The 60,948-nt window shown below is 45.0% G+C and overlaps 3 protein-coding genes, 1 long non-coding RNA gene and 2 pseudogenes across 6 annotated transcripts; 2 read left to right on the top strand and 4 right to left on the bottom strand.

Annotated features, from left to right (window-relative positions):
• Positions 1-903: 903 nt before the first annotated feature.
• On the top strand, positions 904-2,243 carry LOC125546699 (uncharacterized). Of its 3 annotated transcripts, none has more exons than XR_015603362.1 (5): positions 904-1,035; positions 1,248-1,387; positions 1,511-1,564; positions 1,695-1,764; positions 1,898-2,243. It is a non-coding gene; the product is annotated as an uncharacterized LOC125546699 (long non-coding RNA). The 3 variants fall into 3 exon arrangements; XR_015603360.1 differs by having other exon boundaries at positions 1,652-1,764; positions 1,898-1,922; XR_015603361.1 differs by having other exon boundaries at positions 916-1,035; positions 1,229-1,387; positions 1,652-1,764; positions 1,898-1,922.
• Positions 2,244-3,615: 1,372 nt separating this feature from the next.
• LOC125507140 (putative disease resistance protein At1g61300) lies at positions 3,616-11,860 on the bottom strand (annotated as a pseudogene).
• LOC147972022 (uncharacterized) lies at positions 11,859-12,451 on the top strand. The gene is made up of 4 exons (XM_087522911.1): positions 11,859-11,915; positions 12,019-12,072; positions 12,203-12,272; positions 12,398-12,451. Exons 1-4 carry the CDS (start codon positions 11,859-11,861, stop codon positions 12,448-12,450), a joined length of 234 nt encoding a protein of 77 aa, XP_087379037.1. The 3' UTR covers position 12,451.
• Positions 12,452-14,122: 1,671 nt separating this feature from the next.
• LOC125546698 (putative disease resistance RPP13-like protein 1) lies at positions 14,123-18,231 on the bottom strand (annotated as a pseudogene).
• Positions 18,232-32,228: 13,997 nt separating this feature from the next.
• LOC125509828 (uncharacterized) lies at positions 32,229-34,013 on the bottom strand. The gene is made up of 2 exons (XM_048674851.2): positions 33,403-34,013; positions 32,229-33,275 (listed from the first exon to the last, which is right to left on the bottom strand). Exons 1-2 carry the CDS (start codon positions 33,818-33,820, stop codon positions 33,058-33,060), a joined length of 636 nt encoding a protein of 211 aa, XP_048530808.2. The 5' UTR covers positions 33,821-34,013; the 3' UTR covers positions 32,229-33,057.
• Positions 34,014-48,433: 14,420 nt separating this feature from the next.
• LOC125509827 (cell division cycle 20.2, cofactor of APC complex) lies at positions 48,434-52,128 on the bottom strand. Its single transcript, XM_048674850.2, has 6 exons — positions 51,662-52,128; positions 51,294-51,560; positions 50,926-51,195; positions 50,237-50,827; positions 49,365-50,142; positions 48,434-49,280 (listed from the first exon to the last, which is right to left on the bottom strand). Exons 1-5 carry the CDS (start codon positions 51,788-51,790, stop codon positions 49,996-49,998), a joined length of 1,404 nt encoding a protein of 467 aa, XP_048530807.1. The 5' UTR covers positions 51,791-52,128; the 3' UTR covers positions 48,434-49,280; positions 49,365-49,995.
• Positions 52,129-60,948: the final 8,820 nt, after the last annotated feature.

Here is a 60,948-nt window from a genome sequence, read left to right as displayed (position 1 = left end):
GCAAAACCATCACTCTCGTGGAAAGAAAAAAAAAAGTGCATTTTTTTTCGTTTCCGAGAGACACGGTCATGCCTCTCACGAAAGAAAAAACAAGAAAATGTGTTTTTTCTCACAGTTTGTTTTTCGATTTTTTTTGTCAAAAGCTAAGAAAATCGGTAGAAAACCGAAAACCCAAAAAAAAAACCAAAAAACGAAAGGGCTGTGCCTTGCCTGGCCCGTTTAGGCCAGGCCGGGCCATTTGGTCAGGTTTGAGAGTATATGGGCCGTTAGTCAGCTGCGACACGCACCGTCGTCCTCCGCTCTCATGGTCTGTTGGTCCCATCCATCCCTTGTTTCCCCGGTCGCCGCGCCGCCGTCGTCCTCCGCCCTCCTGTCTCCGCCGCCGCGCCATCTCGTTAGGTCTTCCTCTCCATCTCTAGAACCCTCTCCATCTCCCGCCCCTCTTCCTTCTCGCAGCCGCAGCCGGGCAGGGCTCGCTGGCTTCTCGATCGGCCGTGGGTTCGATGGCGGGTGGAGTGGCTTTGGAACTCTAGTGGATTCGATTTTGGCTGGGTTTGAGCTTTAATTTAAGGGTCCTTCTCATTTAGCATGAACCAGATTCGTTTCTTTCGTTTAGGCATCGGTAGCTACACTGCGGTCGGCTGACTGAGGTGTACTGGAGCTGAAGGAGACATGGCTGCGGCGGCGAAGGAGGTGGACATGAAGAAGATGGAGCTTATGAAGGAGGTATCTGTCCCCTCATGGATGTTTCTCTCCCTATTTTTCGAATTTTTTTGTCGAAAAGCTAAGAAGGTCGGTAGAAACCGAAAACCCGAAAAAAAAACCAAAAAAATGAAAGGGCTGTGCCTTGTCTGGCCCGTTTAGGCCAGGCCGGGCCATCTGGTCAGGTTTGGGAGTATATGGGCCGTTAATCAGCGGCGACACGCACCATCGTCCTCCGCTCTCACGGTCTCTTTGGTCCCATCCCTTGTTTCCCCGGTCGCCGTGCCGCCGTCGTCCTCCGCCCTCCCGTCTCCGCCGGACGCCACTCGTCAGGTCTTCCTCTCCCTCTCTAGAACCCTCTCCATCTCCCCCCTCTTCCTTCTCGTAGCCGCAGCCGGGCGGGCCTAGCTCGCTTCTGGATCGGCCGTGGGTTCGCTGGGGGGTGGAGTGGCTTTGGAATCCCACTAGATTCGATTTTTGCGGCGGTGTGGTTTCAGCGCTAATTTAAGAGTTCCGTATGAACCAGATTCGTTTCGTTCATTTAGGCATCGCTAGCTGCTGCTCATTTGCGGTCGTCTGACTGAGGTGTCCTGAAGCGGAGCCGGACCTCCAGCTCCGGCACCGGCGAGACATGGCTGCGGCGGCGAAGGAGCTGGACATGAAGAAGATGGAGCTTATGAAGGAGGTATTAGGGCTATCTGTCCCATGTTTCTCTACATCTTGTGCGCCTTGCGGTAATGCGGTCCTTTGGATTTGTTCATTCGCCGATGGTAAAAGATAGATAATCTGCACGTGTTATTTGGTTCAGGTAAGAGCGCATCAAGTGGCGATCGGCGAGCTCAACAACCTGCCTCCATCCAGGGTAAGTATCTCCCTAAGTTTCTCCATGAATTTGGTGAAATACAGGCAATGGTCAATTGGGCTGATTTAGTGTGATGCATAGTAACAGCTCACGACTTACCACCTGTCCGACTTGCTGCAAAAACGCGCAGGCCGCGTACCAGAAGACCTGCAACATCTTCTTCCGCAAGGACATCAAATCCGCCGTGGCGTCCCAACAGAGTACGGTCGAGGCTCATCGGTTTTGTTGTTGTTGTTGTTGGAAGTGGTGATGTTGATTGTTTTCTTCTTTTGTATGTGTTGCTCTTCATGGTGGTAACATGACACGATTCCTCCCTCTCTAATTCTTATTCAGAGCAACTTGACATTGCCAAGGGGAAGCTGCAGAAGCTGGATCAGGCATGAAGGCTCACTGCAGGAATTAGCAGCTCCACGGCACAATAAGCGCCTTTGAAGTCGCGACTTATACTGCTTCTGCTGCTTCATTCATACACCTCCGTGAATCCTCTCCAATCCAACTGTCTTAGGAATGGCAGACAACGTGTATGCGACTTATATAGTTTTCTGTGTAATAATGGTGGTGTCATTACAAGCTGGTTGCCAGTTATGATCCAGTCTCATTTCTTTCTGAATATGGAGAGTAGATACCGGACTGTAGTCAAAATAGAACCATTATATGAAGGTGATATGATGATTTGAAGTCTTTCTGAACCGATAATCCAGTGACAGCTAACAGGGTTTCATATATATGCGTTGGCGAGGAGTCTATGCATATTTATGTCCTACCGGATTGTTGAGTATTCAGTTCCTATGTATAGCCTGTTTGTTGCTGTTTAACTTATGTTGGCTTCCAGACAGTAATTAACCTTGGATCACTTTGGCTCATGTCATAGCTTGTCATGTATCAGCTGAGGCATGTACTCACAATCTTGGACAGGACTGGGTACAGGGGAGACGCTGCTCTGTTCTCTCAACTGACCTCAAGGTTTTTGAATAGAAAGAGGATTTTGTTTATCTTTTGTGCCATTCCAGGGCAAGTGTTGCATGACATTAACTACTTCTAGTTTGACTTTCGTCCTTCTTTGCCTGTCAATAGATATAATCCTGTATAAAATTCAACTTGTCTATCCCAGGAGATCATGAAATTCAAAACCCACGCAGCGATTCATGCCCATAAGAGAGAAACAAATTGCTAGTTCTAGGAGAAACAGGAACGCCCTAAGCACTTCAATAGTAAATACAACCGAATATATGTTTGTGTGACTGTGAACTCAGAACAAAACACGCTCCACAAAACTACAACGCAAACAAATGATACAAAAGATACTCGGATGAATAGGGTTCAAGTCGGCCATCTTAAGCCAGGCACTAACCGTAATAGGTTTTACAATTATAGGAACTACCCTGCAGGTCACCGACATTCAGTGCAACAATCCTGAACATAGAATGGAGATGAACAGAAAGTCGTGTCGGCGGAAAAGACAGCTCAGGCAGGAGAAACTTGTCTTGTTGGAAAGACAAATCAGATGGCCGGGTTCAAGGTAAATGCCTAAATTCAAATTTGTTGTTTGCTGGCGGGGCCACATGATGTGGTCTCATCATCAAACTGATCTCCCAGCATCTGTGGACCTAGCTTTTGCATCCGGTCAAGGACCTGAAAACAATCATCTCTTTTAATTCTGAACATGAGATGAATAATATATAAACAGCAGAAAGACATGATTTACCTTGTGAAGCTTTCGGTTTTTGATATGACAGAGAAACACTAGGCTTCTCCTACAGCATAAATCCCCAGTTCGATTTCCGAAATACAAACAAGTTGAGAGAACAAACATTGAGATTATGAGTGTAAGACACCGTTATCGCGACCACACGAGAATGAGGTTCTGAAGTGAAACCAAACCTGTTGATATCACAAGAAAAATGTGTTAAGCTAAGTACTGCAACAGGTGGGCCAGGACAGGGATGGCCTGGACAATCCCTCCAATAGCATATAATTGTACGATCTATTGTTTAGTCCAAAAAAAACTGGGCATATATGGTAGAAGTATACCTTACAAAGATATTGAGCGATCAGGCCACATAGCTCCCATCAATTTCGACCTCTAGCTTGCTTGTTGCAAGCGATCTGCATTGTTTTGATAACTCGACACAGCAGTTGTAGATCTCCAGCTTTTCCAGTGATGGTGGGAGGCCTTCGTTCGGAAGTCCTGCGATGAGATTGCAATCTCTGATCTTCAACGTCTTGAGGGAAGGGTGGACGCACAGCCGTGCAGGAAGATCTATAAGTTCACACTCATTAAAATGGAGCTCTTGCAGGGACCTAAGGAGCAGAAGTGCTCTCTCTTGCTCATCTGTCAGTCTCATTTCATCCGACAAAGTAAGCGTTAGGATTCGGAGGCATGTGAGGCCCTTGCAGAATGATGTGTTAAGGGGAGACAAATCATCGACCTCGAGACTTTCCAGTGTAGGGAATAACTCACAGCTATGACTTGAAATTCCCTCAGTTGGCTCATTACTCACCAATGAGGTAAGGGAACCCAAGGCAGGGGAACCGAGTATTTTCAAATGCTTGAGGTTCATGAGGGATCGCAAGCCCTTTAGTGAGACGAGCGAACTGTAGTACTGAATTTCCAAACTTTCCAGCGTCGTGCACGAATGCAGTTGTAGAGATTCCATGCTTGAGTTCACAAATAATAGCAAATACCTAAGGGTTCCAAGCAACTGTATGCCCTCTACAGTGATGAGCAGATGGCAATTTTCAATTTCCAATTCTTCTAACGCCGTACAGGAATCCATCTGTAGATATTCCAAACTTCCTTCAATTACTTCTAATTTTCTGAGGCGTGTGAGATTCCGCACAAAGCAGGGTCGCAGTGTTTTTTGGGGATAATCAATCCAAACAAGTTGATCAAGTGATTGTGGGAGGAGACATCTTCCCTTCTCTTGGGCATCTTTATCAAGGGAGGTAAATCCAACCAAATCTTCCCTACTCCCATCAAATATTAGATGAGGGCATTTACCAATGGTTATCCTTATGAGATTCAGCAGAATGTGCACGACTCCGTCAACATATGAGTTTGGCCATGCATCATCTACATATCCTGATGACGAAGTCTCGGAACCTGAGATAAAGTTTGATTGAACCTTTCCTTCCCCTTCTATCTTTAGCTGTTTCAACTGCGGGCATTCATATAAAGTCAATTCCTTCAGGGCTGGTGAATGTTGCAACATCAGAGATAACAACTTCCATGTTATTCCACAATCTCTAATACAAAGACTTTCAAGAGATGGGAGAGCAACCTCATTTGCAGTTATCTTGTCTTCATGGGTCTGCTCTGGCACAACATCTAAAGAGAAAAGTTCTCTGCAATATTCTATTTTCAAACTCTTTAAAGAGATGAGCTGACTTAAACCTTTGAATGAAATAGATGTCATGCTTTTGCATGACAATATCTGTAAGTATTTTATATCCTTAAGATTACTGAATGCCAAAATTTTGTCATTGAGTGCCATAATCTCACTCGGAAGTCCATATCCATAAAGCTTTAATGTTTCCATGGAAAGTCCCTCCATTGACATAATCGTTGAAACACTAGTGATTATTAGTTTAGAAAGTGTGGCTGAAGGCAGAAGAGGGGTCTGTACTTGCAAACGAGGACAACCGACCACAATGAGTTTCCTCAGGCTAGGCATCAGCGACTTAAGCTCAGTTTCGTAGTTATAACCTTTCTGAAACATATCAAACACCTCAAGTGCAGAGCAACTCCAAATCTCCAGCACCCTTAAACTAGACTTCATATCCCCCATAGAAGTACATGAACACATCTGTAAATCTGGCATTCGATCTAAAACCAATTCCTCCAATGGCGGAACTAATACTTCTCCTACTCTCTGCATGTTGCTCAGCTTCAACCTTTTAAGAAACCGAAGCATTTCCAGAGATGGAAGTATTATCCATTCTCCGCAATCCTCTAGATGAACCGTATGCAATGCATTAAAGAAAGCAACATCCAATACTTGAAGATGGAAGAACTTGCTCAAAACACGAGGCAAAGCCTTCTGCTCAGTATGACCATATTGAATTTTTAGATACCGAAGATGTGTAGGATTTGCCAAGCTACACAGAAAGGAATTAAAGTCATGAGATGTTGCAGACATTTGTAGCAGACACAGATTATTTGCTTCTTCAAAGACATCTTGGAATGTTTTGAAGAAAAAGGAGCCATATTCTCCAATTAACACCAATGTTCTCAGTTTTCTCACTGATGGGACTATACTTTGCAATGAAAATTCAAACCTCTCATTACGAGGTATATTCCCAGTCTGACCATCCCTCTGATATACAAAATTGGTTACTATGGACAAATGGTGTATAGTTGGCAAAATTTCATTGCACTGCAAACCATCCAAAGCTGCACACTCTGTTCTTGAAACTAGCCTTGCAAAATCATGTATCAGGCCGCAAACAACATAGAAAGTTTGACATTCAAGTTCAACCTGCTCAAATAGGCCCCGGTTCACCAAGTCAGTAAGATAGTACCGTCTCATCTCCTCCAAACTCTTACTTGAATGATCACGCTTCACAAATCCATGTGAAATCCAAAGACGAACTAGATCCTCAGCAAGAAATCCATAACCGTAGGGGAATATAGAACAATATGAGAAGCATTGCCCTACAGGGTAGGGCAAGTCATCATAGGAAAGCTTCAAGGCAGACATAATACCACCAGTGTGTTGTAGGGATTTCCAATCTTCAGTCTTCAGAATGTTATTCCAATGATCCACAGTAAGATGATGTCTTAATAGTGCCCCAACAGTTTGTGTTGCTAATGGGTTTCCTTTCAAATTTTGTGCTATTTTCTGTCCTAAGTCACTGAGACTTGCTTGCTCTTTGTAATTCTCATCACCAAATGCACATGCTTTGAACATTGGCCAGAAATCAGCATTTTCAAACCATCTAAGTTAATTGGTCCAGTTGTACCACTGTTTTTGGCAACAAATGGTTTTCTTGTTGTCAGAATTATCATATTGTCAGTTGCACCATCAGAACTGAACGGAGCTAACAATTTGTTCCATCGGCCATCATCCATGCCTTCCCAGAAATCATATAAAATAAGTAGAACCCTCTTTGATTTAATATGACCCTTCAAGACCTCCTGAAGCTTGGGAAAGCTGCATATGCCATCATGTGTTTCTTGGGAGATGTGATCTAACATTTCTCTTGTGAGTCTCATTTCATCAAAGTTGTCGGACACCCAAATCCATATCTTGTGATCAAATTGACTTTCCACAGCTAGATCATTGTATACATGCTGAGCGAGAGCTGTCTTCCCAACTCCTCCGATGCCTACAATAGGCAGAACAGTTAAGCCGACAGTTGCTTTGTGTTCTTTTATCAATGATTTGATGGATCTCTTCTCTTCATCTCTCCCATACACTTTCCCTTGAACAAGACTTGATGTCCTTCGGCGTGGATCTGAGATTGTACTCTGACAGGTATTTGAAATTGCAGCACCAGGCCCAAGTATCTTGAGAAGCCTTGTGATAGCCTCTTGTCCATCTTGCAGCTGACAAGTAATATATTTCTATATACTAAGAGCAGAAACAATTTCTTTAAACTTGTTTAAGTCAATTTTTTCATTTGCACTAAAATATTCCGCAAATCAACTATTTTCTGTTGCAGTTTTCCTATCTTTTCTTAGTTCGCCATGAATGGGGCCAATGAGTTGGCACTTTATTTGTACTTACGGTCCAAACATTAGACTTGAAGCGAGTTAAAACATATAATATTTGTACTAAACTTTAATACTTACTTTTTGTAACATTATAAAGTTAAATTTTTTATTTAGCCACAATTAATTATACTCTCTCCGATCCATATTGTTTGACGCTGCTTTAGAACAACATTGTACTAAAGTTGCGTCAATTAATATGGATCGGATGGAGTAACATTATTTGATGTAAATTTCTAAGATCTATCTTTGGAATGTACACCACACACACACCATACTCGAAGTAAACCATATCATGTAGCCACAAAGGTTTTTTTGTTCTCAAACAATGTCTCTGAAAATACATGTTGGAGCCCTTAAACATTAATTTTTTTAAAAGGGATGCTATCTCATAGCGCCATAGATTATTAAATGAAACACATGCCAAATTATAGTGTATATATGTGTGTTGTGCTGCATATTTTAATATTCTTAAATATCTCGAGACAGATACATAAATCATACAATTTTACAAATATCCCAAAAGTGGTTTCCAGTCTAATAGCTATACGATATATTATATAACATTTTCATGTGAATATTATCACTTAATAGCTGGCATGATGCATGCTTTAGTTGTGTTCAAATGTGGTTGACATGTTTATGTTGGTTCAATACTATGTTGGGCAAGTTGTGTCAGAATTGAGCTTGTTATTGAAATGAGTTTTATCTTAATAACAAAAACATATAAAATTCAAAGAGTGTTTAGTCCTTAATGGTATTTTGGTGTGGATGGCAATGTGGTTAGTGAGACTAATGTCTATTATTAAGTTTATCGGAGGAAATTTGTCTCTCGTTGAGTTTATATGGAGTTGGTTGATCCCCACTCCTAAATGAAAAAGGCGTCGGTTTTTTCAAAGATTCAAAGGTTATTATTATTATTATTAGACATAGGATGACCACACTGTTAGGGGAAGTTGAGGTGATTGCATAAGAATGGGGATCATGCATAACATATATACCAAGGCATTCCATTCTTATTGTAAAGATAATAGGTTACAACACTCCTAATTTGACTCCATGAACATTTCTTAAAAGTTGTGTGAACAAATTTTTACACTGCATAAACATTTTTAAAATTCACAAATAACATTTTAAATAAATTACTTAATAAATGATATATATATATATATATATATAGAGAGAGAGAGAATACTCTGAAACATAAACAAAAGTACAAAAGAATCAAAAGAAACGAACTAACAAATGAAGCAACGCGCTACTGTGTCGGCCCAGTAGTAGCTCACCACTTAAGGCAAGGTGATGCTCGCATTACTTCAAATGGCCTCGACCCTTATTTGTGCCGTAAGCGCAGGTTATAGGCAATTTTTCCAACCGACGCAAATCACCCTCCGCCCGAGAAATGCTACACCTACGTAGCCATCATAGGTAAACTAACATAATAGCCAAGGTGTACTTTTTCAGTTGGAGGAAATCAGGGGAGGGAGACCCACCCAGTTGAAATGGGGGGGGGGGGGGGGGGGAGATTAGTTAGGCAAGTTACGTTAGAGAGCGTAGGTTTTTTTACGTAAGTGTAGCATTTTTGCCCTCGGTCCTGGGCCGACCCATTTACACTTTTTTCTTTTTGTAAAAACTTCAAAAAGTTGCGGCCAATTCGATTTGAACTCCAAACCTCTTTGGTTAATACAAAGCGAGGTATCCAACTAGGGCACCTTTCCTGCTATGCCTAGGCTACTTCCTTTTTCTTCATCAAATCTAAAGCTAAACAAAATTTATCGTTTCCCTATTTTATTCCTTTTCTGGTTTTGTTTGGCTGGTTTTTTGTTCTTTTTTATTTGCTTCTTAAAAAATCATGAACTTTTTTAAAACCCGTGAACTTTTCAAACTCATGGACATTTTCTTAAATTCACAAACATTTTTAGAATTCGTGAACTTTTTCTCAAATGCATGAATATTTTCAAATCCACAAACACTTTTCAACTTATAAAACTTTGTTTCAAACTTCTTTTGATTCGTCATTTTTTCAAAGTCGTGATTTTGTTTCCTAAATTGATGATTTTTTTCAAATGCTTGAATTTTTTGTCAAACCCTCTGAATTGTTTTCAAACTTTTTTCAGGGTCGATGAAATTCTTTCAATCCTTGAAGTGTAATTTCAAATCCATGAACTTTTTCCAAAATTAACGTTAACCTTTAAAATTTATGATCTTTTCTCGAAATTCATGAACTTTTTTATTTTGTGTTTTTTTCAAATCCGTGGACTTATTTGAAATCACAAACTTTTTTTCTTTTTCCTGATTTTTTGTGCTTTTAACCAAAAGTTATTTTTTTAACAAGGCATCGATCCTCAGCATTTTTTAATGGAAGCAATCCCTCAACTTCGTTCAACCCTGGGACGAGCGTCCCTTATTTTTTTTAACGAAACCGTGATACTGGGCTGGTCCAGAATGTAGGCGCGTGAACGCCTGTTCTCCTAGCCGGCGCTTAAGGCGCCGCCTAGGAGATCCCGTCACTTCTCCTAAGAAAAGGAGGTCTTGCAAAATAGATAGCCGCCCCCCCCCCCCCCCCCCCCCCCGTGCGAGTCAAATTGGGCTGGCCCACTTTGACATTTTTCGCACTTTTTGTTCGCGAACCTGCTGAAGCTTCAAAGACCGTTTTTGCCCAGAATGAACAATCCAACAACACTTGGGGCCCTAGCATACCATGAGGGCTTAGCACTGGCTGTTGATCTGTCTATGGATAATGTAGTGATCGCTTGTGATTGGAAACCAACTATGGATGATATCAAACAAAGTCTGGGAGGTCCGCATATCACAATCGTCAAGGAAATAAAAAAAAGGAGAGCGAGTTTTGCTAGATGCGATTTCATATTTGAAGGCCGAGCATCAAACCAGGAGGCACACAAACATGTAAAAATTTATGTTTTACTTAATCCGGGTCGTCACTTGTGGCTTCTACATCCGCATGACACTTGTTCTATCCCTTTGATCTTTGGTTCGAATTAATAATCTGTGGGGATCCCTAAAAAAACCTGTTGAAAAGCGTTCTTTTTCGGGTTTCTGTTTTCCCCCCTACTATTTCGTTTGTAGCACTGCTGCAATGTTTTATTTCTTTTGCTATTTTGGCCGTTGTTTTGTTTTTTTTTCTATTGTTTCATTTGCGGTGCCACTCCTCTGTTTTTTCTTCAATTGTTTTGTTGCGGATTTTGCTTCCCTTTATTAGTTTTATGTTTGTTTATTTTCGTCCAGTTTTTTGCCTTTTATTTTGTTCTACACTAGGAACAATTTTAAAACATGTAAAACTTTTTTTAGTGCATGTCAATTTTTTTTGTCAACACGTTGAACATTTTAAATTTACAGTGAACATTTTCTAATACATTGATTTTTGGATCCTTTTATAAATATGTGTTGACCACTTTTCAATACATTAAACATGTTTTAATCCATGGTGAATATTTTCCAAGTACACATTAATTTTTTTGTATTCCCAATTTCTTGTATTTACAAAAGGCAGATAACAACTAAAAGAACAAAGCAGAATTTGTAAACCCAAAATAACCCCTGCATAGGCATAGGTTGGCATGTTACTGGGTCGGTCGTTTGCACCCCGTTTCAAGCGCAGCCTGTCTATTTGAGGCAAATAGGAGTCAACTAGGAGCTCTCGCTCACTGCGAGCGGGCGCAAAGCTCCTCACGGAAAACACTATTTGGCACATGTTAGCTGTAGACAAAGTCATCGTGCTCACAAACCCCCCTACACTACTTCCTATACGGGCCTGCCCATGTAGGTTTTTCCTCACTAGTTTTGGATAGTTTTTCTCTTGTTTATGCAGGACATGTTTCATTCGGGTTTTGTTTTCTCAAATTCACTAGCAATGTGTTGGTGCCTTGCAACGGATTCAAAGTAGAATAATACATATTCATAAATTTGAAATAGGAGAGAGGAAGGTGCCAGTCCGCGCGATTCAGGGGGGCTCCCTATGGCCCATTCTCGTTTTGAGGCATTTAGCCAGGCCGTAGTGGGCCGTTAGGAAGGGCCTGACGAGAGCCGACACACACGCCCCGTCTCTTCATTCCTTCCCTTGTTTCCCCGGTCGCCGCGCCGCCGTCGTCCTCTGCGCTCCCTTCTCCGCCGCCACGCCACCCCGTCAGGTCTCTCTCCCTCTCCCTCTCTCTCCCTGGAACCTCCTGCTAGAACCCTCTCCGACTCCCGCCGCTCTCCCTTCTCGTAGTCCCAGCCGGGCTCTTGGACTCGCTTCGCTTGCTTCTGGATCGGCCGTGGGTTCGCTGGGGGTTGGAGTGTGTTTCGGAACACCAGTAGGTTCGATTTTGGCGGCGGCGTGGTTTGACCTTTAATTTAATACTCCCTCCGCAATTTAGTGATCTATACGCTCTTATATTTGTTTATGGAGGTTTAGTGATCTATACGCTCTTATATTTGTTTACGAAGGGAGTATGTAGTCGTTTCTTGTTCCGTTCCGTATGAACCAGATTCGTTCGTTTAGGCATCGGCAGTTGCGTTGGGGTCACCTGATTAAGGTGTACTGAGGCTGAACCGGACCTCCACCTCCGGCACAGGCGAGACATGGCTGCGGCGGCGGCGAAGGAGATGGACATGAAGAAGATGGAGCTTATGAAGGAGGTATTAGGGCTACATGTTTCTCTACCTTGCAGGCCTTCTTCTTTCAAATTGTTCGAAAACAGAAAAAGATATATAAACCGCATGTGTGTGTTATTCAGTTCAGGTAAGAGCACACCAAGTGGCGATCGGCGAGCTCAACAACCTGCCTCCATCCAAGGTAAGTGTCTCCCTAAGTCTCTGCATGAATTTGGTGAAATCCAGGCGATGGTCAATTGGGCTGTTTTGGTGTGATGCATGGTAACAAGTGACAACTTACCACCTGTCTGACTTGCTGCAAAAATGCGCAGGCTGCATACCAGAAGACCTGCAACATCTTCTTCCACAAGGACACCAAATCGGCTGTGGCATCCCAACAGAGTATGATGCTCATCTCATTGCTTTTGTTGTCCGTATTGTTGGAAGTGGTGGTGATGTTTTCTTATTTTGTATGCATTGCTCTTCATGATGGTAACATGATTCCTCCCTCAATAGTTCTTATCTGGAGCAACTTGACATTGCCAAGGTGAAGCTGCAGAAGCTGGATCAGGCATCATGAAGGTTCACTTCAGGAATTAGCAGCTCCACGGTTTCTGTGTAATAAGCGCCTTTGAAGTTGCGACTTATACTACTTCTGCTGCTTCATTCATACATCTCCGTGAATCCTCTCCAATCCAATTGTCTTAGGAATGGCAGACAACGTGTATGCAATTTATATAGTTTTCTGTGTAATAATGGTGGTGTCATTACAAGCTGGTTGCCAGTTATGATCGAGTCTAATTTCTTTCTGGATATGGAGAGTAGATACCGGACTGTAGTCAAAATAGAACCATTATGAAGGTGATATGATGATTTCAAGTCTTTCTGAACTGATAATCCAGTGACAGCTAACAGGGTTTCATATATATGCGTCGGCGAGGAGTCTATGCATATTTATGTCCTGTCGGATTGTTGAGTATTCAGTTCCTATCTATAGCCTGTTTGTTGCTGTTTTCCTTATGTTGTCTTCCAGACAGTAATTAACCTTGGATCACTTTGGCTCATGTCATAGCTTGTCATGTATCAGTTGAGGCATGTACTCACAATCTTGGACAGGACTGGGTACAGGGGTGACGCTGGTCTGTTCTCTCAACTGACCTCAAGGGTTTTGAGCAGAAAGAGGATTTTGTTTATCTTTTGTGCCATTTCAGGGCAAGTGTTGCATGACATTAACTACTTTTAGTTTGACTTTCGTCCTTCTTTGCCTGTCAATAGATATAATCCTGTATAAAATTCAACTTGTCTATCCCAGGAGATCATGAAATTCAAAACCCACGCAGCGATTCATGCCCATAAGAGAGAAACAAATTGCTAGTTCTAGGAGAAACAGGAACGCCCTAAGCACTTCAATAGTAAGCACGACTGAATATATGTTTGTGTGACTGTGAACTCAGAACAAAACACGCTCCACAAAACTACAACACAAACAAATGATACAAAAGATACTCAGATGAATAGGGTTCAAGTCGTCCATCTTAAGCCAGGCACTAACCGTAATAGGTTTTACAATTATAGGAACTACCCTGCAGGTCACCGACATTCAGTGCAACAAGCCTGAAAATGGAATGGAGATGAACAGAAAGTCGTCTCGGCAGAAAAGACAGCTCAGGCAGGAGAAACTCGTCTTGTTGGAAAGACAAATCAGCTGGCCGGGTTCAAGGTAAATGCCTAAATTCAAATTTGTTGTCTGCTGGCGGGGCCACGTGATGTGGTCTCATCATCAAACTGATCTCCCAGCATCTGTGGACCTAGCTTTTGCATCCGGTCAAGGACCTGAAAACAATCATCTCTTTTAATTCTAAACATGAGATGAATAATATATAAACAGCAGAAAGACATGATTTACCTCGTGAAGCTTTCGGTTTTTGATATGACAGAGAAACACTAGGCTTCTCCTACAGCATAAATCCCCAGTTCGATTTCCGAAATACAAACAAGTTGAGAGAATAAAAAATGAGATTATGAGTGTAAGACACGGTTATCGCGACCACACGAGAATGAGGTTCTGAAGTGAAACCAAACCTGTTGATATCACAAGAAAAATGTGTTAAGCTAAGTACTGCAACAAGTGAGCCAGGACAGGGATGGCCTGGACAATCCCTCCAATAGCATATAATTGTATGATCTGTTGTTTAGTCCAAAAAAAACTGGGCATATATGGTAGAAGTATACCTTACAAAGATATTGAGCGATCAGGCCACATAGCTCCCATCAATTTCGACCTCTAGCTTGCTTGTTGCAAGCAATCTGCATTGTTTTGATAACTCGACACTGCAGTCGTAGATCTCCAGCTTTTCCAGTGATGGTGGGAGGCCTTTGTTTGGAAGTCCTGCGATGAGATTGCAATCTATGATCTTCAACGTCTTGAGGGAAGGGTGGACGCACAGCCGTGCAGGAAGATCTATAAGTTCACACTCATTAAAATGGAGCTCTTGCAGGGACCTAAGGAGCAGAAGCGCTCTCTCTTGCTCATCTGTCAGTCTCATTTCATCCGACAAAGTAAGCGTTAGGATTCGGAGGCATGTGAGGCCCTTGCAGAATGACGTGTTAAGGGGAGACAAATCATCGACCTCGAGACTTTCCAGTGTAGGGAATAACTCATAGCTATGACTTGAAATTCCCTCAGTTGGCTCATTACTCACCAATGAGGTAAGGGAACCCAAGGCAGGGGAACCGAGTATTTTCAAATGCTTGAGGTTCATGAAGGATCGCAAGCCCTTTAGTGAGACGAGCGAACTGTAGTACTGAATTTCCAAACGTTCCAACGCCGTGCACAAATGCAGCTGTAGAGATTCCATGCTTGAGTTCACAAATAATACCAAAGACCTAAGGGTTCCAAGCGACTGTATACCCTCTATAGTGATGAGCAGATGGCAATTTTCAATTTCCAATTCTTCTAACGCCGTACAGGAATCCATCTGTAGATATTCCAAACTTCCTTCAATTACTTCTAATTTTCCGAGGCGTGTGAGATTCCGCACAAAGCAGGGTCGCAGTATTTTTTGGGGATAATCAATCCAAACAAGTTGATCAAGTGATTGTGGGAGGAGACATCTTCCCTTCTCTTGGGCATCTTTATCAAGGGAGGTAAATCCAACCAAATCTTCCCTATTCCCATCAAATATTAGATGAGGGCATTTACCAATGGTTATCCTTATGAGATTCAGCGGAATGTGCACGACTCCGTCAACATCTGAGTTTGGCCATGCATCATCTACATATCCTGATGACGAAGTCTCGGAACCTGAGATAAAGTTTGATTGAACCTTTCCTTCCTCTCCTATCTTTAGCTGTTTCAACTACGGGCATTCATATAAAGTCAATTCCTTCAGGGCTGGTGAATGTTGCAGCATCAGAGATAACAACTTCCCTGTTATTCCACAATCTCTAATACAAAGACTTTCAAGAGATGGGAGAGCAACCTCATTTGCAGTTATCATGTCTTCATGGGTCTGCTCTGGCACAACATCTGAAGAGAAAAGTTCTCTGCAATACTCTATTTTCAAACTCTTTAAAGAGATGAGCTGACTTAAACCTTTGAATGAAATAGATGTCATGCTTTTGCAAGACAATATCTGCATGTATTTTATATCCTTAAGATTACTGAATGCCAAAATTTTGTCATCGAGTGCCATCATCTCACTCGGAAGTCCATATCCATAAAGCTTTAATGTTTCCGTGGAAAGTCCCTCCATTGACATAATTGTTGAAACACTAGTGATTAATAGTTTAGAAAGTGTGGCTGAGGGCGGAAGAGGGGTCTGTACTTGCAAACGAGGATAACCAACCACAATGAGTTTCCTCAGGCTAGGCATCGGCGACTTAAGCTCAGTTTTGTAGTTATAACCTTTCTGAAACAGATCAAACACCTCAAGTGCAGAGCAACTCCAGATCTCCAGCACCCTTAAACTAGACTTCATATCCCCCACAGAAGTACATGAACATATCTGTAAATCTGGCATTCGATCTAAAACCAATTCATCCAATGGCGAAACTAATACTTCTCTTACTCTCTGCATGTTGCTCAGCTTCAACCTTTTAAGAAACCAAAGCATTTCCAGAGATGGAAGTATTATCCATTCTCCGCAATCCTCTAGATGAACTGTATGCAATGCATTAAAGAAAGCCACATCCAATACTTGAAGATGGAAGAACTGCTCAAAACACGAGGCAAAGCCTTCTGCTCAGTATGACCATAGTGAATTTTTAGATATCGAAGATGTGTAGGATTTGCCAAGCTACACAGAAAGGAATTAAAATCAAGAGATGTTGCAGACATTTGTAGCAGACGCAGATTATTTGCTTCTTCAAAGACATCTTGGAATGCTTTGAAGAAAAAAGAGTCATATTCTCCAATTAACACCAATGTTCTCAGTTTTCTCACTGATGCGACTATACTTTGCAATGAAAATTCAAACCTCTCATTACGAGGTATATTCCCAGTCTGACCATCCCTCTGATATACAAAATTGGTTATCATGGACAAATGGTGTATAGTTGGCAAAATTTCATTGCACTGCAAACCATCCAAAGCTGCACACTCTGTTCTTGAAACTAGCCTTGCAAAATCATGTATCAGGCCGCAAACAACATAGAAAGTTTGACATTCAAGTTCAACCTGCTCAAACAGGCCCACCAAGTCAGTAAGATAGTACCGTCCCATCTCCTCCAAACTCTTACTTGAATGATCACGCTTCACAAATCCATGTGAAATCCAAAGACGAACTAGCTCCTCAGCAAGAAATCCATAACCGTAGGGGAATATAGAACAATATGAGAAGCATTGCCCTACAGGGTAGGGCAATTCATCATAGGAAAGCTTCAAGGCAGACATAATACCACCAGTGTGTTGTAGGGATTTCTAATCTTCAGTCTTCAGAATGTTATTCCAATGATCCACAGTAAGATGATGTCTTAATAGTGCCCCAACAGTTTGTGTTGCTAATGGGTTTCCTTTCAAACTTTGTGCTATTTTTTGTCCTAAGTCACCTAGACTTGCTTGCTCTTTGTAATTCTCATCACCAAATGCACATGCTTTGAACATTGGCCAGAAATCAGCATTTTTCAAACCATCTAAGTTAATTGGTCTAGTTGTACCTCTCTTTTAGGCAACAAACGGTTTTCTTGTTGTCAGAATTATCATATTGCCAGTTGCACCATCAGAACTGAACGGAGCTAACAATTTGTTCCATCGGCCATCATCCATGCCTTCCCAGAGATCATCTAAAATAAGTAGAACCCTCTTTGATTTAATATGATCCTTCAAGACCTCCTGAAGCTTGGAAAAGCTGCATATGCCATCATGTGTTTCTTGGGAGACGTGATCTAACATCTCTCTTGTGAGTCTCATTTCATCAAATTTATTAGACGCCCAAATCCATATCTTGTGATCAAATTGGCTTTCCACAGCTGGATCATTGTATACAAACTGAGCAAGAGCTGTCTTCCCAACTCCTCCGATGCCTACAATAGGCAGAACAGTTAAGCCGACAGTTGCTTTGTGTTCTTTTATCAGTGATTTGATGGATCTCTTCTCTTCATCTCTCCCATACACTTTCCCTTGAACAAGACTTGATGTTCTTAGGCATGGATCTGAGATTGTACTCTGACAGGCATTTGAAATTGCACCACCGGACCCAAGTATGTTGAGAAGCCTTGTGATAGCCTCTCATCCATCTTGCAGCTGACAAGTAATGTCTTGTATCCTTTCGGAAAATTCGTCCTTGTTCCACCCGTTTGGGTTAGCTGCGGTGATGTGTGTTGACTCCTGACCGGTTCTCATCCTTTCTCTGCTGAACGAATTGCCAGTTGCAATAGGCATAGGAACTGTAGTAGCATCAGTGGTGCTGAAATAAGAAATAGATCATGGATCGGCAGTGACAACCTTAACACGCTCTTAAGCTGATGCACAAAAGAAGGGACTAATAAAATGTGTCGGTACAAGGCATTAAACAATTTAGGTACCTTGAAGAAGGGTCACTTGCTCCACGTTTCTCGTGACAACCTTTGCTTTTGAAATGATTGCGCAAAACTAATATCCCCTTATTGGTTTCGCACATAACCTCTGTTTGACAGCTCTTACATCTTGCTCTGGCTGTTAACGTGTATTGTACCTGTGTAACTGTATGTACTTGTATTCCTAGTATATAGGATCATAGATCTCGCCCAGGCCTGCGTGCCACATCCTTCGAGCTCTCCTGTAACTACTCTAGCGCTATATATGTTGTACAATGCGTGATGATTGAATGACAGACACAATTGATCGTCCTACTTGGTATCAGACTCCAGGTGCCTTCTCCATGGCTGAGAACTCCACCTCCTCCGCCACCTCTCCGGCCACTAGCTCAGCCACCTCGCCGGCAGCTCTCTCCAGCTCTTCCACCAGCGCCGGCACCACCGCCGGCACATCCCCTCCTCTCATCTTTGGCACCATCCCCTCCACCCACAGCGGATCCTCCCCCTCGCTCGGATCACAGTTTGCCCCTCTCTTTTCCCCCTCCACGGCGCCGCCGCCCTCCTTTGCCGCCGCCCCGTCCAACCATCCCATCTTCCGCGACAGCATCCAGAACCATATCAAATTTCTCCTTAACCCAGACGAGCACAACTACCACAAATGGAAGTCCTTCTTCCTCCTTGTTCTCATCCGCTATGGCGTCGCTCAGATCATCGAGCAGCCCATCCCGGCCAATGCCACCGTTTTCCAGCGCGAGCTCGACGCCCATCTTGTGATCTGGATATACTCCACTCTCGCCAATAACCTCGTCGACCACGTCGTCGGCGCTACCACCACCTACGATCTCTGGCACCGCATCCGCGATTATTTCCTGGTGAATCGTGTGGCGCGGTATATGATGCTGAACCGCCAATACCGCAACCTCAAACAGGGGGATCTCTCCGTCGCCGAGTACGGTCGTCGCATGAAGCTCCTCACCGCCGGGCTGGCCGACATCGAGCATGCCGTCACTGAAGTGAATCTCACCACTCAGTTTCTTCACGGCATTGACAAACGCCTCGACACCATCCGCGTCGTGCTCGGAGACACGGTTCCTCTACCACCGTTCGAGACAGTCTTCTCTTGCCTGAAGCTCGCCGAGGAGAACCTCGCCCAGCGCGTGGCCGACGAGCCGGCCACCATCCTCGCCGTCACTGGGGGCGGCGGCCCCTCCGGGTCAGGCGGCCCCGCTCCTCGCTCCGGTGACCGTGCCGATCGCGCCACTGATCGGGGTCCCAGCTCCCCGGCTGGCCGTGCCTCCGGCACCCGTGATGGTGGTGACCGCGGTGGCTGTGGTCGTGGTCGTGGCCGCGGCCGTGGCCGCGGCGATCCAGGTGGTCACGGCGCTCCTGCACCCATGGCGTACAACCCCTACATGGGGTTCTTTGCGCCCTACGGGATGGCCATCCCGAACCCATGCCCTGGCTGGGTCCCTCCGAACGCCGCCGGCGTGCTCGGCCCGCGGCCCGGGTTGCATGCCCAGGCCTACCCGATGCAGATCTCCAGCTACCCACCCACGACGCCAACCCAGCCACCTTCCTAGGATCACCTGGCCATGCTCCAGGCCGCGTACAACGCACACGGCGTTCCCCACAGTGCCTCCGCTCCACACGAGTGGTACCTCGACAGCGGCGCCTCCTCCCACGTCACCGGCAACCCTGGTAATCTCAACCTCTCGAATCCTTCTTTATAGTCTCGTTTCACTAGCATTGTTGTTGGCAATGGTACTCATCTTCCCATTCAAGCCACCGGCTCCGTTACCCTTCCCCCTCACAATTTTCATCTTCGGGACGTTCTCTTTTCTCCTCACGTCGTAACTAGTCTTATTTCAGTTCGCCAATTCACCAAAGATAACTTGTGCTCTATTGAATTTTCCCCCTATGGCTTTGTTGTGAAGGATCTTCGAACTAGGAGGGTCATCATGATCTCCGCTAGCTCCGGTGATCTCTACCCATTCTCCGGCAATAACAAGCCATGGCGCGCTGCTCTCTCCACCACCACCTCCACCACCGACGTTTGGCACCGGCTCCTCGGCCACCCAAGCCCTCAAGTCACCTCCTCTTTAGCAGCCCATGATTTTCTTCCATCATGTAATAAGCTTGCGCATATCCCATGTAGTGCTTGCCAATTAGGTAGACAGCCGCACCTTTCCTTTTCTTCATCCCTTAGTCGCACCTATGCACCCTTTGAGTTAGTTCACTGTGATTTATGGACAAGCCCGGTTGTAAGCTTTTCTGGTTATAAATATTACTTAATTGTTCTTGATGATTATACTCACTTCTCCTGGTCCTTTCCACTTCGCCACAAGTCGGATACCTCACTCACTCTACAACGTTTATTTTCATTTGTTCGCACTCAATACAACGTGATCATCAAGGCATTACAATGCGACAACGGCGGTGAGTTCATCAACTCCACTCTCCGTGCTTTCTTCTCCGCGAATGGCATTGCCTACCGCTTCTCTTGTCCTCATACATCACCCAAAATGGCAAGGCAGAACGCCTTCTTCGCACCACTAACGACATCATACGTACCCTTCTTGTCCAAGCCAACCTTACACCTCCTTTTTGGGCTGAAGCACTTCACACGGCCACTTATCTCTGAAAATGCAACTATCCCTAGGTGGTTTTGGTAATTCATAACAACATATAGCTCATTGAGCTAATGCTATTCCAAGATGATTATTTCAGGAAAGCTCAATGATTGGCATGGCATGGATGTGAAAGTGGAACCCTCAAAATGCTAAGGACAAAGGATTGGCTCAAGCTCAAAAGCTCAAGACTCTTCATTTTATATTTTAGTGATCCAAGATCACATTGAGTCTTTAGGAAAAGCCAATACTATCAAGGAGGGATGAGGTGTTGCTTAATGAGCCTCTTGCTTCATGTGCTTAGTGATATGCTCCAAAACCCTCAACTACTTTCCCATATCCACATATGACCTAAACCCTAAGACAAACTCGGTCCTACCGATTCTTTCTATCCGGCGCCACCGAGTTTCACTTGTCATAAGCCACTGCCAAACCCTAGCAATTCGGTTCTACCGATAGGGATCTCGGTCTCACCGAGATGGGATTGCAAACTCTCTGTTTCCCTTTCATAACTTTTCGGTCTCACCGAAAGAGCGGATCGGTCCCACCGAGATTGCAATGTAAATTCAGTGTTTCCTTTTTGTAACTTTTCGGTCTCACCGAAAGAGCAAATCGGTCCCACCGAGTTTGCCTGACCAACTCTCTGGTTAGCCTATTACCAAAATCGGTCCCACCGAGTTTGTGTAATCGGTCTCACCGAGATTACGTTATGCCCAAACCCTAACCATATCGGTCCTACCGAGTTGCATGTCAGTCCCACCAAAAATCTCTAACGGTCACTAGGTTTACCTTTTCGGTCCGACCGAGTTTGTTGATTCGGTCCCACCGAGATTGGAAAACTGTGTGTAACGGTTGGATTTTGTGTGGAGGCTATATATACCCCTCCACCTCCTCTTCATTCGTGGAGAGAGCCATCAGAACACATACACAATTCCAACTCATATGTTCTGAGAGAGAACCACCTACTCATGTGTTGAGACCAAGATATTCCATTCCTGCCATATGAATCTTGATGTCTAGCCTTCCCCAAGTTGCTTTCCACTCAAATCTTCTTTCCACAAGATCCAAATCCTATGAGAGAGAGTTGAGTGTTGGGGAGACTATCATTTGAAGCACAAGAGCAAGGAGTTCATTACCTACACACCATTTGTTACTTCTTGGAGAGTGGTGTCTCCTAGATTGGCTAGGTGTCACTTGGGAGCCTCCGACAAGATTGTGGAGTTGAACCAAGGAGTTTGTAAGGGCAAGGAGATCGCCTACTTCATGAAGATCTACCGATAGTGAGGCAAGTACTTTGTGGGCGATGGCCATGGTGGGATAGACAAGGTTGCTTCTTCGTGGACCCTTTGTGGGTGGTTGCTTCTTCGTGGACCCTTCGTGGACTCGCGCAACCGTTACCCTTCGTGGGTGGAGCCCTCCGTGGACTCGCGCAACCGTTACCCTTTGTGGGTTGAAGTCTCCATCAACGTGGATGTAGGATAGCACCACCTATCCGAACCACGGGAAAAACATACGTGTCTCCAATTGCGTTTGAATTCTCCAAACCCTTCCCTTTACATTCTTGCAAGTTGCATGCTTTACTTTCCGCTGCCAATATACTCTTTGCATGCTTTCTTGAATTGTGTGATGATTGCTTGACTTGTCCTACAATAGCTAAAATCTGCCTAGAACTAAAATTGCGAAAAGGTTAAGTTTTTATTTGGTCAAGTAGTCTAATCACCCCCCTTCTAGACATACTTTCGATCCTACAAGTGGTATCAGAGCTTTGGTCTCCATTTGCTTTGATCTCCATAGCTTTTGGTGGTCATAGCCTTGGTTTCACAACCTAGGAGAGTATGGCGTCTAGCGAGGGAAATTATCACCGTAGAGGTCCTTACTTTGATGGTACTAATTTTGCTAGTTGGAAGCATAAAATGAAAATGCATATCCTTGGACATAACCCCGCCGTTTGGGCTATTGTGTGTGTTGGTTTGCAAGGTGACTTCTTTGATGGGAAAGAACCAAACCGTGAAGCTACCGCGGATGAGTTGAAGATGTTGCAATACAATGCTCAAGCTTGTGATATTCTCTTCAACGGATTGTGCCCCGAAGAATTCAACAAAATCAGCCGTCTTGAGAATGCAAAGGAAATTTAGGACACTTTGATTGATATGCACGAAGGTACCAACTCCGTCAAGGAATCCAAGTTGGATGTGCTTCAAAGTCAACTTGACAAGTTCAAAATGAAGGATGGTGAAGGTGTCGCTGAAATGTACCCTAGGCTTGCTCTCATCACAAATGAGATTGCTGGCTTAGGAAGTGAAGAGATGACCGATAGATTCATCATCAAGAAGATTCTAAGAGCCTTGGATGGAAAATATGATACCGTGTGCACATTGATCCAAATGATGCCCAATTACAAAGATCTCAAGCCAACGGAGGTGATTGGAAGAATTGTTGCTCATGAAATGTCACTTAAGGATAAAGAGGAACTTCACAACAAATCAAGTGGTGCCTACAAAGCCTCATGTGAAGCCCCTACATCATCAAGTGAGAAACAAAACTTCAATGAAGAATTGAGCTTAATGGTGAAGAACTTCAACAAGTTCTAAAAGAGTAGAAGCAAAGATAGAAGCTTCAAGTCAAGGTCCTACAATGACAAAAGATCTTCTAGTCGAGAGCGAAACTGCTACAGTTGTGGAAGACCCGGACACTATTCCAATGAGTGTACGGCTCCCTACAAGAGAAGAGAAGATTCTCCAAAAAGAAGAAGCAAAGAATCACCACCAAGAGAGAGAAGGAGTAGAGATAATCGTTATGAACGAAGATACTCACGGAGAAGCAAGGATTCGGAAAGGAAGGAAAATCATCAAGGAGCTACACAAAACGAAGACATCAAGCTCATGTTGGTGAATGGGTATCCGGCTCCGACTCCGACAGCCACTCCGAGAGAAGTTATCACTTCGACTCCGAAGATACTCAAGATGAAGGTGTTGACGGTCTAGCACTTGTGTCAACCAACTCCTACGACATATTTGACTCACCAAATGAAGGAATTGGAAGATGCTTCATGACCAAAGGTCCTAAGGTAACACACCCCGAGTATGTTGATTTCAATAGTGATGAAGATGACTTGTTAGGCGATGATTTTCTTGTTGACAACTCTAGTGATGAATACTATGATGAAACGTCAATTAATCATGCTAATCAAGATAAAACGAATGACAATGATAAGGAGAAGATTGAGGCTCTAACCAAAGAACTAAACACTCTTAAGTTAGCTCATGAAACTATCTTCGAAGATCATCGAGAACTTTTAAGAGCTCATGAGAAATTACGCTTTGAAAAGCTCAATCTTGAGCAAGAGCATGAGTTCTTAAAAGCAATCAATGATGATCTCCGCAAGAAAAGTTCTTCTTACATTGCCAAGCGTTTACTCTTATCCACTTACATGCCTCAAGTCAAGTCTAGTAACAAGAACAAGAAAGATTCTTCCTCTAGCAGTAACAATGATCATGCTAAATCCAATATTGTTGCTTCTAGTAGTTCTCTTGATTCCACTAATGATTCTCTTAGCCAAGTTACACTTGAGCAAGAAAATAGCTTATTGAAGGGAATTATAGAGAAAGGAGTGTACAAAAGCCTTGCCGGGAGTAAGCAATTCGAGGAAATTGTGCGCAAGCAAGGAATGCACCGGAAGAATCAAGGTGTTGATTTTGAACGAAAGTTCAATGCCAATGGAGTTGAGTGGGAAGAAGATCAATACCCCAAGACAAAGTTTGTTCCTCAACAAGAGAAGTATAATACTTCTTTCAAGGGGACACAAGCTCAAGATGATCTTCCACCACAAGACTACAAGCAAAAAGGCAAGGACAAGCTTCAAGAGGAAATTGATGCATTTGAAGAAGCTCCTAAGACCTTAGTCAAGTGGATTCCCAAGACTACTTCAAGTTCCACTTCATCAAGTACGACTACAACTCCAAGGATTCCCATCAAGATGGTGTGGATCCAAAAGAAGAAGAACTAGAGAGTTCTTGAGGGTGACTCCGCCAACATACTTCACTCTTATCATTTTGGCAAGAACAAGTGCAATCAACTTCCACATCTTACACTAGTTCAAGGAGTCACAAACCCTCTTGTTGGTAAGACAAGGGACAAGGTAACCTAAAAGTTTTCATGGACATCATCTTGTGTGTGCATCACTCTATGTCTATGGATATCCTTGTTTGTTCCTTGTGGGACTAACCCATGTAGGTATTGAAAGTGCAATTCACTCAAATGGATAGCTCCAAGTGATCTACATCAACATTGAGCATCCACATCTTCAACATCTACATGAATTCATCATCGACAAAACCCGAGGTTAGTTCATCCCTCTAAGGGGGGATATCACATCTAGGGGGAGCTTTACTCTAAGACTTGAGCTAAAGCAACTCTAAAGATGTGAACACAACAATGCTTTATGTAAAAGTGGTAACCCCACTTGAGCTTAAACGATGAGTATGACCTATGATCAAGTGTTCTCACTTGACTCCTAAGTCAATATACTCATATATAGATGACCTTGTCATCGCAAATTGCTTGGTAGATGCTAGAATTGGTTGTGCATGCCTTGTCACATATTTCATTTGCCATCTTATTGTGTGAGCATGCTGGTTGCATATTTTACTCATTCGAGGACATCCACTTGTTGCTTTGATTGTTCGGTTTTATTTCCTTTTGCCAAGTGGATGGACAAGAATGCCTAAGAACCTCCTCTAGCTATCTATGTTTTTCTCGTCTCAAACTCTATTCATGCTACATCACAAAATTTGATCAAGTCAGATTCGAACCACTCTGTGTGAGGAGCGCTCGGAGTCCCCGATTCGTCATAGACTTAAACTTCCAAAACCTCTTTATGATTCTCGGTCTGACCGATACCCCACTTTCGGTCCTACCAAGATCATTAAGTTGATCTAGGTTTTCGATCTTGGTGCAAACGATTTGAACCTTTCAGTCACACCGAGTTTCAGTAACTGCTTGCAGTTATGAATCTCGGTGCCACCGAGTTGTTCCACTCGGTCACACCGACAGGGTCGGGCTATATATAGTCACAGGTAAAAATTTGGAAATTTCTCCGAACCCCTTCGCCCGCGCGATAGCCTGCTCTGCCAACTTGGTCTCCGGATCGTCTCCTCGCCGCCAGCCGCCTCCATTCGCTGGTCTCCATCGCCGTCAACGGAATTCTACCCCGCCGTTGCCGCCGTAGCGAGTCTCCGCCGAACTAGGGTATGGACTCGATCTTTGTGCTATTCTCCAATCCGATTCTTAGCACATTGTGATCATCATGATTCTTGCCACGATTGAAACACTCCTATCCAGTCAATGCGCTCGTAGATTAGGTTTGATTCGAAAATTTTAGGGTTAGGTTTCCGCCGAAACCATCACGGACCCACCGAGTTGAAAAACTCGGTCCCACCGATTTGGCTTATGCCATTGCACAAGTGAGACTCGGTCTGACCAAGAATTACTTATCGGTGTGACCGATTTTGGAACTCTGTGAAACCCTAGCAGTCTCGGTGCCACCGAACTGTGACTCGGTCCAACCGAGTTCACTAGTTTAGGTGCCAAAACTGCTTCGGTATCACCGAGTTTAAAAATCGGTAGATCCGAGATGATTTCTGTGGGAAACTAAAACTAAGTTTTTGGGTCATTCTTTTGCAAAAATCTCTGCATTTTGTGATGCTCATCTATTCTACCTCATCTATAAACTATTCACAGGGTCAGCAGTCAGCTTGTTCATCATGTCAGACCAGAGTGATAGCCAGAATGTGTCAAAACAGCAAGTGCAGATGAGTGAGGGCACTAGTCCCTCAAGTTCTTTAGATGATGGCAGCAGAAGTACTCCTAGCAATTTGCCAAAAGCTGCCACCAGACAGAGGAAGAAGAGAACTTCAGATTCTGAGGATGAAGATTATGTGGCAGAAGAGGAAGCCACATCAAAGAGAGTTGAGCCAGCTCAAGGCATAAAGCCAGGTATGAAAATCAAAAGGCCAGCAGGCAGGCAGCCTATGTCAAAGGCCAGAGCTTCAACTGAGAAACCCACTCCCATAGAGCCAGTTGCTACTAAAGGCAAGAAAAGGAAGGAAAGGGTGAAGAAGACCGTAGCCAGAGTGCTTGGAAAGGCTTCCATCATGGAAGAGGAAGAGGAAGAAGAGGTTGCTGCACCAGCACCTAAGGCACCTAAGCTTATGGGTGATGCTATCAGGACAGGGGCTGCCACATCTAAGCCCAAAGAAGCACCCAAAGCTGCCTCCAAGCCCAAGTCTGCACCAAAGAGGAATACAAGAAGCATACCTGCAACTGAAAAGAACAAGGCCCCAGTGCCTGACATTGCTGAAGAAGAAGAAGGTCAAGTGCTCAGAAAACTCAAGCCCAAGATCCCAGACCACAACGATGCTCATCCTGTGGCTGAGGACATGAAGCTCAGGAGAGACTCAGGGCTCCGGAAGTGGAGAGAAGCAGACCCGTATGCTTCAAGGAGGAGGACTGCTGTTGACTACAGATTTCACACCAAGGAGCAGCAAGATTTTTATGAGACAGTGCTGCTAGACAAGAAGCCAATTGTTTGTGATATGAGATGGGTTGATTGGGAGTACATGAAGGAAAATGAGGAACACTACCCTGGAGTGTATGACAGATTTAGTGCTTGTGGAGTTGCAGACTTTGTTGGGCAGAAGCTCACAAAGTGGAACGAGGAGCTTATCATGCAATTTTACTCCACAGCACATTTTTATCCAGATGGTAGGATAACTTGGATGTCTGAAGGTACGAGGTACCAATCTACAGTTGCTGAGTGGGCACAGCTCATTAATGCCCCAGAGGAGCAAGCAGATGACTTGGATATCTATGCCAAGAAGAAGATGGACCACAACTCTATGTCCAACATGTACAAGGAGATTCCAAATGAAGCACTTGATACTTTCAAGTTTGGCTCAGTGCATTATCTTCTGTCAGGGCTGCCAACTATTAATTGGATTTTGAGGCACACTCTCTTGCCCAAGTCAGGTGATCACAAGATGATCAGAGGCCATGCGATCAACTTGCTACATGTATTTGATGTGCCTCAGAAATTCGAAGTCATGAGCCTCATGGTAGAGACCATCAAAAGGACTGCAGCAGATCAGAAGAGGAGCTGTGGATATGCCCCTCAAATTCAGGAGCTCATTAACTCCAAGATGGGCATGGGCATATACTTATTGGACAAGGAACACCTGGCCATCCGTCCAGATTTTGAGGACAATCAAGTTGTCATGACTGAGAATGAACCATCATCTGCACAAGCACAAGCAAAGAAGGAGAAGGCGAGGAAGGAGAAAGCTGCCAAGATGCCAACTCAAGAGGAGGCATCTGAGTATTTCTTGAAAACCAAACAAGAGCAGCTTGGTTACCTAATTGCATCCACCCTGCGGATTGAGAAAGGACTAGCCACCCTAACTCAGAACCAGGCAAGCCTAGAGAGAATCATGGAACAAAAGTTCTATGACTTGGATGTCAAGGTGACAGAGATTCAGACTGCAGTGGAGCAGCTCCAGGATGACATGCAGGAGAGGAGAGGCAGGACTACAACTGATGCCTTTGCCAGAGTGCCACGAGCTCAGAGATCACATGCAGTGCCAGTTGCTGACACCAGAGCCACCACTTCTGCACCAGCTACAGCCTCAGTTCCACCAGCTCCAGCATCTACTTCAGCGTCTACTTCAGCGTCTACGGAAGCCTTCGTCCTTGGAGTGATCCGGACTACACCACCACCTGAAGATCAAGCCTGAGCGTCGATCTAGTACTATGCATTTTCTAGGAACTTTTTGGTAACTTGTTGCCAAAGCGGGAGAAAAATGTACAGATCATAGGCTTCGAGAGAGAGAGAGAGTGTTGCTTTTATTCTCTCTTGCTTTATTTGGTGGTTTTTCGAACTTTGTTTGCTTTTGAGTGCTTGAGATACTATGTCATTGCTCGTGAGACATTGATGATCATGTGTTTGATCATAAGCTACACTTAATGTTTGCTTAACGCTATTATCTTATCTATCTTATGTGATCATTCACTTTTCTTGGTGATGAGTGCGTGTATTTCATTCTTATCATTTTAAGCGCTCCACCAAGATGTATGTGACATGGAAGAGTAACCCATGACTCTCTTGTGCATTTGCAGTCCAAAGCAAATTTTTAAATATGCACAAATTTAGGGGGAGCTCTTACTTATCACATACTTCTCAAAGCGACGATATATTTCATGCTTATTATCATTTGTCGAAGCTTTGATCTATATGTTGTCATCAATTACCAAAAAGGGGGAGATTGAAAGTGCAACTATCCCTAGGTGGTTTTGGTAATTCATAACAACATATAGCTCATTGAGCTAATGCTATTCCAAGATGATTATTTCAGGAAAGCTCAATGATTGGCATGGCATGATGTGAAAGTGGAACCCTCAAAATGCTAAGGACAAAGGATTGGCTCAAGCTCAAAAGCTCAAGACTCTTCATTTTATATTTTAGTGATCCAAGATCACATTGAGTCTTTAGGAAAAGCCAATACTATCAAGGAGGGATGAGGTGTTGCTTAATGAGCCTCTTGCTTCATGTGCTTAGTGATATGCTCCAAAACCCTCAACTACTTTCCCATATCCACATATGACCTAAACCCTAAGCCAAACTCGGTCCTACCGATTCTTTCTATCCGGCGCCACCGAGTTTCACTTGTCATAAGCCACTGCCAAACCCTAGCAATTCGGTTCTACCGATAGGGATCTCGGTCTCACCGAGATGGGATTGCAAACTCTCTGTTTCCCTTTCGTAACTTTTCGGTCTCACCGAAAGAGCGGATCGGTCCCACCGAGATTGCAATGTAAATTCAGTGTTTCCTTTTTGTAACTTTTCGGTCTCACCGAAAGAGCAAATCGGTCCCACCGAGTTTGCCTGACCAACTCTCTGGTTAGCCTATTACCAAAATCGGTCCCACCGAGTTTGTGTAATCGGTCTCACCGAGATTACGTTATGCCCAAACCCTAACCATATCGGTCCTACCGAGTTGCATGTCAGTCCCACCGAAAATCTCTAACGGTCACTAGGTTTACCTTTTCGGTCCGACCGAGTTTGTTGATTCGGTCCCACCGAGATTGGAAAACTGTGTGTAACGGTTGGATTTTGTGTGGAGGCTATATATACCCCTCCACCTCCTCTTCATTCATGGAGAGAGCCATCAGAACACATACACAATTCCAACTCATATGTTCTGAGAGAGAACCACCTACTCATGTGTTGAGACCAAGATATTCCATTCCTACCATATGAATCTTGATCTCTAGCCTTCCCCAAGTTGCTTTCCACTCAAATCTTCTTTCCACAAGATCCAAATCCTATGAGAGAGAGTTGAGTGTTGGGGAGACTATCATTTGAAGCACAAGAGCAAGGAGTTCATTACCTACACACCATTTGTTACTTCTTGGAGAGTGGTGTCTCCTAGATTGGCTAGGTGTCACTTAGGAGCCTCCGACAAGATTGTGGAGTTGAACCAAGGAGTTTGTAAGGGCAAGGAGATCGCCTACTTCGTGAAGATCTACCGCTAGTGAGGCAAGTCCTTTGTGGGCGATGGCCATGGTGGGATAGACAAGGTTGCTTCTTCGTGGACCCTTTGTGGGTGGTTGCTTCTTCGTGGACCCTTCGTGGGTGGAGCCCTTCGTGGACTCGCGCAACCGTTACCCTTCGTGGGTGGAGCCCTCCGTGGACTCGCGCAACTGTTACCCTTTGTGGGTTGAAGTCTCCATCAACGTGGATGTAGGATAGCACCACCTATCCGAACCACGGGAAAAACATCCGTGTCTCCAATTGCGTTTGAATTCTCCAAACCCTTCCCTTTACATTCTTGCAAGTTGCATGCTTTACTTTCCGCTGCCAATATACTCTTTGCATGCTTGCTTGAATTGTTTGATGATTGCTTTACTTGTCCTACAATAGTTAAAATCTGCCTAGAACTAAAATTGGGAAAAGGTTCAGTTTTTATTTGGTCAAGTAGTCTAATCACCCCCCTTCTAGACATACTTTCGATCCTACAATCTCCTTAACAGACGACCCTCCCGTGCCATCTACGATTACACTCCTTACTACATGCTCCACGGCATTCATCCCACATACGATCACTTGCGCGTCTTTGGGTGTCTATGCTACCCCAATCTCTACGCCACCGCTCCCCATACGCTCCCCCCCCCCCCGCTCCACTCGATGCATTTTCCTAGGATATCCCCTTGAGCATAAGGGTTATAGGTGTTATGATCTTAACCAGCACCGCGTGATCATTTCTCGTGATGTTATTTTCGACGAGAACGTTTTCCCGTACGTACCTTCCCCACCATCCCCCACATCGAGCCTCTCCACAGAAAATCCCATGCAATACACTCTGCGATCTGTGCCAGATTCACCTCCCTGCCCGCCTGATTCCTCGTACCGGGACCCGCCCGATCCGCCCGATGGGACAATCCCATGCACGCCACTCCCGTCGTGCCAGATCACCCCTCCCCCACGAGCGGCCCCACCTCTGCCACCCAATGGTCCCCCGCACCCACCTCCCCACTACCGACGCCCCCACGCGCGTCCTCGGCCCTCGCGCCCACCCGGTCGCCCGCGCCCCACGCCTCGGATCGTGCGCCAGATTCCCCTGCGCCCGGATCCGCCTCGGATCCATCGCCTGCCAGTCCTGCTCCTGGCCCCACGCAATCCACCTCTCCTTCCACGCCCTCCACTCCCGTGCAGCCACGTCTCCCAGCTCATGCAAAACCAGTAAAACCCACACACAACGCACATAAAATGCACACCAGGTCCAAATCGGGTTTCTGCCAACCCAAACGTCTCTTTCTCGCCCATACACCCACCACCACTATATCTCCCATTCCCCCCGCGTACCGTTTTGCGCTCAAATATGCCAATTGGCAACGTGCAATGCTAGCTGAATACGATGCTTTAATTGAGAATTCTACTTGGTCGTTGGTTCCTAAACCTGCAGGTGTTAACGTGGTGACTGGCAAGTGGATTTTTCGCCACAAGTTCAACACCGATGGCACTTTGGCTCGGTACAAGGCACGTTGGGTGGTTCGAGGGTTCACTCAGAAGGAGGGTGTCGACTACGACGAGACATTTAGTCCGGTTTTCAAGCCGGCTACCATTCGCGTTGTGCTCAACATCGCCACCTCCAGCTCTTGGCCCATTCACCAGCTCAACGTCAAGAATGCTTTCCTCCACGGCGACCTCAAGGAGACGGTGTACTGTGCTCAACCAGCTGGGTTCGTGGATTCCTCTCGGCCGGACCACGTGTGCCTCCTTCGTAAGTCCCTCTATGGCTTGAAGCAGGCACCACGCACTTGGTTCCATCGCTTCCGCTCCTTCCTGTTGTCCCTTGGTTTCCATGCGTCCAAGAGCGACACCTCTCTCTTTATCTTGCAACGTGATGACTCCATCGCATACCTACTTGTGTACGTTGATGACATCATACTCACCGCAAGCACTCCCCGTGCTCTCCATCACGTCATTTCCTCTCTCAAACGTGAGTTTTCCATGACTGACCTTGGAGAGCTTCATCACTTCCTTGGCATCAACGTCACACCCAACACACATGGCTTGTTTCTCTGCCAACAGCAGTATGCCCTTGAAGTTCTCGAACGTGCCAAGATGCTCAATTGCAAGCCCGTATCCACTCCCATTGATACACAATCAAAACTCTCCGCTCATGATGGCTGCCTCCTCGACAATCCCACTCTATACCGTAGCTTAGCCGGTGCCCTACAATACCTCACTCTTACTCGCCTGGACCTCTCCTATGCGGTTCAACAAGTGTGCTTATTCATGCATGCACCTCGTGATTCTCACATGCAACTTGTCAAACACATTCTACAGTATCTTCGTGGCACCACCCACTTTGGCTTGCAGCTGTACAAGTCCTCTCCTCTCGATCTTGTGGCCTACACCGATGCCGATTGGGCCGGGTGCCCGGACACACGCAAGTCCACGTCGGGCTTCTGTGTTTTTCTCGGCCACAACTTGCTGTCTTGGTCATCCAAATGGCAAGCCACTGTCTCTCGTTCGAGCGCTGAGGCCGAGTATCGTGGCGTCGCAAACTGTGTTGCTGAGGCATGTTGGTTGCGCCAACTCTTGCATGAGCTTCGTCGCCCACCGACCCGTGCCACCATTGTCTATTGTGACAACGTCTCGGCCACCTACATTGCATCCAATCCTGTCCAACACCAGCGCACGAAACACATCGAGATTGATCTACATTTTGTGCGTGACCGAGTGGCCCTCGGCGACATTCGTGTTCTCCACGTACCATCCAGCTCGCAGTTCGCAGATCTCTTCATTAAGGGGCTTCCATCACAGGTCTTCCACGAATTCAGAACCAGCCTCAACATCCTTCCCCATGGAGTTCCGGCTGAGGGGGGGGGGGGGGGTGTATGTACTTGTATTCCTAGTATATAGGATCATAGATCTCGCCCAGGCCTGCGTGCCACATCCTTCGGGCTCTCCTGTAACTACTCTAGCGCTATATATGTTGTACAATGCGTGATGATTGAATGACAGACACAATTGATCGTCCTACTCTGGCACGCCCTCCGTTTTGTTCAAACTCTGTGATTTCGAAGTGATTCCATTCCTTGGATTGTAACCTGCTATTACCGCTGCTCTGTACATCGTCATCATTTTCTCTAGATCTCTCAACTTGCTGCGCTCCAGCATGTCCATCCGTTTGGAGCAGTGTCTCTAAGGCAGAAGAGAAAGTGAAGCAGACATTTAGCATAGTCGTCGTGCTCCAGGGAAAATAAATTGGAACTGCCAATTAGTAACAACTAAGCAGATACTTGGATCTAAACCGCAGTAGTAAAATTACCTGGCTCGAGCTCCTGCTTGAGCCTGTAGCCGTCGAGCTCGTCGACCACATCGTCGGCGTCGTAGAGCAGCTCCTTGAGACGAGCGAGAGATCGGGTCAGCGGCTTGTTTCCGGCCGCCCTCCCCTGCACAGCAGAAACCACCATCTCCACTGCCTCGACCTCGGCCTTGAGCTTCATGGTTTCGTTGCCAAGGCCAGCTTGGTGGATCCACCAGTCCAGCTTGCCGCCGGCTGGAAGATTTGCAAGGATGGTGTCGGCAAGCCACCCAATCGCAGGCTCCAGGGTGGGGTCTTCCACCGTCTCCATTGGCAGATCCGGCAGAGCAGTAGCAGCAAATGGAGACGATAGCAGTGGGAAGCAACGCGCAAGGAGGACACTATCTGGAAGGTTGGTGGCTGTGACTGCTTCGACCAGCATTATGGGGCTGCGTTTTCTCTCCGGCTCCGTACGTTCGCATGCTCTGCATAACAATTGTTAATCCTATCATCTTGTCAGTGCGTATCGAGTCATGGCTTCTGTAAAGCATGGCGGCATGGCTGTAAAGCCTAAGCACAATGCCAAACTAATGATGACTCCACTGTTAGAGCATCTGTAACAGATCCCGTATACCAGACCCCGCAAAAATCAGCTTAAACGATACGGTAAAACAAAGCGTTATTTCTAATACATTGATTATTTTGATCCTTTTTTAAATAAGTGTTGAACACTTTTTAATACATTTAATATATTTTTAATCCGTGGTGAATATTTTCCAAGTACACATTCATCTTTTTGTATTCCTAATTTCTTTTATTTACAAAAGGCAGATAACAATAAAAAGCAAAGAAGAATTCATAAACCCAAAATAACCCCTTCATAGGCTTAGGTTGGCACATTACTGGTTCAGCCGTTCGCACACCGCTTCGAGCGCAACCTGTCTATTTGAGGCACATAGGCGTCAACTGCAAGCGAGCAAAGCTCCTCGCGAAAAGCACTATTTGGCACATGTTGGCTGTAGATAGGGTGGCTGGGGAAAGTCATTTTGCGCGATTCCGTCTCGTGCCGATACATCTGAGAGCATTCATTTCTGCTAAGATTCATGCAGATGCATGGCCCATCTAGATGTATTGTGTTAGTATATATTTTGTATTTTTTTTCTAGTCAAATCAATGTCAGCTTTATGGGTCCAAGGTCACTTTTTGTCACACAAGGTACGCATGCAACTCTCTTCTTTCTCTCTACTCACAGAACAAATCCATAGACTTTATTTCATTGTATACAATCTAAAGCAACAATATCTTTTAAACTATAGACACATTTATGAGGCTTTTATATTTTTGGATTACTGGCACAGGGACTTTGGAACTAGACCAATTTTGGATACATCTCAAACATATTTAAATTTCGACGTTTCACATTTCATATGTGAAAAATCACATTTCACTAGAAAACCTATTTCAAGACTGTGAAACACGTTATTATAAAAATATGCAAATGTAATATATGTATTTTTTGTGAAATAAGCTAGTGAAAAATAAAAATGTAGGTTCTGAAAGTGAAAAGCAATCTGGATTGAAATGTCAACTTGTGAAACCGTTCATTTACAAATGTGAAATGGTTTTTTGTTAATAGTGAAATATGATCTTTCAAAAATGTGCAATTGAAGTACATATGATTTATCTAAAACAAGCCAGTGAAAAGTGAAACGTAAGTTTTGAAAATGAAAAACAATATAAAACTGGAATGTGAACTTGTGAAACCGATCGAAATCATTTTATTCGTAAGATTTCAGACGGGTGAAAAATGTTAAATGTGTTTCATGAATTTTAAACCATTTAAATTTCAGACGGGCAAAACCGTTGATTAAAAAAAATCCATCCTATCAAAGCATGCAGGACCTGAGAGGCTGAAGTCTTCTGTTTCTCAGACACATCCACACCCAAACGCTCATAGGAGAAAGAGAAAACGTACGTAGAGAAGTTCCATATGTTCTTTTTAAAACTAGGATAACCCCCGTCCTCTGCTCAGGAAAATGCATGCAGCCATATATATTATTAATAGAGCAAAATCCAGCAGCCGAACAACATCAACCCGGAAAAAAGCAAAAAACAAACCCTGAGGCCATATACCTCGCGATAGTAACTCCCCAAGATCGATAATCACTAACCCTATGATACAAGACACAACATAAACGAAAAATACACAACTCCTAAGCTACACTTTCAAGAAGGAATCACCGCACGTGCGCCGATGATGGCGAGTTCACCACAAGGTTGAACTTCGGATTCTTAACCCCAAAGCTAAGCTTCAATCCACCACCTTCAGCAAGGACATGACGGAGGCGCGCGACGACATAGCCCGATCAGAGATCTTGTGTTTCCACCGGAGTGCATAAGCTCGTAGTTGAAGTTGTCTGTATCATCCGCCTTTATCCGTCTACCGGCGCCTCGATAGCTGGATACCTCTGGAGGAGTCAACGGAAGACAAAGACGTCCCATACCGCATGTCTCCCGCTACTATCACACTACCTTCGATCCAACAACAATAGGCTAAACTTGAACCTCCACCAGAGCTGCCGTGCATCACCTGCTGGTAGCAGGCATGACTTGACGTCCTCCGTATAAGACGTCGTGCGTAGCATCCGCCGGTAGCACATCCACCGGTGGCTTCACCAGCAAAAGACAAATACCGCCCAACAACTCCGAGAGAGGCTCATGCGTCACCTGCCGAGCTGCATCGAACTCGGTCTATTGATGGAGGGGACGTCCCATACCGCCAGCAGCCTCAGAAGGTCGTCACCATCTGGAGATCCGGACTTCGAGTCGCTCACACGACTTCGGAGTCCGCCCCCGTTGAAGAAGAGGGGCCGCCGCCCCGATCCGGACGCTACATGGAGCACCCACCGTCGCACCAGCCTCTGTCGTCGCCCATACTACGGCAACCGGCCTCCTCTACCGATGTGCCAAAACGTTTTTTTCCAAAAAAAAGGTCGCCCTCCTCTAGCGACCAGGGGGTGATACCTTACGCACCACCATAACCTTCCTCCCTCCTCGTCCTGTCGCCGCTCGAGGGTGGTTCCCTCGGCCGGATTTCGAATTTGGAGCTGCAAGATCTGGTCCTATGGCAGGTGTCCCGTCCAAGCACGACGCGCGTGTCACTCACATCATCAGGTTTCTGTTTGTGGTAATCGTACGTCGACCCAAAATGGCCAGCACTCGGGCAAGCTGCTCATGTCAACATCGTATATTGTCTCTTTCTCTATCATCCGCTTTGATGGCCATGGTCTTGAAAGAATATATATATGCTCTTGTCGCTGGCAGTCGAAATCAACATCACACCGCTGTTGCGCGCGCATAGATGCATCCCATGCCACGTTTCTAAAAATTGCACTAAAATGAGCATGTAGGTTATACGGAAATATGCATCCATGCATGCATGCTTCAGTACAAAAAGGTGAGTTGGTGAGTGATACTACCTAGCTTTCTTTTTCCATAGTAGTATACTACACAAATTATGTACACTGAGTCACTGACCATTAATTGCGGCCTGTTTAAGTAGACTGCAAAGCGTGACGGCACCCTATAAGACGTCAATGTTAGATGGAGTAGAGGTAAGAATCAAGACGGACTCCTGTACCCAATGGCGGAGCTATGTGTATAGCTGAGGGGGCTATAGCTCCCCCCCACCCAGCCCAACTATATTTTATCATGAACTCAATTAACTATATTTCCTTTTGTAGCTTTCTGCGCTACATCCCGCCCTTGCAGATGACCGTGAGCCTTCTTCGTGTACTACACGATGGGACCATGATCTGCAGGGCAGTGGCCCCAGTAGGTGCTGGGACGTTGACTGCACTCGACCTCTTTGACAGGGTGAGCTATCATGTATGCATAAACATCCACATATGCATATACCATGTTTTGTAACTGAAAATTTCCTGTGATAGGTGATGATGGGCCTACTGCTAGTTTCCTCTACCTGCTCAATGACGGTGTCAGATCTGGTGGGTCGTACCCTGCACCAGTGCCACAAGTTCACCGACGGTACCTGCGGTCTCTACTTGGCAGCCGGCATGCTGACTCTCTTCGCAGTGGCCACCAGCGTCCCGGTGGTGTACTACAGTCATGCACTGGCAGTGTATGATGCCAGGCCCAGAAGCAGCTCCACCTCTAGGTACAGTTTAATCCTTTCAGTGTATGCTTGGCATGCAATTTTGAAAAAAAAGAAGCATCCCATGCCACGTTTCTAAAAATTGCACTAAAGCGAGCATGTAGGCTATACGGAAATATGCATCCATGCATGCATGCTTCAGTACGAAAAGGTGAGTTGGTGAGTCATACTACCTAGCTTTCTTTTTTCATAGTAGTATACTACACAAATTATGTACACTGAGTCACTGACCATTAATTGCGGCATGTTTAAGTAGACCGCAAAGCGTGACGGCACCCTATAAGACGTCAATGTTAGATGGAGTAGAGGTAAGAATCAAGATAGACTCCTATACCCAATGGCGGAGCTATGTGTATAGCTGAGGGGGCTATAGCCCCCCCCCCCCACCCAGCCCAACTATATTTTATCATGAACTCAATTAACTATATTTCCTTTTGTAGCTTTCTGCGCTACGTCCTGCCCTTGCAGATGACCATGAGCCTTCTTCGTGTAGTACACGGTGGGGCAATGATTTGCAGGGCAGTGGCCCCAGCAGGTGCTGGGACGTTGACTGCACTCGACCTCTTTGACACGGTGAGCTATCATGTATGCATAAACATCCACATATGCACATACCATGTTTTGTAACTGAAAATTTCCTGTCACAGGTGATGATGGGCCTACGGCTAGTTTCCTCTGCCTGCTGGTTGACGGTGTCAGACCTGGTGGGTCGTTCCCTGCACCAGTGCCACAAGTTCACAGACGGTACGTGCGATCTCTACTTGGCAGCCGGCGCGCTGGCTCTCTTCGCAGTGGCCACCAGCGTCCCGGTGGTGTACTACAGTCCTGCACCAGCAGTATATGCAGCCCAGGCCCAGCAGTTGCTCCACCACTACTAGGTATAGTTTAATCCTTTCAGTGTATGTTTGGCATGCAAATTATTTTTTAAAAAAAGAAGCATCCCATGCCACGTTTCTAAAAAATTGCACCAAAACGAGCATGTAGGCTATACGGAAATATGCATCCATGCATGCATGCTTCAGTACGAAAAGGTGAGTTGGTGAGTCATATTACCTAGCTTTCTTTTTTCATAGTAGTATACTACACAATTTATGTACACTGAGTCACTGACCATTAGTTGCGGCCTGTTTAAGTAGACCGCAAAGCGTGACGGCACCCTATAAGACGTCAATGTTAAATGGAGTAGAGGTAAGAATCAAGACGGACTCCTGTACCCAATGGCAGAGCTATGTGTATAGCTGAGGGGGCTATACCCCCCCCCCCACACCCAGCCCAACTATATTTTATCATGAACTCAATTAACTATATTTCCTTTTGTAGCTTTCTGCGCTACGTCCTGCCCTTGCAGATGACCGTGAGCCTTCTTCGTGTAGTACACGATGGGGCCATGATCTGCAGGGCATGGCCCCAGCAGGTGCTGGGACGTTGACTGCACTCGGCCTCTTTGACACGGTGAGCTATCACGTATGCATAAACATCCACATATGCACATACCATGTTTTGTAACTGAAAATTTCCTGTCACAGGTGATGATGGGCCTACTGCTAGTTTACTTTGCCTGCTCGTTGACGGTGTCAGACCTGGTGGGCCGTTCCCTGCACCAGTGTCACAAGTTCGCCGATGGTACCTGCAGTCTCTACTTGGCAGCCGGCGTGCTGGCTCTCTTCACGGTGGCCACCAGCGTCCCGGTGGTGTACTATAGTCCTGCACCGGCAGTGTATGCTGCCCAGGCCCAGCAGCAGCTCCACCACTACTAGGTACAGTTTAATCCTTCCAGTGTAGGTTTGGCATGCAATTTTGAAAAAAAAGGAAGCATCCCATGTGTAAAAATGGTTTGACCTTGCATTTTGTTGCTTACTGCTACCTCTGTACCATAATATAAGACGTTTTTGTAGTTCAAATTGAACTAAAAAATGTCTTATATTTCTAGTAAATGTACATGTCAGCTGCCATATAATTTGCTTTGGCCTGTATTTAGTGCTTTTATGATTTCCTGTTTTGATGTTACAATTTTGTTAGTTCATAGATGTTGCTTGTTTGTTCTTAGAAAATATTCAAAATTGACTCTGTTGTCTCTGCAGTTCAAAACGTTTTGTATCAAGCTTCTAGGTTTTGTCACAGATAGTAATGCTTTGCTCATGTAGTTGTTGCATGTTCAACTTGTGTCCAAGAAACTTGACCTCCTGTTCCAGTTTATACTATTAATTAGTAATTCAAACAGATCATTATAGTTCTTTAGAAGTGGGCTTTTGTGTCCAACCGCCCTGAATTTGTAGAGAGGTCAGCCGAATAATTTTGGTTACTCTGATCTCACAAGCATAATGATTAATTTTTGTATATATAGATACTCCGACAGCAGGTATAAAAAAAGCCACTCCTACAGCGAAAATCAGTTTCTGAGCCCGGGCTCAGATGATCCCAAAATCTACACCACCGATTTATTAGTTTTAATCTTGTTACATGCATTAGTAGAGTTTTTTACCGTGTCATGCATGCATGTTTAATTAAGAAGTTGCATGCTAGCTGGTTTGTTAGCTAGTTGAGTCCTTGCTTGTACGTGTGTACGCCGATTGATGGATGTGTACACGTGGATTGAGTCGATGCATGTAAATAGGATCATTAGCCAGAAGTGTTCGAGTTTACGTTGCGGCTATTAGTACGTGAGTTAGTTGAGCCACGATGCACTATCGTGGGATGGCACGAATATGGTGGGTCGTGGCATAGAGTTCGGCCGGTTTAACTCGTCAAGTTTGCAGTAATCAAAAGATAAATAAGAGAAGAAAACCAGAAAAGAGGATGGCAGTTGCGCCTCGCAAAATCCCGTGTGTTCATCTTCCTCCCTCTCTCATCTGTCTCCACCGTGCTCGCGTGTGTTTCCGGCCTGTGATCCAACACGTCACATGTGGATCCGTGCCATCCAGTGTATTTCACTGTCGTATTCGCATTTTCCCACTGAACCGCTGTAGCGTAATCATTGCAACGGCGCGTTACAGTAGCGAGGCGGAACAAGCAGCAGGCTGACGGATCGGCGTGTTATTAGAGCCAGGCTGAGTCATCGACTCCACCGGTCTCCAAACGGCGCGTAGACGGGCTGGCTTTAAATGCACCCACCCATCATCTCGCCTTCCACTTCCATCCAGACGCACTCAAACAGAAGAATCTCCATTTCATACGTAGCAGTGACCATTGCTCTAGCCCTCCAAATCTAATGAGAATCCCTATTCCAAATGCACATAGTTATTTTTTCATTGCCCCGGCAATCACCTCTTGCTGAAAATGAGACCAAACTGAGTTTCAACAAACTGCAATTTATTCAGATAAAAAAATGGCACATCGATCATGTCCTACCAAATATTTTAATTTGACACTTAAGTTACAGTATGCCAAATGCATGTCACAAATTATTAAGAAACAAACCTGTTTACAGTCTGTGACGTGTCTCTCCAAACTGAGGAACAAGCGTGGAGCAAAGCTCACAAAAACACACCAGAAAATCCTCGGAACTACAGATTATCAAAATTCAGTTTTCACTAGTAAGATGCCCGTGAGTTGCACGGCTAACCAAAATGCATTGATCTAGAGTAGTTTATTTCACAACTTATGTGGTGGTCATCTCATGTGTAACAAATATCAATATGTTTCTTTGGATATATTCATTCTGCTTTTGAGCTCGCAAGCATTCGGGTGAAGAGTAAATGCAGACAGAATAGCAAACATAACAAACCTATTCTTGCAAACAAACACGTTCCAGTGTTCAAGCTGCATGCAAAACTTCATGAAGAAAAAACACTTGTGGTGCTTTGCCAAAAAATAGTTTTTAACGATTTGTTTATTTTTCTAGTCCAACATTAATGTTATTTTTTCATGAAATGTTGCACAAATAGTTCTACATGTTTGTTTCCAAAAGATTTCTTTAAATTTTATTGATATTATTTGAGCTCAAGAGCCAAGTTCATGTCCCATCTTCCTTCTGGCATTTCTTATGCAACAATCGAGTAAAAAAAGGACGAACCTATAATTAGAGCCTTGCCGTGCCGAGCTGAGTCGGGCCGAGTAACTACAAAATAGGCATTTCTTCCATATGTTACCATTACATATCTGCAACTGCAGAAGAAGATTTTCTTCTTCATCAATACCCATACATTGGTCCTTGTCAGATCAGAAGGCGAAGGGTAGTGCATCTCACCTCCCCACACTCTGTTCCATCTATGAGAGTGTGATCAACATGGATTGCGTCGCCGGGAAGGGGGAAATAATAGTAGGTGGCGGCTGCGCCGCCGAGGATGAGCAGGGCATAACCATCGACGTACTTGTGGGGGTTGGTGTTGGAGGAGACAGGGGAGGACACAGACGTTGTGGTCGCAGTTGGGGCTGGTGAAGCAAGAATACAGGGGAGGCAGTGAAACGTTGGGGCTCCAACGACTCCGGCAGTGAAATGTTGGGGCTGTGGCTCGTTTCCAGCCCAGTATTTTTTTAATGTAGCAGCGAAATGTATAGGCTACAAGAGCAGCCCAAGCCCAATACGAAGCTATCCTTATTTGGTGACCTAGACGAGCAGCATGTACTTACTGACCCACGCGATGCATCCATCCCCCCGCCGCCACACACAGCCGTCGCTCGCACCTCCCTCCCTCTTACATTCTCTTCTTGTTCCCAACGCATCCATAATCCGTCCCCGCCGCACGCACACAGACATGCTTTCGTCGCCGAGCGCACACACGCACGCAGATGCTCACGCGTTGCCCACCCATGTTCTTCTCTGCTTGTGTTGCGTCCTCACCAACGTCGGCAGGTGCGTGCCCTCCGCCTCAATGCCGCACCGCCACTTGCTCTGGCATGCACCGGCCGGTCACGGCCACACGGGCACGCCCTGGTGGCCGGCGATGACCACCATGACTCACAGCACATCCACAACATGCACCTCCCTTGTCCATCCACTCACGAGCCGCTCGGGCTAAACAGAGCCAGTGCGGAATGAGCCGAGCCACCCATATGCAGCTCGTTGGCATCACCCAGCCGAGCCGAGCTGGCTGCTTCCGAGCGAGCTAACATGGCTCTGTCTGAATTCGGCTTGGCTCATGACCAGTCCTAATCGGTAGCATACTTACCCAGGTTGAAGTCAGGGAGACAGGGAAGGGGGTGGTGGAGACGACGAGGAGGGGTTTGTGGTAGTGGTCGGCAATGGAACCTGGGGGCGAACGACCGACGTTACCGACCTGTCCAGATCCTTCTTTCTTTCCTGAGATGGCGCTAGATGAGGTGGGGTAGAGATGGGCTAAACACTGAACTGGAGTGGCAGGGGGTTATTTGTAAAATTGCCATAGTTTGTCTCAGATGCGTTGGATGCAAATCGGATGGCTGTAGATGAAAGATGGCAGGCACACCATCATCACCAACTCAGATTTTTATAGGAGTAGAGATGTTTCAGCAACACCCATCCACCTAGTGCAAGTGGTCTGACGATGTCCTTCCATGCCACAATTCTTGCACTTCCCAGGCCTCCGCGGTTTTTTGGGTGCATCCCCTCTTCCAGGACACATAGTCCGCTTATCGCCCTCTCGACTACATATGTTGCAGAATCTTGTACGCTTGCTCAGCCCCTCATATGGTGCCTTCTCCCTGCAGTTTGTCGGTCTCCCGACCCCTCTCTGCTTCTCTGGTACTGTTAGCCCATGCAGAGCATTCACACTAACAGAGTTCGCAGTGCTAATGCATTTTTCGGCAATTTCATTGCTTGCCAACACAAGCAATCTCTCCGTTCCCAGGTAATGTACAAGGAACTAAGCCGGCCGTGCGGTCTTCAAAAACCAGACCATCCCTCCTCTCGACGAAAGGTGCTCCACTCACCATTAAAGTGGTCTCCCATTTTTTAAGACGCCCCCGCGTCGACCCCCGCTCGGGCGACTCGGGTGGCTCCCCAACCCTAGCTGCCGCCAGGGCCTAGCCAATCTTCCTCCCTTACTCCCGCCGCCGCCGGAGGACGCCGCCGGCTTGCGCCCGGAGGCCGACGGCGCTGGCGGGGGCTCTTCCTCCCTCCCGCGTCCCAGGAGTGGCAGAGCCCCAACATGCGTGGAGTGCGGCCGATCTAGAAGCGACCAGGGGGTGATACCTTACGCACCACCGTAACCTTCCTCCCTCCTCGTCCTGTCGCCGCTCGAGGGTGGTTCCCTCGGCCGGATTTCGAATTTGGAGCTGCAAGATTTGGTCCTATGGCAGGTGTCCCGTCCAAGCACGACGCGCATGTCACTCACATCATCAGGTTTCCGTTTGTGGTAATCGTACGTCGACCCAAAATGGCCAGCACTCGAGCAAGCTGCTCATGTCGACATCGTCTATTGTCTCTTTCTCTATCACCCGCTTTGATGGCCATGGTCTCGAAAGAATATATATATGCGCTTCCCGCTGGCAGTCGAAATCAACATCACACCGCTGTTGGGCGCGCATAGATGCATCCCGTGCCACGTTTCTAAAAATTACACTAAAATGAGCATGTAGGTTATACGGAAATATGCATCCATGCATGCATGCTTCAGTACAAAAAGGTGAGTTGGTGAGTGATACTACCTAGCTTTCTTTTTCCATAGTAGTATACTACACAAATTATGTACACTGAGTCACTGACCATTAATTGCGGCCTATTTAAGTAGACCGCAAAGCGTGACGACACCCTATAAGACGTCAATGTTAGATGGAGTAAAGGTAAGAATCAAGACGGACTCCTGTACCCAATGGCGGAGCTATGTGTATAGCTGAGGGGGCTATAGCTCCCCCCCCCACCCAGCCCAGCTATATTTTATCATGAACTCAATTAACTATATTTCCTTTTGTATTTTTCTGCGCTACGTCCTGCCCTTGCAGATGACCGTGAGCCTTCTTCGTGTAGTACACGATGGGACCATGATCTGCAGGGCAGTGGCCCCAGTAGGTGCTGGGACGTTGACTGCACTCGACCTCTTTGACAGGGTGAGCTATCACGTATGCATAAACATCCACATATGCACATACCATGTTTTGTAACTGAAAATTTCCTGTCACAGGTGATGATGGGCCTACTGCTAGTTTCCTCTGCCTGCTCGTTGACGGTGTCACATCTGGTGGGTCGTACCCTGCACCAGTGCCACAAGTTCGCCGACGGTACCTGCGGTCTCTACTTGGCAGCCGGCATGCTGACTCTCTTCGCGGTGGGCACCAGCGTCCCGGTGGTGTACTACAGTCCTGCACCGGCAGTGTATGATGCGAGGCCCAGAAGCAGCTCCACCACTACTAGGTACAGTTTAATCCTTTCAGTGTATGCTTGGCATGCAATTTTAAAAAAAAAGAAGCATCCCATGCCACGTTTCTAAAAATTACACTAAAACGAGCATTTAGGCTATACGGAAATATGCATCCATGCATGCATGCTTCAGTACGAAAAGGTGAGTTGGTGAGTCATACTACCTAGCTTTCTTTTTTCATAGTAGTATACTACACAAATTATGTATACTGAGTCACACCATTAATTGTGGCATGTCTAAGTAGACCACAAAGCGTGACGGCACCCTATAAGACGTCAATGTTAGATGGAGTAGAGGTAAGAATCAAGACGGACTCCTGTACCCAATGGCGGAGCTATGTGTATAGCTGAGGGTGCTATAGCCCCTCCCCCCACCCAGCCCAACTATATTTTATCATGAACTCAATTAACTATATTTCCTTTTGTAGCTTTCTGCGCTACGTCCTGCCCTTGCAGATGACCGTGAGCCTTCTTCGTGTAGTACACGATGGGGCAATGATTTGCAGGGCAGTGGCCCCAGCAGGTGCTAGGACGTTGACTGCACTCGGCCTCTTTGACACGGTGAGATATCACGTATGCATAAACATCCACATATGCACATACCATGTTTTGTAACTGAAAATTTCCTGTCATAGGTGATGATGGGCCTACGGTTAGTTTCCTCTGCTGTTGGTTGACGGTGTCAGACCTGGTGGGTCGTTCCCTGCACCAGTGCCACAAGTTCGCAGATGGTACGTGCGATCTCTACTTGGCAGCCAGCGTGCTGGCTCTCTTCGCGGTGGCCACCAGCGTCCCGGTGGTGTACTACAGTCCTGCACCAGCAGTATATGCAGCCCAGGCCCAGCAGTTGCTCCACCACTACTAGGTATAGTTTAATCCTTTCAGTGTATGTTTGGCATGCAATTTTGAAAAAAAAGGAAGCATCCCATGCCACGTTTCTAAAAATTGCACTAAAACGAGCATGTAGGTTATACGGAAATATGCATCCATGCATGCATGCTTCAGTATGAAAAGGTGAGTTGGTGAGTGATATTACCTAGCTTTATTTTTCCATAGTAGTATACTACACAATTTATGTACACTGAGTCACTGACCATTAGTTGCGGCCTGTTTAAGTAGACCGCAAAGCGTGACGGCACCCTATAAGACGTCAATGTTAGATGGAGTAGAGGTGAGAATCAAGACGGACTCCTGTACCCAATGGCAGAGCTATGTGTATAGCTGAGGGGGCTATACACCCCCACCCAGCCCAACTATATTTTATCATGAACTCAATTAACTATATTTCCTTTTGTAGCTTTCTGCGCTACGTCCTGCCCTTGCAGATGACCGTGAGCCTTCTTCGTGTAGTACACGATGGGGCCATGATCTGCAGGGCATGGCCCCAGCAGGTGCTGGGACGTTGACTGCACTCGGCCTCTTTAACACGGTGAGCTATCACGTATGCATAAACATCCACATATGCACATACCATGTTTTGTAACTGAAAATTTCCTGTCACAGGTGATGATGGGCCTACTGCTAGTTTCCTTTGCCTGCTCGTTGACGGTGTCAGACCTGGTGGGCCGTTCCCTGCACCAGTGTCACAAGTTCGCCGATGGTACCTGCAGTCTCTACTTGGCAGCCGGCGTGCTGGCTCTCTTCACGGTGGCCACCAGCGTCCCGGTGGTGTACTACAGTCCTGCACCGGCAGTGTATGCCGCCCAGGCCCAGCAGCAGCTCCACCACTACTTGGTACAGTTTAATCCTTTGAGTGTAGGTTTGGCATGCAATTTTGAAAAAAAAAGGAAGCATCCCATGTGTAAAAATGGTTTGACCTTGCATTTTGCTGCTTACTGCTACCTCTGTACCATAATATAAGACGTTTTTGTAGTTCAAATTGAACTAAGAAATGTCTTATATTTCTAGTAAATGTACATGTCAGCTGCCATATAATTTGCTTCGGCCTGTATTTAGTTCTTTTATGATTTCCTGTTTTGATGTTACAATTTTGTTAGTTCGTAGATGTTGCTGGTTTGTTCTTAGAAAATATTCAAAGTTGATTCTGTTGTCTCTGCAGTTCAAAATGTTTTGTATCAAGCTTCTAGGTTTTGTCACGGATAGTAATGCTTTGCTCATGTAGTTGTTGCATGTTCAACTTGTGTCCAAGAAACTTGACCTCCTGTTCCAGTTTATACTATTAATTAGTAATTCAAACAGATCATTATAGTTCTTTAGAAGTGGGCTTTTGTGTCCAACCGCCCTGAATTTGTAGAGAGGTCAGCTGAATAAATTTGGTTACTCTGATCTCACAAGCATAATGATTAATTTTTGTATATATAGATACTCCGACAGCAGGTATAAAAAAAAAGCCACTCCTACAGCAGGTATAAAAAAAAGCCACTCCTACAGCGAAAATCAGTTTCTGAGCCCGGGCTCAGATAATCCCGAAATCTACACCACCAATTTATTAGTTTTAATCTTGTTACATGCATTAGTAGAGTTTTTTACCGTGTCATGCATGCATGTTTAATTAAGAAGTTGCATGCTAGCTGGTTTGTTAGCTAGTTGAGTCCTTGCTTGTACGTGTGTACGCCGATTGATGGATGTGTACACGTGGATTGAGTCGATGCATGTAAATAGGATCATTAGCCAGAAGCGTTCGAGTTTACGTTGCGGCTATTAGTACGTGAATTAGCTGAGCCACGATGCACTATCGTGGGATGGCACGAATATGGTGGGTCGTGGCATAGAGTTCAGCCGGTTTAACTGGTCAAGTTTGCATGTAATCAAAAGATAAATAAGAGAAGAAAACCAGAAAAGAGGACGGCAGTTGCGCCTCGCAAAATCCCGTGTGTTCGTCTTCCTCCCTCTCTCGTCTGTCTCCACCGCGCTCGCGTGTGTTTCCGGCCTGTGATCCAACACGTCACATGTGGATCCGTGCCAGCCAGTGTATTTCACTATCGTATTCGCATTTTCCCACTGAATCGCTGTAGCGTAATCATTGCAATGGCACGTTACAATAGCGAGGCGAAACAGGCAGCAGGCTGACGGATCGGCGTGTTATTAGGCTGGTCATAGTGGGGAGTAACTTAGAATAGTAACATGCATACGTTACTACTCTATGTTACTACCCTTATAGCGGGAAGTGTTATATATGTAGTAACATACACATGTTCATTTATTGTTTTGTAGACTCATTTTGCATTGGAAAGCGCTATGTGATGGTAACAAGGTTACTCTATTTGCCTCTCTCCTCATTAACTACTTGCCACATCAACATTTTTGCTTATGTGGCATCTATGTTACTAACTATGTTACTCCCACTATGACCAGCCTTAGAGCCAGGCTGAGTCATCGACTCCACCTGTCTCCAAACGGCGCGTAGACGGGCTAGCTTTAAATGCACCCACCCATCATCTCGCCTTCCACTTCCATCCAGACGCACTCAAACAGAAGAATCCCCATTTCATACGTAGCAGTGACCATTGCTCTAGCCCTCCAAATCTAGTGAGAATCCCCATTTTAAATGCACATGGTTATTTTTTCATTGCCCCGGCAATCACCTCTTGCTGAAAATGAGACCAAACTGAGTTTCAGCAAACTGCAATTTATCCAGATAAAAAAAATGGCACATCGAACATGTCCTACCAAATTTTTAATTTGACACTTAAGTTACAGTGTGCCAAATGCATGCCACAAATTATTAAGAAACAAACCTATGTTTACAGTCTATGATGTGTCTCTCCAAACTGAGGAACAAGCATGGAGCAAAGCTCACAAAAACACACCAGAAAATCCTCGGAACTACAGATTATCAAAATTCAGTTTTCATGTTTCAGCAACACCCATCCGCCTAGTGCAAGTGGTCCGACGATGTCCTTCCATGCCACAATTCTTGCACTTCCTAGGCCTCCGCAGTTTTTTGGGTGCATCCCCTCTTTCAGGACACATAGTCCGCTTATCGCCCTCTCTACGACATATGTTGCAGAATCTTGTACGCTTGCTCAGCCCCTCATACGGTGCCTTCTCCCTGCAGTTTGTCGGTCTCCCGACCCCTCTCTGCTTCTCTGGTACTGTTAGCCCATGCAGAGCATTCACACTGACAGAGTTCCCAGTGCTAATGCATTTTTTAGCAATTTCGTTGCTTGCCAACACAAGCAATCTCTCCGTTCCCAGGTAATGTACCAGGAACTAAGCAGGCCATGCGGTCTTCAAAACCCAGACCATCCCTCCTCTCGGCGAAAGGTGCTCCACTCACCATTAAAGCATCCAAACCAACATAAGTGTGATCGAAAGCCTCTACATCCATGGCTTTCAAGTAAAAGGTGGAGTGCCTACACGTGAATGACAGGTTAACTGGATCATCTCTCTGGTACTGGACCAGATGTTGGGGTAGTATGTCCCTTGGTCGTTTGTCCACCGCTTCAATATAGGCTTAGCCGGGATTTCCTCAACATGAAGTATTTCCATCACCTGCGTCAGTGCAAAAACGTTTTAGTTTTCTTGGTCGCGAATACATTTTCTTTTTGAACGAACGGAGTTGATAAGTCAATTTACCCTTAGAACATGGCAGCACAACATCCCAGTGTGCTCGAACTGTCCACATTCACACGTACATTCTTCTTTGTCTTCACTTATGTTCACCTCGTACTCAACCCTGCTCCATTTCTCCATTTTACTGCATTGTTGTGCACTGTGACATACTTCCTCATCTTCTCTATTTCAGTGACATTGTAAGCCGCCGCTTCAGTTCAGTCCAAGCTCAGGCCTTATTACACTCTTTGTTGGGTCCTCCGCGTATTTGCGGATCGACTTCTCCATACCACTCATTCTAGAAGGGCATGGCGTCTGATCTGGTGGTGCGCTACCCAGCCATAACCTGCAGTTCACGACAACACCATTAGCAGTCTTCAATCTGTTGGCGATTTTCTCTGTTCTATATAACCAAAGTTAGACACAAAGACAGCACAACTCAGAATTGAAATGACAGGCATTTGTTAACGAGGTTCGGCAATGTGCCTACGTCCCCGGGAGCCGAATTTCGGCGGCTCCATCCGTATATTATCTTATCCACAGTTAGGCAGTACATCAGCGGTATATACCCAGGTATTCAGCCTGTTCTCTGTACACACAACGCAGCTGTCCATAGGACCATGTCCGGTTCAAGAGATTGTTCGCATTGTTCGTCTTATCGGATATGGGCGAAGCTGCTGTTGAACATGCCGGTGTGGGAAGCCTTGGGTGCAGGCTTGGCCACCTCAGGGGTGCCAAACACGTTCCAGAAGCGGAGGGTCTCGTCCGCAGAAGCCGACGCTACCGTGCAACCATCAGGACTCTGCAGTTTCACAGCATGAGAAGACGATCAAACAACGAACAGGCTAACATGTTGATAGTATCTGCAAAGAATTAAAATGGCGATGGGAATGTACCTGTGCCATGAAGAGAACGCGGGAGGTATGGCCAGTGAGCTCAGCCATCTTGACCATCGAAGGGTACTTCCACAATGTCAGCTGGTTCTGAGTGAACCCGTGTGAGCTCAGCAGCTCCCTCTCATTCTTGTTCCACAGAAGAGAGCACACCTGTGACCCGGTATCAACAGAGTTCAGGCATGCGCCGGTGTGCGTGTTCCAGAACTTGATGCACCGGTCGCTACCGCCGCCGCCGGTTGCCAGCAGGTTGCTCTGGAACGGGCACCATGCGAGCGCCTTCACAGCGGCCGTGTGGTCCTCGAGCCTGTGCAGCCACTGGTTGCGGCCAGCAGATGGCATGGAGGATGCCATCGACACATCCCAAATGTGCAAAAGGTTGTCGTTGCCACCGCTCGCCAGTTGCTGCCCTGAGCCAGACCACTTGAGCCCGCACACCTCCTGGCTGTGCCCCTGGTAAGTCTGCACGGCATGATCCCTGATCCTCACGTCGTTGTTCACGATCCTGCCGTCCATGCCGCCTGTCGTCAGGATGTTGTTGTTCCATGCCAGCGAGCCGACCCTTGACTCATGCACACCTTTCAGAGTTCTCAACTGCATACAGAGCCGAATGTAATTAAGCATCTCTGATCAAGCTCGTTAGGACATGAACAATATTTTGTAATCAAGCTCCACTGCAAGTGTATACTAACCAGGCGGCTGGAGCTGGTGTCCCAGAGCTGGATGTCAGACGAGTTGAGCCCAATAGCAAGATGGCGGCCATCAGGAGCCCAGCTGACGCTGGTGATGGGGCCGTTGTCCTCCTCGACTGTCACGAGCTCAGATGTGGATCCACTTGAGGCGTCCCACAGGTACATGGTGTCGCCCAGCGCAATGGACAACACGTTGCTGCTCCCCCAGTCCATTAGGTTGAGGTAGTAGTCGTCGACGAGGTCCGGTGCATCCAGAGTCCTCTCGGCAGACTGCAATTGTCAATCGACATCAGTAACCACCACCAAATCAAATGCTACTACATCTGTAGATACCATGTGCATCAGTGGAACCACGAGTATGCGCGTACCTGGGGAATGTAGCGCCTCTGCTTGGCCGGCTTGGCCTGGTGAGAAGAAACCGTGTCGGCAGCAAACACGTTCTCGGGTTCCGGCGGCTTGTTCCTGAAGGCGAGGATCCGCGTCCGGTTGTTGAGCAGCTTCTCGGCCAGAAGCCTCCGGTAGGCCTCCTTGGACGGGGATGCCGCTGCGTTCTCCTTGTCCTTCTTGCCTTCCGTGAGCAGGTAGTGCGCCACGTCCATGTCCATCGCCGACCGATCCGGGATGAACCTGTCTCCCTGCACGCACCAAAGGAAAAAAAATAAAACACCCGGTCAGGCGTTTCATCGAACACCTTACGCGCACACGCATCTGCGGGATCTCGGATCCAGGAACTTACGTAGCACTTGGCCGACGGGTTGCGCGTGCTCAGCGACGGCATGTAGGGGCGGGATCCGGCCTCCTGGAGCGGACGCTGCGCGGCGGCGCGGCTCTTGCCGGAAGAGATCGAGCGGGAGCCTGCATCCATGGTTAGAACAGAAGAAACAGAACAGGCAAGCAAATAACAGTAATCGCAACAAGATCAGGCGGCAGAAGTAAACGCGGATCAATAGATCGATCGGGCAAAAATTAGCACAAGAACGGGATGCTGTGATTGAACGAGCGGATTGGCGAGCAGAGACGGGGATCTTTCGGGAGCGAGAGGGATTCGTCTCCCCCGGATCGGCGAGGGAGGCGGCGGCGAGCACGAGAGGGGAGGCAGAGAGAGAGAGAGAAAGTCACAGATTGCTCGATGACTTGTGAGATTTAGGGATTTGATTGGGAGCGGTATTTGTAGGGGTCGACGACGCGGGGGCGCACGGCGGGCGGCCGCAAGCTCGCAACGGCTAGTTGCCAGGGAAGAGAGGGGGATTATTACCGCGTGATGATATGGGAAAGGAAAATTAATAATTGGAAAAAATAGAAATGTTTATTTATTTCCTTGAATAGTCATTCATTAAGGGTGCATTTGGTTTGGGAACCAAGTGGAATGGAATGTCATGGTTTCATTCCACTGGAATGGATCGGTTCCGTTCTTATGTTCAGTTCTTGTGTTTAGTTGGGGATATTTGATAGAATGGAATGGTTACATTTCAAGATTATCACATTCATTTCTAACGGGTTTAACAATTCTAACAGCATCATTACAAAAATAAATAACATGCCCATCAGTATTATCAACTAAGAGATCTTTAACTATTGCAATATTAGGTTCAACCTTAATTTGTTCATACGGTTTAGGTGTTCTAATATTATTTTTATTAACCACAGTTGTAGATTAAGCATGTTCCTCAAATCTAATAAGAAAATGAGATTTCTCAATACAAGTAGTTGGCACAATTGGATCGACATTGTATGAAAGTTTCATCTTTAACTATAACGGGTTCCTCTATCTTTTATTTAATAGGGGGGTGATATTTAAACCATTCATCCTTAGGAAGATCAACATGAACAGCAAAAAATATTCACAAAATGTAGCTATTATCTCAGAGTCAAGTTCATATTTAAAAGTAAACTTATGAAAAGCATCAATTTTTATAAAAGATTTAATACAATCAAACTCAAGATTTATACCTGAATCTTTACTTTAGTTGAATTCCCAATCTTCAGGGTTGCGTTTAATTCTGTTCAAAAGATTTCACTTGAATTTAATAGTTTTCTTTATAAAAGAACCAGCAGAAGAAGAATCGAGTATGAAACGATCATTATGAGAAAGTCGAGTATAAAAATTCTGAATAATAACTTCTTTTGAGAGCTCATGCTTGGGGCATGTGTGCATCATATACTTAAGCCTCCCCCAAGCTTGAGCGATACTTTCTCCTTCACGAGGCAAAAAATTATATGTATAATTCCGATCATGATGAATTAGATGCATATGATAAAAATTCTAATGAAATTCCAATTTCAATCGGTTCCAATCCCACGTTACAATATCATCACATAGCCTATACCATGTCAATGCCTTTCCCTCCGAAGATAAAAAGGATACTTTCTTCTTAACTCCATCTTCCGATAAACCTAAAAGTTTAAACAATTCACAAATTTCATCCACATAGATTAGGTGCATATCAGGATGCACCGTCCCATCTCTCTTGCATAAGGATTTGCTAGCAGTTTCTCTAACATACCCGAAGGAATCTCATAATAAATATTTTCAGTAGGTGCAGTAGGTTGAGGGGCAACTCTTTGTGCTTCTGGTCGAGGTGAGATACACCGGACAAACCCCTCAAAGGATTGTTTTCCATAGTGACAAGTGACAGTAAATTTCAGCACATAATACAAATGTTTCCTTACCAAATTGTGCCAGAAAAGAGTCTTGATGACCCACAAGTATAGGGGATCAATCATAGTCCTTTCGATAAGTAAGAGTGTCGAACCCAACGAGGAGCAGAAGGAAATGACAAGCGGTTTTCAGCAAGGTATTTTCTGCAAACACTGAAATTGTCAGTAACAGATAGTTTGATAGCAAGATAATTCGTAACAACTGACAAATAGCAATTATAGCAAAGGTGCAGCAAGGTAGACCAATACTTTTTTATAGCAAAGGACAGGCCGAAACTTTCTCTTATAGCAAGCAAAGCGCTCTTGAGGACACAAGAGAATTCATGTTGGGAAACGCAATAATTTCAAAAAAAAATCCTACGCACACGCAAGATCTATCATGGTGATGCATAGCAACGAGAGGGGAAGAGTGTTGTCCATATACCCTCGTAGACCGTAAGCCGAAGCGTTATGACAACGCGGTTGATGTAGTCGAACGTCTTCACGATCCGACCGATCCTAGCACCGAAGGCACAACACCTCCGCGATCTGCACATGTTCAGCTCGGTGACGTTCCGTGAACTCTAGATCTAGCTGAGTGTCGAGGGAGAGTTTCGTCAGCACGATGACGTGATGACGGTGATGATGAAGCTACCGGCGCAGGGCTTCGCCTAAGCACTGCAACGATATGACCGAGGTGGATTATGGTGGAGGGGGGCACCGCACACCGCTAAACAATGTTAACTTGTGTGTTCTAGGGTGCCCCCTGCTCCCGTATATAAAGGAGCAAGGGGGGAGGCCGGCCGACCCTAGGGCGCGCCAAGGAGGGGAGGAATCCTCCTCCTACCTAGTCCTACTAGGAGGGGGGAGGAAGGAGTGGGAGAGGGGAAGGAAAGGGGGGGGCACCCCCTCCTAGTCCAATTCGGACCCAAGGGGGAGGAGGCGTGTGGCCTACCCTGGCAGCCCCTCTCTCTCTCCACTAAGGCCCATCTAGGCCCACTAGTTCCCCGGGGGGGGGGGGTTCCGGTAACCCTCCGGCACTCCGGTTTTCTCTGAAATCACCCGGAACACTTCTGGTGTCCGAATATAGCCGCCCAATATATCAATCTTTATGTCTCGACCATTTCGAGTCTCCTCGTCATGTCCGTGATCACATCCCGGACTCCGAACAACCTTTGGTACATCAAAACACATAAACTCATAATATCGATCGTCACCGAACGCTGAGCGTGCGTACTCTACGGGTTCGAGAACTATGTAGACATGACCGAGACTCATCTCCGGTCAATAACCAATAGCGGAATCTGGATGCTCATATTGGTTCCTACATATTCTACGAAGATCTTTATTGGTCAAACCGCATAACAACATATGTTGTTCCCTTTGTCATCGGTACGTTACTTGCCCGAGATTCGATCGTCGGTATCTCAATACCTAGTTCAATCTCGTTACCGGCAAGTCTCTTTACTCGTTCCATAATGCAACATCCCGCAACTAACTCATTAGTCACATTGCTTGCAAGGCTTATAGTGATGTGCATTACCGAGAGGGCCCAGAGATACCTCTCTGATACACGGAGTGACAAATCCTAATCTTGATCTATGCCATCTCAACAAACACCATCGGAGACACCTGTAGAGCATCTTTATAGTCACCCAATTACGTTATGACGTTTGATAGCACACTAAGTGTTCCTCGGGTATTCGGGAGTTGCATAATCTCATAGTCATAGGAACATGTATAAGTTATGGAGAAAGCAATAGTAGTAAACTAAACGATCATGGTGCTAAGCTAACGGATGGGTCAAGTCAATCACATTAGTCTCTAATGATGTGATCCCGTTCATCAAATGACAACTCTTTGTCCATGGCTAGGAAACTTAACCATCTTTGATTAACGAGCTAGTCAAGTAGTGGCATACTAGTGACACTCTGTTTGTCTATGTATTCACACATGTACTAAGTTTCCGGTTAATACAATTCTAGCATGAATAATAAACATTTATCATGATACAAGGGAATATAAATAACAACTTTATTATTGCCTCTAGGGCATATTTCCTTCAATTCATCTAGTCACTTTCATCATTTTTGTTTGATTCACGTTCGTTACTTTGATAATTTGATATGTGGGTGGACCTATGCTTCGGTGATGTTCTTACTTGAACAAGCCTCCCACTTATGAGTACCCCCTCTTTCAAGCATCCGCTACTAAAAAAGAATTAAGATAAATCTAACCATAGCATGAAACATGTGGATTCAAATCAGCCCCTTAATGGAATAGCGCATAAACTAGGGTTTAAACTTCTGTCACTCTAGAAACCTATAGTCTAATTACTACTCCACATAGCAATACTTTCTCCTTCACGACGCCACTAAAGGAAGCAACAACATACATATCATCAAAATATCGAATGAACACCAAATTCACATGATTATTTATAACCAGACTTCTCCCATGTCCCCAAGAAAAAAGTAACTACTCAAAAATCGTATCCATGTTCAAGATCATAGGGGGATTGTATACCATTAAGGATTTTAACAAATAATATTCCACCAAATAAGCCAACTAGCGTCAACTACAAGATGTAATCAACACTACTAGCAACCCGCAGGTACCAATCTGAGGTTTTGAGACAAAGATTAAATAGAAGAGATGAACTAGGGTTTGTGATGAGACGGTGCCGGTGAAGATGTTGTCGAAGATTGGTCCTCCCACAATGAGAGGATCGTTGGTGATGACGATGGCTTTGATTTCCCCCTCCCGGAGGGAAGTTTCCCCGGCGGAATCGCTCCGCCGGAGAGCAAAAGGGCTCCCGCCCAGGTTCCGCCTCGAGACGATGGGCTTCGGAGGCCTGACAGGGGCCGCACAAGTCCAGGGGCGCGCCCCCAGGCTTGTGGCTACCTGGTGGGTCCCCTTTTGGTAATTCTTTCGCCAGTAATTTTTATATATTCCAAAACGAGTCTCCGTAAATTTTCAAGTCATTTGGAGTTGTGCAGAATAGCTATCTATGTTGTAGCCCTTTCCAATCAAGAATTCCAGCTGCCGGCAATCTCCCTCTTCAAGTGAAACTTGCAAAAAAAGAAAAGTCATAAGAATTGCATCAGAAAGTGAAATAAAAATCCAAAATACAATAAATAAAGTAGGAAAACATGATGCAAAATGGGTGTACCACTGTCGGAGGGGAAATCGACCACGGAGGTCTTCTTGTGACGCCCCCTATTAAATTGTACACTAACCATACACACAAACGTGTACGATCAAGATCAGGGACTCACGGGAAGATATCACAACACAACTCTAGACACAAATTAAAACAATACAAGCTGTATATTACAAGCCAGGGGCCTTGAGGGCTCGAATACATAATCTCGAATACAAATGAGTCAACGGAAGCAACAATATCTGAGTACATACATAAGTTAGACAAGTCTGCCTTATGAAGGCTAGCACAAAAGGAACATGATCGAAAAGGCAAGGCCTCCTGCCTAGGAGCCTCCTAACTACTCATGGTCGTTGGCGGTTGATACGTCTCCAACGTATCTATAATTTTTTATTGTTCCATGCTATTATATTATCTGTTTTGGATGTTTTATATGCATTAATATGCTATTTTATATGATTTTTGGACTAACCTATTAACCTTGAGCCCACTGCCACTTTCTGTTTTTTCCTTGTTTTCGAGTTTCGCAGAAAAGGAATACCAAACAGAATAAAACTTTCGCGATGATTTTTCTTGGACCAGAAGACACCCATGATACTTGGAGTGCAAGTCAGAGGAGTCTCGAGGCGGCCACAAGGGTGGAGGGCGCGCCCCCCGACCTTGTGGGCCCCTCGTAGCTCCCCTGACCTAATTCTTTCGCCTATATATACTCGTATACCCCCAAAACATCCAGGGGATCCACGAAACCACTTTTCCACCGCCGCAACCTTCTGTACCCGTGAGATCCCATCTTGGGGCCTTTTTGGTATCCTGTCGGAGGGGGAATCGATCATGGAGGGCTTCTACATCAATACCATTGCCTCTCCGATGAAGCGTGAGTAGTTTACTTCAGACCTACGGGTCCATAGCTAGTAGCTAGATGGCTTCTTCTCTCTCTTTGATTCTTAACACAAAGTTCTCCTCGATGTTCTTGGAGATCTATTCGATGTAATACTCTTTTGCGGTGTGTTTGCCGAGATCTGATGAATTGTGGATTTATGATTAGCTTATCTATGAATATTATTTGAATCTCCTCTGAATTCTTATATGCATGATTTGATATCTTTGCAAGTCTCTTCGAACTATCGATTTGGTTTGGCCAACTAGATTGATTTTTCTTGCAATGGGAGAAGTGCTCAGCTTTGGGTTCAATCTTGCGGTGTCCTTTCCCAGTGACAGTAGGGGCAGCAAGGCACGTATTGTATTGTTGCCATCGAGGATAAAAAGATGGGGTTTTCATCATATTGCTTGAGTTATTCCCGCTACATCATGTCATCTTGCTTAATGCGTTACTATGTTCTTATGAACTTAATACTCTAGATGCAGGCAGGAGTCGGTCAATGTGTGGAGTAATAGTAGTAGATGCAGAATCATTTTGATCTACTTGACACGGACGTGATGCCTATATTCATGATCATTGCCTTATATATCGTCATAACTTTGCGCTTTTCTATCAATTGCTCGGCAGTAATTTGTTCACCCATCGTAATATTTTCTATCTTGAGAGATGCCTCTAGCGAAACCTATGCCCCCTGGTTTATTTTCCATCATATAAGTTTCCGACCTACAATTCTAGTTTCCTATTTACTTTATTTTGCAATCTTTTACTTTCCGTTCCATAAACTAAAAATACCAAAAATATTACTTTACCGTTTATCCATCTCTATCAGATCTCACTTTGTGAATAACCGTGAAGTGATTGACAACCCCTTTGTCGCATTGGTTCCAAGTTGGTGTTTGTTTGTGCAGGTATTCGGTGGCTTGTTGCGTAGTCTCCTACTGGATTGATAACTTGGTTCTCAAAACTAAGGGAAATACTTACGCTCCTTTGCTGTATCACCCTTTCCTCTTCAAGGGAAAAACGAACGCAAGCTCAAGAGGTAGCAAGAAGGATTTCTGGCGCAGTTGCCGGGGAGATATACGCCAAGCCAAGACATACCAAGTACCCATCATAAAATCTCATCTCTCGCATTACATTATTCGCCATTCGCCTCTCGTTTTCCTCTCCCCCACTTCTAAAACGATTTTCAAAACGATTTTCCGTCCGACTTCTTCGCTTGCTTTTTGTTTGTCACGATGGCATAAGATAATACCAAATTGTGTGACTTTTCCAATCCCAACAACAATGATTTTATTAGTACTCCGATTGCTCCCGGTGCTAATGCGGATTCTTGTGAGATTAATACTGCTTTGCTGAATGTTGTTATGAAAGATCATTTTTCCGGCCTTCCCAATGAAGATGCCGCATCCTATCTTAATAATTTCATTGATTTGTGCGATATGCAAAAGAAAAAAGATGTGGATAATGATATTGTTAAGTTGAAGCTATTTCCGTTCTCGCTTAGGGATCACACTAAAATTTGGTTTTCATCTTTGCCTAAAAATAGTATTGATTCATGGAATAAGTGTAAAGATGCTTTTATTTCCAAGTATTTTCCTCCCGCTAAGATCATCTCCCTTAGGAACGTTATTATGAATTTTAAGCAACTTGATCATGAACATGTTGCACAATCTTGGGAGAGGATGAAATTGATGATTAGAAATTGCCCTACTCATGGTTTGAATTTATGGATGATTATACAAAAAAATTATGCCGGGTTGAATTTTGCTTCTAGAAATCTTTTAGATTCGGCCGCGGGAGGCACTTTTATGGAAACTACTTTAGGAGAAGCTACTAAACTCCTAGATAATATTATGGTTAACTATTCTCAATGGCATACCGAAAGATCTTCCACTAGTAAAAAAGTGCATGCAATTGAAGAAATAAATGTTTTGAGTGGAAAGATGGATGAGCTTAAGAAATTTTTTGCTAGTAAGAGTGCTCCTATTGATCCGAATGATATGTCTTTGTCTACTTTGATTGAAAACAATAATGAATCTATGGATGTGAATTTTTCTGGTAGGAACAATTTTGGTAATAACGCGTATAGAGGTAATTTTAATCCTAGGCCGTTTCCTAGTAATTCCTATAATAATTATGGTAATTCCTACAATAATTCTTATGGAAATTATAATAAGATGCCCTATGAATTTCAGAATAGTGTTAAAGAATTTATTAGTTCGCAAAAGAATTTCAATGCTTTGATTTGGCTAGGAACGTGGATAGAATTTCTCTTGATGTTGATTCTTTGAAACTTGGATCTATTCCACCTAAGCATGATATCAATGAGTCTCTCAAAGCCATGAGAATTTCCATTGATGAATGCAAAGAAAGAACCACTAAGATGCGTGCTAAGAAAGATTGGTTTATAAAAGCGTGTTCTTCTAGTTTCCGTGAAAATAATGATGAGGATCTAAAGTGATGGATGCGACTCCTATTGAATCTTTGTTTTCCAATGTAAATCTTGATAAAGATGGGAATGGAGATGAGTCAACTTTAGTTAGAAGGCGTCCCAATGATTCAGAGTTTTTAGATCTTGATGCAAAAATTGATAAAAGTTGGATTGAAGAGGTCAAAACTTTAGATAGCAATGAACCCACTATTTTGGATTTGAAGGACTTTAATTATGATAATTGCTCTTTAATAGATTGTATTTCCTTGTTGCAATCCGTGTTGGATTCTCCTCATGCTTATAATAAAAACAAAGCTTTTACTAAACATATCGTTGATGCTATGATGCAATCTTATGAAGAAAAGCTTAATTTGAAGTTTCTATTCTTATAAACTTTATGATGAGTGGGAACCTACTATTAAGATTAATATTGAAGATTATGAATGCTATGTTTTGTGTGATTTTGGTGCTAGTTTTTCCACGATTCCGAAAACTTTATGTGATGTGTTAGGTTTCCGTGAATTTGATGATTGTTCCTTAAATTTGCATCTTGCGGATTCCACTATTAAGAAACCTATGGGAAGAATTAATGATGTTCTTATTGTTGCAAATAGGAATTATGTGCCCATTGATTTCACTGTTCTTGATATAGATTGCAATCCTACATGTCCTATTATTCTTGGTAGACCTTTCCTTAGAACGATTGGTGCAATTATTAATATGAAAGAAGGAAACATTAGATTTCAATTCCTGTTAAGGAAAGGCATGGAACACTTTCCAAGAAAGAAAATTAAATTACCTTATGAATCTATTATGAGAGCCACTTATGGATTGCATGCCAAAGATGATAATACTTAGATCTATTCGTGTTTTTATGCCTAGCTAGGGGCGTTAAACAATAGCGCTTGTTGG

This window comes from Triticum urartu, chromosome 5A, assembly GCF_056163025.1.
Source record: "Triticum urartu cultivar PI428250 chromosome 5A, HENAU_Tu73, whole genome shotgun sequence".
Classification (NCBI taxonomy): domain Eukaryota; kingdom Viridiplantae; phylum Streptophyta; class Magnoliopsida; order Poales; family Poaceae; genus Triticum; species Triticum urartu.
Note: the sequence above shows the minus strand (reverse complement) of the source record. Positions and strands in the feature narration are given on the sequence as shown.

Bases quoted from the DNA above. Each gene is read 5' to 3' on its own strand.
- LOC125509827 (XM_048674850.2), bottom strand. From the start codon at position 51,790: ATGGATGCAGGCTCCCGCTCGATCTCTTCCGGCAAGAGCCGCGCCGCC. The intron at 51,196-51,293 runs GTACGCGCATAC...TGACAATTGCAG, and splicing joins AGAGGCGCTACATTCCCCAG to TCTGCCGAGAGGACTCTGGA. The intron at 50,828-50,925 runs GTTAGTATACAC...CTCTGTATGCAG, and splicing joins ACACCAGCTCCAGCCGCCTG to TTGAGAACTCTGAAAGGTGT.
- LOC147972022 (XM_087522911.1), top strand. From the start codon at position 11,859: ATGGCTGCGGCGGCGGCGAAGGAGATGGACATGAAGAAGATGGAGCTT. The intron at 11,916-12,018 runs GTATTAGGGCTA...TATTCAGTTCAG, and splicing joins AGATGGAGCTTATGAAGGAG to GTAAGAGCACACCAAGTGGC. The intron at 12,073-12,202 runs GTAAGTGTCTCC...AAAAATGCGCAG, and splicing joins ACAACCTGCCTCCATCCAAG to GCTGCATACCAGAAGACCTG.
- LOC125509828 (XM_048674851.2), bottom strand. From the start codon at position 33,820: ATGCTGGTCGAAGCAGTCACAGCCACCAACCTTCCAGATAGTGTCCTC. The intron at 33,276-33,402 runs GTAATTTTACTA...CTTCTGCCTTAG, and splicing joins CAAGCAGGAGCTCGAGCCAG to AGACACTGCTCCAAACGGAT.